The sequence below is a fragment of the Colossoma macropomum genome, unplaced genomic scaffold (genome assembly GCF_904425465.1).
Source record: "Colossoma macropomum unplaced genomic scaffold, Colossoma_macropomum, whole genome shotgun sequence".
NCBI classification, from domain to species: Eukaryota; Metazoa; Chordata; class Actinopteri; order Characiformes; family Serrasalmidae; genus Colossoma; species Colossoma macropomum.
Window position 1 is genome coordinate 26,420,027 of NW_023494799.1, and position 60,948 is coordinate 26,480,974.

General features: G+C 38.2%; 3 protein-coding genes across 5 annotated transcripts; 1 reads left to right on the forward strand and 2 right to left on the reverse strand.

Annotated features, from left to right (window-relative positions):
* Positions 1–5,164: 5,164 nt before the first annotated feature.
* On the reverse strand, positions 5,165–9,200 carry LOC118819532 (GTPase IMAP family member 8-like). The gene is made up of 5 exons (XM_036587375.1): positions 8,729–9,200; positions 7,837–8,613; positions 7,638–7,744; positions 6,102–6,210; positions 5,165–5,985 (listed from the first exon to the last, which is right to left on the reverse strand). Exons 1-5 carry the CDS (start codon positions 9,087–9,089, stop codon positions 5,840–5,842), a joined length of 1,500 nt encoding a protein of 499 aa, XP_036443268.1. The 5' UTR covers positions 9,090–9,200; the 3' UTR covers positions 5,165–5,839.
* A 7,114-nt stretch (positions 9,201–16,314) lies between these two features.
* Positions 16,315–38,708, forward strand: ero1b (endoplasmic reticulum oxidoreductase 1 beta). Of its 3 annotated transcripts, none has more exons than XM_036587338.1 (16): positions 16,315–16,753; positions 18,876–18,995; positions 20,660–20,743; positions 20,969–21,010; positions 25,616–25,698; positions 25,841–25,914; positions 28,211–28,367; positions 29,381–29,427; positions 30,393–30,404; positions 30,750–30,776; positions 32,135–32,227; positions 33,141–33,387; positions 34,635–34,704; positions 35,086–35,172; positions 35,808–35,941; positions 37,575–38,708. In XM_036587338.1, exons 1-16 carry the CDS (start codon positions 16,592–16,594, stop codon positions 37,633–37,635), a joined length of 1,500 nt encoding a protein of 499 aa, XP_036443231.1. In that variant the 5' UTR covers positions 16,315–16,591; the 3' UTR covers positions 37,636–38,708. The 3 variants fall into 3 exon arrangements, with proteins under 3 accessions (XP_036443231.1, XP_036443232.1, XP_036443233.1); XM_036587339.1 differs by having other exon boundaries at positions 16,592–16,753; positions 28,247–28,367; XM_036587340.1 differs by lacking the exon at positions 16,315–16,753 and adding an exon at positions 17,027–17,804.
* Positions 38,709–46,542: 7,834 nt separating this feature from the next.
* On the reverse strand, positions 46,543–58,231 carry gpr137bb (G protein-coupled receptor 137Bb). Its single transcript, XM_036587341.1, has 7 exons — positions 57,663–58,231; positions 53,613–53,662; positions 50,633–50,855; positions 49,845–49,994; positions 48,784–48,912; positions 47,571–47,692; positions 46,543–46,941 (listed from the first exon to the last, which is right to left on the reverse strand). The coding sequence occupies exons 1-7, from the start codon at positions 58,065–58,067 to the stop codon at positions 46,833–46,835; spliced, it is 1,188 nt and encodes a 395-aa protein (XP_036443234.1). The 5' UTR covers positions 58,068–58,231; the 3' UTR covers positions 46,543–46,832.
* Between the last annotated feature and the right edge of the window lie 2,717 nt (positions 58,232–60,948).

Here is a 60,948-nt window from a genome sequence, read left to right on the forward strand (position 1 = left end):
TTTTATCTACCACAGGGTGCGGTAGATAAGTTTCATTCTGGCCATAGAGAAATCGAGTTCCTAATAAGGGCATAAGAGCATGGAGCCCACTACAAAATGACGACACTAGTACAGTGGCCTATTAGAAAGCAAAACCATTAGGTTTTAATCCTGATGATTTATGATGGGCCTTTTTTGGCAGGAAGAGCTTTTTATATCGACCTGTCAAGTAACCTGAATCTGCGGGAGAGAGGATTTTACTTAAAGCCTACACTGATTACTTATGCTAATGCAGTCATTTAATTTCAACTTTTTAATTTTGCTCACACTGTAAGATACAGGCATAAAACTATGAAGCAGAGCCATTACACAGCAATGTTTAATGTTAATTTGCTTAAGGTTTTGTTTTTTTAACTTGCTAAGATAATGCTCCTCGTGGTATGTTAGCACCAAGCTAGCAGGGTTAGGTCAGCATTATGTTAGATTTTCATGTCTGCTTTAGTTTAAATAAAGCCTTTTAAGTTTGTAACAGGCATGTGATTAACATATTCTTTACAGTTTTAAGTTACTCATTCTGCAAATGTTTGAACTTAACATTTGTCTGTCCTTAATGAAGCGTTAGCCAATTAGTTTTCTGCTAACCTGCTCAGCCGCCTCTAGTGAGGCATATTTAGTTACAGAAAATATATATATATATATATATAGGGTGTCCCAAAAAATTGACATCATTTCGTAGTCTAATAACATAGCCAGTTCTCCCTCAAATGATCTCAAATTTTTAAAAAATGTGTAAAAACTAACCAAGTTTAATTTTTTAATGTTTTTTTTTTCAGGTTGAAGAATGGCATTCACTAGAAATAAAAAGGCATTTTGTGTGTTAGAACATGTTCGAACACAGTCAAATAAGAGTGTGCAGCGTGCATTTTTGAGAAAATTCAATAAAAATGCACCAACTGGAAAGCAGATTTGGACATGGCACAAAAAATTCAAAGAGGAAGGCTGTCTGTGCAGGGCAAAGGGATCTGGACAACCACCAGTATCGGAAGATATTACATTTGTGAAGCTTTGTGAAATCAGTTATAAAATCTACATCCCTCTGAATCTCTTGTTTGAATTTAATTTTGTTTGCCTAGGACATGTAGTTACTCAGATATTCACATCTCAAATGATGTCAATTTTTTTAGGACACCCTGTATATATATAAGTATAAGCCAGTTAAAAGGAGTCTGTTAGCAGTAGAGTGTCATTAGCTTAGGTGTGGTTTAGCGTTTAACCCCAGTTTAAACCTGAAAGAGTCATGTGGGTTCTTCAACTCTGTTGTGTCCTTGAAAGCTCCAGCTTAAAGTGCACCAGCAGTTTAACCTAAACTGAATTACTGTGTCATTAAAAATCATACATTTTCCACTAGATGCTTCATATCAAGGTTAAATGAGGATTACCTTAAACTTGCTAAAGATATGGTTTTACTTTAAGATTAAGGCAAGATTAATATAATAAAAAGGCATTTTCAGCTCATATATTTTAATATTCCATACCTAGTCCCATATACCTTCCATCATACTGCTTTAGGACTTCAGGACATTTTATGCTATATTGCTTAATTAAGCACATTGAAATACCAAACTCAACCAGATGAAGCGTTAAGATGATCTGTGTTTATGTTATTATTGCTTGGCCTCTGTGGGCTGGTTCGCAGTCCAATGTTGAGGCAAGCAAAGAGGCCTCAGGCTTTTCAAGGCAGCAACTCATGGCTTCTGTTAAATCGTTGCTCCTCAGGTGAAGTGGGCCTTTTGGAGAGCCATCAACAGATACCAGTGCACAGGGTCACCTCACTCACCAAGTAGCACTCCACTGTAAACCCCTTCCTCGAGTCAACTTATTCCATCCACTCAATGTTGTCCAGTTTCATGTCAGCTAATAATTTAAAAATGCCATGGATACTTCTCTGAGTGAGTGAGTATGTTTTAAATTATGAGTAGCATAATAGAAATAAAAGAAATAGCACTGTACACAGTTAGGCCAGATGACATACACAGACTCTGTCTAATTTACATTGCTGTGTTAGGTTAGGCCTGAAATAAATAGGCTGTGCATTTAAAAAGCTACGTAAACTTAAGCTTTTATAGGGCAAAATATATTGTTGTTTTGCAGTGTTTTGTTTCAGCTGATCATGACGTAAACTGACGTGGTCTAAACTGTCTAAAGTGAGACTCACTGTTAAAGTGAGACTAAACTGCTGCCTGGCTAATGACAGAGTAGTAGCCCCGTGATGTTCAATTAGCAATTCTTCATCTTTAGTTGAAGGCACAGATTCCAACAATAAGAACTGGGCTTTATCAACCAGTGATTATGAAGCCATGTTCTTTGAAGCACTGCACTTCCTTAAACGGTTTATGCTCATAACATTGCTGTTCCTGCCATACTTTCAGTTTCACTTGGCAATAGTGATGGCTGCAAACTGCACCACCACCCAGAAATGCAGACCCCCAATTAACCACTTGGACCATCTGAATGTCTTAACATCAAAATTCTGTGGTGTTCCTGAAAACAAACTTTCGACATTATGTCTGTTAGGTAAAATAGATGCTCTAAAACAACTTCAGGGAATGTTTTTGGTATTCCTAACTAGAAATGCAGCACTGGTCTACCCCAGGATAGCACTGAAGCAGATTGGTTCACCCAGTTGGTCCTTCATAGCCTAGCAACTGTAACTATGCCCAGGATACCTCTGAAAATCTTTACAATATGCATGCTTGTAAATCTAAAATCATCAAGAGATTGGTGGAAAGAGTGAATTGTTACTCATTTCTCAAAGACACAAGAGATGTGTATGATCTACAATGAATGTGTGCAAGAGCACATCACCAAACTAGAATTCTTTCCAAAAGAAGAACTGTTAAACCAAACATGTTGCCTTCAAAGCTAGCATCTGCTTCACTATGGTGAGTAAGTTAGCAGCCAGTCAGCGCTGGAGTAGCCAGCCAACATGGGACCCCCATACAAGCACATGGAGATAACATGATGCTGTCAACTGATTCTTATTAACAGGCCTATATTTAATATTTTTAATGTCAGATCATTACTGAAAACTGCAAAATACAGAATTAACTGTTAACTGAATATCTATTACAAACCTCAAATGTCTGTGGTTATTTAAAAGCTGCAATAAATCATTATTGTACAGCACCGTTAGCTTAGCGCTAACATAACATTAGCATGCTAGCAATAGTAACTGGATGAACAAATGACACTTATGATACAAAAAGGTTTCTGCATTAAACATTGCTATGTAATATTGACTGTATTGTAGCAACCTGCCATTGTCTGGGGCTGGCCTCTAGACACTTGTGAGGCATGCCAATGCTGATGGTTGTGCCAGGAGGATCAGGGGAGGTGTGTCCTCCAGAAAAGGGACTATTTGTGTTGGCTGTGTTGTTGTTTGTCAGTTAAAGGTAAGGGGTATGTGTATATTGTGGTGTTCTGTGTCTGGGAGTGGGTTTAGTTAGTGTGGGTTGGTGGTGATCGTGAGGGTGATGTGTATGTCTAGTGGTGATCTCCCCCTTGGGTTCTTGCTTCTTTATGTGCTTTTCAGTCCAGGTGTTTAATAAAAAGTATTTCTTGTGGTGGAATCATGGTGTGCCTTGGATCTTATTCTATGCAGATGCTACACTGGTGTTAGAAGTGGGATAGCACCCCCCCCAACAAGCATTCATGTGGCATGTACACATGATCTTCCTCATGAGCGTCTGGTGGCCAGTAGCAGGTCACTACATAGCCCCCTCCCTTTAATGGTCAGCTGTGAGAAATGGTGACAAATGATGCCTCCACAAATTCAAGAGTGAGCAGCAAGAGAGGCAAAGCCTGACGAAAGGCCATGATGATGGGGACAGCACTGTAAGGCATGGTAAGACTCGACGGCGGAGCCGGGGAAGGAAGGCCTGACGACAGGGCTGGTGCAGGGAAGCGTAGTGGCTAGGTCAGTACGGTAAGGTTCAGTGCTTGAGGTGGCATGGCGAGGCACAGCGGCGGTGCCAGCAGAAGCAAAACTGTTGAAGGCCTCAGTGTGGAAGTGCCGTGGTGAGCAGAGGAGAGTTTAGTGGGCCGGCATCGTGGAGAGAGAGGAAGTTCCCCTTGTGCCCCATTGTGCTGCCCAGGACAAAACAGGAAGAGGCTAAACGAATAAACAATTGGTAATTGCTCGCTGCGTAACAAGCGGATTTGCATATACCATCCCACACAGCAATCCGATTTCAGTCGGACCGAAGATGCATTTGACTACCAAGTGTAAATGCATGTGCCTAAAATCTTATCAGGATAGAATCCAGATAGTAGTCACTTGAAGTGAACAGGTGTAAACGGGGTCTTAATTTCTTAAGTGACACGCAGAAGGAACCGGAGAGACGCACCTACTTTTCCAATACAGGCTTTACACAAATAATAATAAAGAACGCGCATTTGTCATGTTCTGGGAATTATAAATATCCTGCTAACTCATCGCTCATGTACAGTTATACAGCAGAGCTGCTATCCAGAAATCTGGCATTGGCCAGAGTTTGTAAGTGGAGTGGAGTGCAGAGCTGCAGAGTCGTCTGTGTTGTCTGTATCAGGAAGTATCTGTGTAATCGCGTGGCCGGCTGAAATGAAATGAAGATTAAAAAAAGTGTAAACGTCAACTGTCAGAATTTTTTTGCGTACCCCTAACTTCACTACCCGTACCCCTGGGGTTATGTGTACTACAGTTTGGGAACTGCTGGTTTAGATATAAACAGTTATTTGGAGTGGTTTGATATGAAAGAAACTTACAGACTCAGAGTCATAGGAACCAAACACCCAAAGTGTTTAATGGCAAACATTGTATCTTGGTATTTGGTATTTTGGTTGTTTTATGTTTTTTACTATAATTTGAAAACACCAGCTGTCTCTTACATTGTGTGAAAGTTTCATGATAAGCAGACCAATAGAAAAAAATCACTTAATTTTTATCACTTAATTTTTTAACCACATTAAATAATGCTCAGTTCACATAGCATTCCCAAATAAAACCAAAAACACATAAGAAAACAAGGTATTAGCTTACCATGATTGTTTCAGTATGAGTTACATTATTAATAGGTATGAGATTACAATTTAAAGTTGCATGTTTGATAAACAAAAACTTTAAGCATGAATCATATACTAAATGTAGGTCAGTACATACGTATCCAAAAAACACCTATTTGTCCAGCGTTTAAAATGAAGGATATTGTAGGGAGTTTGTCCTCTACTCTTCTGGGAAGCCACAAGAACATTAGTGAGGTCAGGTACTGATATTGGATGATCAGTTCTGGATCACTCCAGCTCATCCTAAAGGTATTGCATGGACCTCCATTAGTCCAGAGAGTGCAGTTCCACTGCTCCACAGCCCAATGCAGGGGGCTTTATACCCCTCTAGATGATGCTTGGCATTGGGCAGGATGACTTTAAGCTCATTTGTGGTAGCTCCACAGTGTCCCACTGTATTGGCAGCACTTTTCTTTTTTGAAGATTATACAAGTTGTGCATGTGCACTACTGAAAGCCATTGCCAACAATAGCTGTACCTTAAAGTTGCTGAATTCACTCAAGGGTCTGTCTGGATATTTTGTATACCCGGTACCTTGTCTACCTCGGTAGGCGAAACAAGACATAGATATACGTATTGGAGACCTAGATAGCTGAGACACATCAAGACAAGATGGAAGCAATAGTAAAGTTAACTCTTCTATTTGATTGTTTTTCACTGTGTTGTCATGTTTAACTTATAGAGCATTGGCTGTCAAAGACAGTATCTACTAGCTAGCATACCAGTACACAGAGGACAAATCCATTGGTCAGAAAATGGCCTAGTTCTGTGAGGATACATCCTCTACATCCTCATACACATCACTGCTTCTGTATAGGTCTTTGCCAATTTCACAGGCTGGAATCCACCAAAGCACTTTGGCCATCGATGCATGGATCTCATCTTCATCCACTTCAGAAGAGACCTCTGTAGAGATTGTATTTACTAGCATCTGTACATTCCTTAGCATCTGTATCTGCTTATTGCATGTTTTGAACTTTATTATAACATTATTTATTGCTTGTATTCAAACTGTAACCCACCGTTGGCTTTAAGAAGAGTTGCACGCACTTTCTCCATCACCATTGCCTCTTGTCTGCTCCACTCTCTCTCCAGAAGTGATAGAAGCTGCTCTGTGAGGTTATCACTGACCTATGTTTGGGTAGGAATGAGAAGAAGCACAGAAATCACATCAATGAAATAGTGATCTTCAGTACCCAATTGACTGGGTGACCCAGATTAGATGTGCTAAAAAGGACTTTTTCTGATAAATCAGAAGCACTGAGAATTCAGCTTGGGTTTTATGGTGGAATTTTATTGTGTCTTTATGCCCAGACCCTGTATTATCAAACAAGGATTAACATATGGGGAGGAGATTATGGAGGTTTTGCAAGAATCCAGAGGAAATAGGGACTAGCAGTTTGTGCTGTTGTTTGCTTATCAGGAAAAGAAAGTTTGGGCATATTCATCTGGTCTTATTCAGTTGACACTGGCTTCCTGTTAAGTTCTGTATTGACTACAAGATCTTGCTTATGACGATTACAGCCCTTAATGGTCGAGCTTTGGCATATCTCATTGATCTGTTGAGGCATTGTAGCCTGTCCAGACTATTTTGCCCTATAGAGGCGTAGTGCAAACCTCTAGAATCACAACAGCTCAGTTGGTGGAAAATCCTTAACATTTTCAACCTAATTAGCTAAAACAGTAGCATTTTAAACTCAACACTGTATAGTCTCTCTAAGCAAATATTGTAGTGGTCCAATGTGAATATGTGTTTTGACAAAACAGTTGTTTGCTACAATTTCTCGGTAGGTTGAATGTTCTGTAAAGTTTGTCCAAAAGCCTCCAAACAAACAGTTATGAACAGTCTAAGCATTTTTACTGAAATAAATAACTAAGCTTAGCATTAAAACATTTTTAAACTAAACAGAACTCAGGCTGGCTCTGACGCCACAGTATGTTACCAGAGAGTTTAAACCTATTTAAATATACTTACTCTTATATTGAGAATACAGTGCATGCTACACTATTTGCCAAAAGTATGTGGACACTTGACTATCATACCTATATAAGATTATTGGAAATCCAATTCCAAAATCTTGTGCATTAACATGCAGTTTTCCTCCTGCGGCTATAACAGCCTTCACTCTTTTGGGAAGGCTCTGCAGAGGCTTTTGGAGTGTGTTTGTGGGAATTAGTGCACATTCTGTCAAAAGAGCAATGTGATGTCAAGCCCTGATGTTGGACAAGAAGGCCTGGCTCACAGTTGACATTCTAATTCATCCCAAAGGTGTTCAGTGGGCTTGAGTTCAGGGCTCTGTGAGTGCAGGCCACTGGAGTTACTACAAACCAAACTTGTCTTTATGGACCTCTCTATGTGCACAGGGGCACAGTCAATACACTTTAGGGGCCTCTCCCAAACTGTTGTCTATGAAGATTGCAAGGCTATGTGCTATTTTACACTCCTGTTAGCAATGGGCATGGCTGAAACACCTGAACTCAATAATTAGGAGGGGTGTCCACATACATTTGATCATATAGTGTATTTGGTGGAATATCAAACCCCTGTATCTTTATACCTCGGAAGTATAGCCCAGATGTTTCCTTTTTTTCTTTGATGCAATATCCATCTCACATACAGGCCAACACGCTTCAATAGTATCAGTGGATACATCCTTTTCACTAACTGCAAATAAAACATATTCATTTTACTGCAAATGAAACAAATGAAAACACAAAACTGAGAAAAAAAAAACCATATTAACTGTTCTAACTTACAGGTAGGAGGAGGTGTCCTGCTTTTGTTACTTTTCTTGGGTAGTGCCCAAGTGTCTTCTGCCAGTAATTTTTCTACATTTTCTCTGAACTTCATAGCTTTTCTGTTCCATTCCTCCTTTATTAACTTCAAGGTATCTTCAGAAGTATCAAGCAGTAGCTCAGCCTTCATTTCACTTAACTTTGTAACATCAGGACAGAACACACAGTTTCCAGCCACCATTTCTTCAATCTTCTCCAACAGCTCAGTGACCTGAGCATCATCACCCCTTTTTGTATTGTCAAAGACACGATATCTGTTTCCACATTTGTCTATCAGCCACTGCAGGGCCTCGCCTTCACTCTCAATGTGCTGCTCGATCAGTGCGTCACCAAGAAAATCACCCCACGTGAAAAGCACAATGGTGTGTCTCCATATTTGTTCACCAAAGATGGCCATGTTTTCTTCAATGATCTTCTTCTGTTCCTCCTTAAAGGATGAATCTGCAGGAAGCACCAGGAGCACGCCATGGGGGAATTTCTTACATTGTGAGACACCCTCAAGGACTGTGGGTTGGACCCTTTCATTGAATTTGGACGAGAAGTACTTCAACCAACCAGGCGTGTCCAATACAGCCATCTTTCTTCCAGCCACATCTCCAAACCTTCTTATACACTTTGTTGTTCGCTCTCCTGTCATAAACCCTTCCTGCTTCAGTATGGTGTTTCCTGCTGAGCTCTTCCCAGACATCACCCAACCCAAGAGGACCATTCTTAGCTCTTCAAGATGACGTACATAAGCTTAGATTCAAATGGATTCATATGAGGGCAAAGGAGAACTTAATTTAGTACATGACATGCCAAAATATGAAACCAAACAGCTCTTCAGAGAAATGTTGACTGTAAATAAACCTACCTTTATCTTTAATCAAGGACCTTTCATCCCATACCTTGGTTTGCCTTGCAGTTGCTCTTCTCTGAATTTCCTCCCAGTTTCTTTGAAGTCTTTCTAGAACATCCAGATCAATCTCAAAATGTCTGCCATAATTTTGCCTCACTAAATCATCTATTGTCACGAATAATTCCTCGACTTGAGCGCTATTGCCTGTGTTAACATTATCAAAAACATGATATCTGTTCCCACATTTCTTTAAAAGCTTCTGGAGGGTTTCCCCTCCTCTTTGTATACGCTGCTCAATGCTCGTGTTTGTCAGTAAATCGCCCCCTGTGAAGAGCACTATGGTATGTGCCCAGACTCTCTCACTCAAAAGCTCCATGCGTGCACTAGTGGTTCCATGTGCTTTTGCTTGAATGACAAATCTGCCTCAATGACCAGGAGAAAGGCGTGAGGCCCTGGAGGGCACAGAGATACACTACGCATTATTGCTTGTTTGGAAAGCTCTGGTGAATCTCTTATACTGCAGTCTTTCCACCAGCCAGGCGTGTCAACCAGCGCGATTTTCCTTCCATTAACATATCCCTCTTTCTTCACACACTGACCACTAACTGACACAGCCACACTGGGTCCTAATATGGTGTTGATCACCGAAGTCTTTCCAGCCTTGTGCCATCCCAGAATTACTGCCCTCAGCTCTGTACCTGCGACTGAAAGAAATTGATTAATGAGACGCCATTTGGTGGTCTGAGGTCACTCTAGTGAGCAATTCTAAACCAAGGCTCACAAACACAAAATATGTTTTTTGGAGTGATGCCTTATAGGAACCACTTCAAAGTTTAAAGAACCTCCTCATCATGTAGAAGTTATTCAATTGCCTGACCCGTACATCCAAGCCAAGAACCATTTAGAAACCTCTTTTTTTAAGAGTGTAAGCCAGGCTCAGGCTGCCAACCAGTGGACATAGAGGTGATCCACGCTAAAGACCTTTAAGTCCAGTCATTGATCATTTTGTCAGGTATACCTACACTACTATGTAGGCACTATGCTGGCTATCTTTTGCTGTACAATCAGCATCCAGCCTTTTTAATTTATTGTTCTAGTTTAAAAAGTTATTTAAGGTACACAGCCCTTTGAGGGTACATTTGTATTTGAAGGTACATCTAATATGAGTGTATCAGGCATAATTCTACAGCAACAGATGGAGTGCAGACACTAAGCCTATAAAGTACAACAGTATGGTAGGTTTTTCTGATAAAATGGCCAATGAGTAATAGCAACTGCTACTAACTGCTATTCCTTTTTCAAATGTCATTTTTGCCCAGCAGTTCCTCTGAAGAACAAAATCCACAGAGATAATTTCAGCAAACTAAACCAGTATAAATGACATACACAAAATGTTTCATTATGCTTTCTTGAAAAAAAAGCAGCAAGAAAATGTAAAGTGAACCATAAATATTACACAAGTAAAAATGTTCAGATAAGAACCCAAATAACCATTAGTTATCTCACTAAGGCCAGGTATGCAGAGTATAGCACATATCAATTTTTAATTAGATATTTGATATTAAATGAAAAAGAACACAAATAAAACTCACCATTACAGCTAGTTTCTTCTATTTGTGACATTTTCCCTGTTGTACTCTTGAAGAAAATCTTCTAGGATAAGACTCCTCTGAAGGACAGGTGAATGATGGTGTGGCTGTTTCTGTTGCAGTATTAACAAGTGATTACATAAATATCACCTGATCTAGAGGTGCAGACAAAACTGGAAAATCAAGATTTCCCATATTTGAAATGGTCACTGTCAAGTAAAAACACAGTCTCAGTCAAACGTTAGGTACGCTTGCTTGAACCTTGTTCTTAAGGCAAAGGGTGAAGATTATTAGACAGTACATGAGTATAGAGAAGAGAAAAAGCTCAACAGCACAATATTAAGGCCACTTTCATTTCTGGTGCTTTGCATTTGAAAACACAAAATAAGTTTCTGTTTATGTCATTCTTCTATCTAATAACACCCAGTTTGTCTGAAACATGATGCCATATGTAAACAAACTGTATGCTGGTAGCATAGCCTGCTATTGACTTTGTCAATGTTTTTAACTATCCACCTTATTTTTGCATCCCTTGGTGTTTTTGGTGACTTATGCACAGAACTTCCGGTGAAGTGTGAACAGACTATATATGTGAAATGCTAGTAACATCCTAACATGATACAAATGTCAGTCTTTTTTATTGTGATGCTTGAGCCCTGATGAAAAAAATGATAGAAACCGTTAAGGGTTTCTTTTGGTTCCTGAAGGTTTTGTAATATGTTTTGGCTTTTTTAGTGGGTTGATATCACAGTGTAAAGGATCCTAATGGTTTAACAAGTGACTAATGGCTGATTCTAAATGCATTTGATTGCTTCCTAACAAGATCTAAAGGTATTCTACAGGAGGATGGTCTCTATTGGAAACCATTTAACCAATTCCCAATAGGAAGCAAAACCATTTAATCCACATGGTTTTTAATGCTTTTGTGTCAATATTTGTAAAAGATCTGTCAAAAAACCTGAACCTGCAGGACAGAAACAGTCAGAGGATTTAATTTAAAGCCTACACTAATTACTTTACGCTAATAAAGTCATTTCAACTTTTAAATTTTGTTCACACTTTAAGATACAAACATAAAGCCATGAAGTAAAGCCATTACACAGCAATGATTCATGTTAATTCACTTAAAGAGTAACTACACCCTACTATTTTTAGCTAACTCCACCCCTGGCTCAACTTGAAAAAAATGCTCAAAAATGGGAGGGGCATGCTTGGAGGGGCACTGCAGTGATGTACGGGTTTGTAGGTGTTGCTGCGAGGGGAACCGGGTGGGCTAGGCTGCTGTGTTTTTATAGCTCATGTTAGCTACCAGAAAATATAGAGAGAGTGACAGAATCAAGCTGCACTTTTGCAACTGAAAGGTCTTACGAGGATAAAGATTCTTCTCCACTTCTATCCCCATCTTCAATGAGGGAAGGTGTTTCTGATCAGACAGTGCGTCTTATCTTAACAGTATAAGTCACTGACTCAAGCTGCTGAAGAGTGAACATAGTGCCAGAAAATGATTAACAGCGAGCGGCAGAAGCGTCCGTGACAGCTCGCTTCTAATTATCTGTTCAGCAGGTCCATATTCGATATAACTTGAGTCCCGATTTCTCAGATGTACTGAATTCCGAATGAATAAAGAGGATTTCTTTGACAACTGTCTAAGTTTCATTCAGTTTGACATCAAGGTCGCAGACTGCATCACTGGTCAGCCAGAGTTTGCTGCAGTGGCCCTAAATCCTTACTGTTCATGGCATTTACCATGTTATATCCGATTCAGTTCCCACTCAAATTTACGTTCCCCTTCATAAATCTAACCCTCGGTGCGCAAACTCACTAAACAAAAATCAACGGCAAGCAACACTGGAACTATGGAAAGCGGGAAAAAAGTTCAAGAAAGGCTGTATGGACGAAAGGCTGGCACAGTCGCTAACAATAACCATTTAACGGTAACCTTTCCTGAACCATGTCACTTTCCGTAGTTTATGGAGACTCGCAAGAATTTTCACCTAATCAGTCCAACATCTTTATTATAAGCTAATAATAAAGATGTTGGACTGGGTAGATTAACTGGGTTATTTACGGTTGGTGCTGGGGGTGTTTAGCTCAGCACATGATTGTGGTTATCTCCTCACTCCAGGGTCCTATACTTTCATAGTTATGAGTGCAGCACGAGTAGGTTGTCATCAGGGGGCGGTAATGTTGTTTGATTTGCATACTGTGACGTGTCATGGTACTTTGGTACAAAGACACATCATCCGCGCCTATAGCAGAGTTGAACCAGAGGGGCGCTGCAGAGGCAGAACTGACCACAATAAAAATGACGTTTTTACAGTTTGGAAAGATGTTTTCACATTGTAAGCAAGGCTGGTATATTATATTATTACAGATCAATGTATTACAGCTGTTAATGAAAAAAAAGGTCTTAGAGTGTAGTTACTCTTTAAGGTTTTGTTTTGTTTAACTTGCTAAGATAATGCTCCTCGTGGTATGTTAGCGCCAAGCTAGCAGGGTTAGGTCAGCATTATGTTAGATTTTCATGTCTGCTTTAGTTTAAATGAAGCCTTTTAAGTTTGTAACAGGCATGTGATTAACATATTCTTTACTTTGTATGTCTCAGTTTTAAGTTACTCATTCTGCAAATGTTTGAACTTAACGTTTGTCTGTTCTTAATGAAGCGTTAGCCGATTAGTTTTCTGCTAACCTGCTCAGCCGCCTCTAGTGAGGCATATTTAGTTACAGAAAATATTAAGTAAAAACCAGTTAAAAGGAGTCTGTTAGCAGTAGGGGCATTTACACTGTCTTCAGCTTAGCTGTGGTTTAACGTTCATTTCCATTGTTGTGTCCTTGAAAGCTCCAGCTTAAAGTGCACCAGCAGTTTAACCTAAACTGAATTACTGTGTCATTAAAAATCATACATTTTCCACTAGATGCTTCATAAAAAGGTTAAATGAGGATTACCTTAAACTTGCTAAAGACATGGTTTACTTTAGGTTTAAGACAAGATTTATTACAATTGAAGTGCATTTTCAGCTGGTATATTTTAATATCCCATACCTAGTCCCATACACCTTCCATCATACTGTTTTGGGACTTCAGGACATTTTAATTTTATGCTATATTGCTTAATTAAGCACATTGAAATACCAAACTCAACTTGATAAAGCGTTAAGATGATCTGTGTTTGTTATTACTATTATGACTTCAGAGGGAAACTGTAACAGACATGCATTTCATCTCAGCAAGCATTTAGGCCCAATCCCATTTCACCCCTTGCCCCTATCACTTACCCCTTAGCCCTCTGTTTTGATTCAGTCTAGGGGTAGGGTGTTCCATTTTTTGTTGAGATAGAGGGGTAGGGCAAAGTGTTAGGGCTACATGGCCCTCCAAACAGAGGTTTCTCAGAGGCACACTCCAAAAAAAGAAAAACCAGCAAGATGTCTGCGCGCACGAACAAGGAAACCCACAAACATGAGTATTTTCTCTGTTAAAAAATCACGTAAACCATTGTATTATCTTAGTTTAATGTCATTTCAATGTATTATAGTCGTTTTCTTCATAACAAGCATGAAAAATCGCTATGAGTATGCTAATGTCACGGTAGCTAGCTAGCTAACTTTCCTGTTCCACCTTAAATGGCCCAGCAGTACTGATGCCTGAAGCGCCAGAATGTAACTGCTGTACTATTTAAGGTGGAACTTGAAAATTTGAACAAGAAGCTGGCAAATAGCTGACTTCAGCTTTGTATCACCAAAGAATTAGAGGTGAGGGATAATAAATAATTGTTTTATACCCCCTCTTTGAAAGCATATGATGCCTTAAATGTAACTAAAGCCCAGCAGTGAGGTTGCTGAACTTTTCCCTTTCCTGAAGACGGGGCAGGTCGCCTACAGAGCACCACTAGTAGCCTGTTAATGAAGCAATGTTTTTTTTTTTTTTTTAATTTGAAGGTTGTCCCATTTCATAGGGCAAGATTTCAACCACTACCCCTTGTAACTCAGTAGGGTGACACTCGAAAACAAGGGGTAGAGGTAAAAAGAAGAAATGGGATTGGGCCCTAGTCTTCATTTCCCCACCACTACACAAGAAATAAAGAAGGAAAGAAAGAAAACGGGGCTCTTCCAGTGAACAATGATGTTGCTTGGCCTCTGTGGGCTGATTCGCAGTCCGATGTCGAGGCAAGCAAAGCAGCCCCAGGCTTTTCAAGGCAGCAACTCATGGCTTCTGTTAAATTGTTGCTCCTCAGGTGAAGTGGGCCTTTTGGAGAGGCATCAACAGATACCAGTGCACAGGGTCGCCTCACTCACCAAGTAGCACTCCACTGTAAACCCCTTCCTCGAGTCAACTTATTCCATCCACTCAATGTTGTCTAGTTTCATGTCAGCTAATAATTTAAAAATGCCATGGATACTTCTCTGAGTGAGTGAGTATGTTTTAAATTATGAGTAGCATAATGGAAATAAAAGAAATAGCACTGTACACAGTTAGGCCAGGTGACATACACAGACTCTGTGTAATTTACATTGCTGTGTTAGGTTAGGCCTGAAATAAATAGGCTGTGCATTTGAAAAGCTACGTAAACTTAAGCTTTTATACGGCAAAATATATTTTTGTTTTGCAGTGTTTTGTTTCAGTTGGGCTGATCATGACGTAAACTGATGTGGACTAAACTGTTTAAAGTGAGACTCATTATTAAAGTGAGACTTAACTGCTGCCTGGCTAATGACAGAGTAGTAGCCCCGTGATGTTCAATTAGCAATTCTTCATCTGGTTGAAGGCACAGATTCCAACAATAAGAACTGGGCTTTATCAAGCAGTGATTATGAAGCCATGTTCTTTGAAGCACTGCACTTCCTTAAATGGTTTATGCTCATAACATTGCTGTTCCTGCCATACTTTCAGTTTCACTCAGTTTTGCTGTAGCGACAGCCGCAAACTGCACCATCACCCAGTTAGGTAAAAATAAATGCTCAAATACAAATTCAGGGAAAGTTTTCTGTCAGTCAGCGCTGGAGTAGCCAGCCAACATGGGACCCCCATACAGGGGGGTATTTTGGACATGTGGTAACAGGATGCTGTCAACTAACTAGTATTAACAGGCCTATATTTGATATTTTCAAGGTCAGATCATTACTGAAAACTGCAAAATACAGAATTAAAAATGTAGTTCACTGAATGTCTGTTACAAACCTCAAATGTCTGTGGTTATTTAAAAGCTGCAATAAATGAATGCACAGCTCCGTTAGCTTAGCATGCTAGCGGTGGTAACTGGATAAACAAATGACACTTATGATAAAAAAGGTTTCTGCATTAAACGTTGCTATGTAATATTAACTGTATTGTAGCAAGTAGTTAGTGTGGGTTGGTGGTGATTCTGAGGGTGATGTGTATGGCTAGTGGTGATCTCTATATATGATATATATGTATATCTATGTTGGTGGGCTGGCATTGTGGAGAGAAGAAATGCCCCTTTTGTTGTGTTGCCCAGGACTGGGACAGTGTGCTCCCAGGGACTTGGCTTGAGCTGGTGGTTCAGTTGAGGAAGGCTATGTAAAATTAAAGTGTTCATGAAACTCACTTGTTTTACATTTGTACAGCTCGGCTATGCTCAGGTCAGTGTCTGTCGCAGTCTCTGTCTGGGAGCACCCTACAGGACTGGCATGCACACAGCACAAACACTTGACACTTAGAAAAAACTACAGAAAGAAAAAAGGCAACACAAGTCGTGTAAAAATTGTAGATTCTCTATTGCACGAGGCATAAGAAATGGAATTTGCACAGTTCTACTCTTATCTGATCATTAGTGAATCTAAGTATTTGTTTAACTGAATCGTTTTTGTCTTGTATAATAAACCACGTACCCAAATGCATGAAGTACCGTGTGAAACACGGAGAAACACACACTAGAAATTTCTGCGTTGGAACGTTCTAGAAAAGATTCAATTTCTAATAAGTGCACTACCTAGGAAACAAGCAGTCGATTTGAGACGCAACCCAGGATTTGGGTTTGGAACGCGGCCACAGCGCCTCCTCAGTTTCCGGAGTCAGGAAGGCGCAGCTCTGAGGAAACCGATGCTGACTTTCCTTACTTACTTACTGTTTCTCACAGAAACCATTTTCAGGTCAAATTTTTTGTAGGAATTCACAGAAACTGGCGCAATAGAAGAAGCAGAATTATCTCTTGTTTTTCCCTGTTTTTGCCATCTGCAGATGCTAACGCTAACTAACTAACGTTTGTTGCTTAACCTAGCTAACTTAGCAACCGAGCACTAAGTTCGCCTGTGTTGGGTCTATAGAAACAGCGATGGTAAAACACACCACACACCTTTGTGGAGTTTTATTCCTGCTGTGTTTACTGTTTGGAGATTTAGTCTTTGGATGGTTTCATTACGGCAGTCAGGGCAAAACCCAACAACAACAACAACAACACACCGCGGACAGCTTGGAGCAGAGCTGCCTGTGTCATGTGAGTACAATGCGGATGAATTACAACCTACAATAAAGCAAAAAAAAAAACTGACATTAGCATTTTATTATTAACTTTATTATAGTAATTTGTACCCAGACCGTGTTTGTCACGCGGTGCATCCTTCTCGCATTTTCTAATGTCACATTTGACGTCATCTTGTATCTTGTATGGCTCCACGAAGAAGTCAGCTTCTTGTTCGAATTTGCCCGTTCCACCTTAAATGGTGCTGCAGTAAATGCTGTACCATTTAAGGTGGAACGGGAAACTTCACAGAGCAAGATTGCTAGCAGGATGGATATAGATATAAACATAATCACATCATGGCATATTTGCCCAATAATCAGAGCTTAGTAAGTTATAACTGGGCACGTTTCTATAGTAGCTTTGATATATGTGAACATTAAGATGTAATTAAGTGTGCAGACCCAATTCAGTGATACCGAGAAACCTTTTCCACTGTTAAACCTACGAGGTGCTCGTTTAGATGCATTTCACAAGTAAAAATTACAAAATTTAATCGATCGTACACGCATGTTTAAAAAAAAGCTTCTGCATCTAAACCACACTGAGCCCCAGAAACCAAACTGACAATTTACTCAGCGTGTTGTTGTCTGATTGGCTCAGCGAAGTTTCGGGATAGACGGAGTTCTGGGATTTGTAGTTTTTACCGCGTTACGTCGCGGCCCATTTGAATAACGTAGCAGCGGTTGAAAAACTACAGCGCGGGAGGCGGGGCTTCGCGTGACGGGATCTTTGTTTTGGAGGCGTGTACGACTCTAAGACATGTGGCTGTAAGTGGCAGCTCATTAGGTGAACTCTCCCTCCCTTTCCAAAGTTGGGTTTATATACAGCAGGTCTAGAAGGTGACTTGCCTCGGATTCTGTCAGGAGATGACAGCCGTTAAGACCAGGGGAAGTGCAGAACTTCGCTGTTAAACGAGGCTGGCAAAAGTTTTAATATGCCTGGAGACAGATGGAGCCTGTGGAGGACAGCCTTTCTTGCCATCAGCCTTTTTGGACTTTTGCAGTCATGCCAGATCACACAGGGCGTAAGACCAATAATCTGATCTAGTGCTTTGAATGCATAGAATAGAACATTACTCTCTTTATGCTGTCCATTTTTAAAAAAAACCTTTTTCTTAACTCTTTTTTTTCTGTAGTTCAAATTATGTTTGTTGTCCTGAATTGTATTAACTGTTACAGGGGAATTCCACCAATGTTTCAAACATATGTTGAGATGGAAACATTCAGAGTGGTTTGATGTGAAATGGTACATTACAGTAGTGGTGATAGGAACCCGGGGTCATGATCACTACAGTGCAAGTATAGCCTCTTTCCCTACTCAGTATTGCCAGAGATTATATATGTGTCTTCTGAGTATTGTGTAATGTTAATAATGGTGAAATCGTAGTAAATCTAACACAGTATGCTTTCTTTGGGAACTATTTGCCCTAAGAATGCCCTCCGTGTACCTCTCCAACAATAATGTATTCAGAAAAATAAGTTTTAGTCCAAAACTTTATCTCAAAACTATTGTAAAACATTGTTTCAGGTATCTGTATTTGTAAGAGTTTTGTGTGATAACCTGCTGTGTGGGAGCTTTTAGAGGCGTTAAACTCTTCAGACAGCTGGTTCCTATCTCCACCACTGTGAGCACTTCTGACTCTGTAAGTTTCTCTAGAACTTTGAATGAATTTGTGTCTTAATGCAGATAATTGTAAAAATCATTGGAATTCCCCTTTTTATTGGTTATTATGTAATTGTATAGATATATATATAATGAATTCAGGAACCTGTTGCATTGATTGGACGGAGGTGTTAATTATTTACGTGATGTCCGTTTCAGATACCAATGCAAAGCCCGTTACACAAAGCAGCTGTCTATTTATAATGCATAAAGGTAGATAAAGAAATGTAGCTGGTATCGAATGAGAAACGAGAAAGGAGCTTTGAAAGTCTATTATTTTTAGTTGTTGAATAGAGTATAATTTGCGTACAGTCTGGCTTAATAGCACGTGCTTCAAAATACAGAATTCAGATTTATTTTGTTTATTGCAAATACACATCTGCTGTTTCTCTTACTTTCCTTTTTTAAAAATGTCTTTTCTCATTGTTGTCAGTTGACGGGCGTCTTGGACGACTGTTTCTGTGACATCGAGAGCATCGATGTCTTCAACAACTTCAAGATTTTTCCACTCATGCAGAAGCTCATTGAAAGAGATTTCTTTAGATATTACCGGGTAAGTTCATCACTTCCTAACGTTGCACTTTTGTGATTCCATTGTCACAAAAGACAATTTGCAATACATTTTGCTTATTGCAAATTATCGTTCCAAGTGACTACAGTGTCTCTCCTTGTCCAGGTGCTTCAGTCTAGTCGTTAACCTCCTGATTTGCATTTTTCCTCTGGCTTGCTCCTTGCTCCTCCTATAGCACTGTATTCCACAGTGTCCCTCTTATAATCAACAGGCTGGAATGAATTCCAAAAAAGGTTCTAATTTGCTTAAATGAATCCTATGTCAGTGTATGAGGTTCTTTAGAGCTAAAACCTGATTTTATATTTAGTAGTATCTAAATAAATCTTTTTCCACATTGCTTGCACCAGTTCACACAAGAAAGCACGTGCTGATTTCGATCGTGATATTACCCAGCACCTGCAAGTCTTAGAGCGTTAAATGATTCATCTAATTTACCCGAAGCTTAAAGGAAAAGATTTAAGAGATTCATATATATGCACTAGTTGTGGGCTGCTGTGGCAAAGTGGCGTGCTTTTAGGGGGCCTTTTACTGTAAAGGAAAAAAGTGCTGGTGATGCAAGCCACTGTGGAGGAAATGGCTCTGAGTGTGAAATCAATATACGAAAGAGAAATGGGGCTAATCCACGTCAACTGCCACAATTCTTTCACTAACAAAAAATTCTGTTGATGTGCTGCTCTAAGGCTTGATGGATATGGCAAGAGTATCATTTATACTCATTTTAAAGTTAATATAGTAAAAACCTACAGGCTCCAGTAGTTTTAGTTAACTACTATGATTGTCAGTTGTCCACTGTTAATTGTGAAATATTACTGTCACTTCTCAGTTGTCTAACTCTTGCACTCGAATAAACAGAAGAAACTCACAAGGTCTTAAACGGCCCATGTTCTGCATTTTTCTGCTTATGATGTTAGATGTGTGTATTTTTCCCCTCACCTCATTGTGGCTATTTTTGGTATGTAAACCACACAAAAAGACGTTTGCATGGTTAAATGTACCCAAAACAGCCATAATTATTTTTGAGCATTTTCCAACCTCCTTATCTTTGGAATAAAATGGGCTACATTCAGAAAGCAGTCTGGCCTGAAACACTCCTTAGAACTTCAGTATGAATGGGCAGGGCTTAACTGCTGCAGGCTAAATAGGTGGATATATATTAACTTTTTGTTTTTTTGGTAGCATTTCTGAAACAGTGAATTTCGAAACAGGACATTTTGCAGCTTAGTTTCCATATATGGACTGTGTGGACTGAGGGGTGAACAATATGGTTTTAATACTAGTACTTGTAAGTGTTTACATAAGTGTTTTAATACTTAGTAAGTGTTTACATACTGTGCAACTTTTATTACAATGAAAGCAAGGGAAATTTGGTTTTCAGTGAAATGTGTCCTTCAAAGAATGTAAATTTGGGAGCATGACATTCTGTCATCTATCTGTTGTTTTATCTATTTTTCTTTTTTTTCTATTTGTTCTCTTCACATAAAGTGTTTTTTGATGCAAATGTATCAGAGCAACCCCAAAGCATTTTTTGTTGATACCAATAAATCCACGCAATATCGGTCAACTGGTGTTTCGGTCGGACTCTAGCATGCGCTATGATTATTTGGACAAGGATGCGGTTATTCATTGTTCATGGCTTCTCTGCTTAGGTAAACCTCAAGCGGCCCTGTCCATTCTGGCCTGATGACAGCCACTGTGCCATTAAGGACTGCCAAGTGGAACCCTGCCCAGAGGTCAGAGTTCAACACCTATCCCAGAATTGGGCAGCAAATACATATTTTATAATATTTGTCAGATATCCTTAATTTTTCTCAGAAGTGAAATAATTGGAAACGGAGTCATGTTATTGCTATTACCAAGTTATTTTATTGTACTGTTATTGTAAAGACTTTTTTCCATGAGGCTGTTGTACTCTTTGCATGAAGTTTTGTTCATTTGCTGTGTTTTACATCATGCAGAGCAAGGTACCAGTGGGGATTAAATCAGGCAACTATAATAAGGTGAGAGAATCTCTGGAGAACATATTCCCTTTAGTAAACAAGGTTTACATGATAATAAATGCTCTAATCACTTGACATTTACAAACAGTGCAGCAGAATCCATATCGCACCACTTCCTTTAGTAAACGTCCCTGTGAAATTTGAAGTTGACTGTATAGATCCTTATATTTAAAGAGATCATTTATTTGATTTTCCCCATTGTAATGGAAGTTTATAGTCACCTGTTAGTGCTCTGCAAACTGAATGCTTAAATCATCACACACTTGCTTCAAACTGTGTCAGGTTGTGGAGCAGTTTCAAAGTAGAGTTTCGTGTATGAACAGACTTATGGCCAAAAAACACATAAGCAAGTCCATTAGAGGTCACTTAATGTGGTTTAAGGCAGAACTATGCTTCACTTTGCACAAGCCTGACAGGTGGCGAAGAGTTTCTGTTACCTCACAGCTCCAGTGCAAAATTAACGAAACAAACTTTGGTCACTATGTGTCTCGATTGCATTTGCGGTAAGGGGAATATTGTACACATTTAATTTTTTGGCCACTAAAATAAAAGTCATGATAACTTGCAGAAGATGGAAATGGGTGCACTTTTGATTCATATCCCAGGTGGTTAAATGGTTTACTTGAGATACAATATTGTGCAAAAGTTTTAGGCCCCTGAGAAAGTTGTATTTAATAGCTGAGCAGTAAGCGTTTTTTTTCTCAAAAAGAATACTATTAGATTTAATACAAAGAACATCAATACAATAATTATTCATTTTATGTATGTTAAAAAGTAATTGCACCAGTTTTTCAAAATGTCTATAATTCAATCATTGAGATGTAAACAGTCATTCAGAGTGGTTTGGTATGAAATGGTTCACTGTAGAGAAACTTACTGACTCTGATTTCTTTACAGGGGTGGTGATGACATGGTGATCACCATGACTACAACACAAATAGTCATTTTATTTTATCCAAAACCACCAGTGAACCTATATGTGCCTTCTGAGTTGTTATATATAATGTTGATGATGGTAAAATAGTGAAAAATATAAAAAAAAAATCAATTTTCTAGTCTATTTTGCCTCATAACCCTCTGCATGTACCTCTCTGCTGTGAATATATTGATAAAAAAATATGTTTTAGGCTATAATCTTTGTTCAACACTTTCAGAATTTAGGGCATCAGATATCAAATTTATAATTAGTTCATGTAATAACTTTCTGTGAAGGAGCTTTTACAAGCTTTATATATATCTGGTAAACATTGTTTACATCATAATGGTTTAATTATGCAGAAGTTTTGGAAAATCGGTGGAATTCCCCGTTAATGTTTTCAGGAAACAATTTCCGAGGCAGACTGATATTTGTAGTTATCATCCAGTACCTGGTTTGGCTAATCAGTGCTTCATTAAATTAAATCAGGACTAAATTAACTAATTATGTAATGGTTAAGGGCATCGAGGAGAAATCTGAACCTGAACATTGTTCTTTTAACTAGCTCACAAGAAATGAACTACTTTAAAAGTCTTTATTTTTATTAATTATTTCTTTATTAATGTTTGTTTGCATTTCTCATGCTATACAGTATTTTTACAAGCAAAACACACTTCTTGCCCATTTTTTAACAGTTTGCCTAGGGGGCTTAGACTTCTGCACAGTACTGTATATCAAAACCAGATATTTTTTATGCAAACAACAGCTAATGTGTTGGTGGCACATTTCTGTCCTGCGATCAGCCAGGATTTTAAGTGCATTTTGTTTGTTGTAAGCCTGCAGGTTTGTGTAATGAAGCAGAAGGCTAAGGATAGCCACACTTGTTCTAGCACTTAGTGTCGAGTCAGCGCACAGCACTCTTCTAGCACTCACTGTTTGCTCTGTAATGCGTGTACTCAGAGTGCTGTGACATCTGGCTGTGTGATAGCAGTCAAGGTTAGGCAGGCTGTGTTTCACTTGAGCTGATTTGCACATACGTTGTTTAACAAACAACAAGCAGGTCTCGATTAGAGATGACACGATGATACTTTTTTGATACTGATATTGAAACTTTGTGTGTCAGTTAATACTGATCTGACATTTTGGATGAGCGTCTAAAAGTGGGCTATCATGCTGAAACTACTCACATGCTATATTAACCCCACAGGAAGAACTACACAGCTAACAGCATCACATCACACAGTGAGCGATACTTCAGGTAGATTTGTTATGGAACTGGAACACATTCATTCTTTTTTCCCTCCAATATACAGTCAAGCATTTTCTGCTGGTATTGGTTTCATACAGATACCCTTTGATAAAAACATGCCATCTCCGGTCTTAAAATCTTCAAAAAACACTTGCTAAGACTGTGGCTGGCAAACGATTAAAATGTTTAATTGTGATTAATTACATTCTTTTGTGGGGTTAATTGTGAATAATTTGTCCTATGTGCTCAAATTTGACCCTAAAGGAAGATTTTATCCACTTAAAAAGCAGTGCATATGAATAAGCTTCAACAGAATGTATTTATTACTTTCAGTAATTCAGTAACATTATTTTCATAGAGGTCACATTAACCTGAACATAAGTGAACAGTTTCCAGTTTTCATCACTGACGTCCAGTGAGAGCAACAGTGACTTCATGTTCTAACCACTGAGTGTAGATATCATATATGTCATATATACAGTCATTGACTGTACATATCATTTATATCACATATGCAGTCAGTGGTTCAGCTCCTCTGTGATTGTAGCCTTTTGGTCTTGCTCTTATTCATACAGCTCATGGTTTCCTTTGCTATTGCTTTTATTGATTTGCTGCTCATTAGCCACGTTTACATGCAGCCTAATAATGCGTTAATAATCCAACTAATAGCTCAATCGGAATAGAATATGTCCATCAACACTCCTCAATTGGCATAGACTAGTCCGATTGAGGCCATTCGGAATACAATTTCTCTCCGATTGAACGAGGTGGGTAATCCTGTAAATAATCCGTTAAATAGAAGAATATTAACCGGGTAAATGCCTGTATCTGATGACATTCCCAATCAGAAAGTTTAAGTACATTCTGCATGTGCGTCACATCATAGTGAAGGTTTATAACATTCAACATGGTGGGAGCAGAAACTGGTCTGCAGAGCAGACAAAGTTTATGCTCTGATCTTTAAAAGACGGCGGTGGGACGGGCATCCACCTTATGTGTCTCAGAACATGACGTCTTCCTCTCGCCCTTCCTTAATGCCTGTGAAATACATTTCTAAAGCAATTAGAAACACAAACGCACCAGCTGAAAACTTGTCTCACTCTGACTGGACTCACGTGATGCTCGCTGTCATTGTAATGTCCACACTAAGTGGTTTTCTACGCATGCGCATCATTTTGGATCGGATTGCCTGTAGTGTTCATGTAAATGGATATTTTCCATCAGATTGTTGAGCATATAAACACCTCGGTCTAAATCTGTAATTAAAATATATTCAGTCGAATTGGCAAAAATCTTTGCATGTAAACACAGCCATTGATTTATTCACAGGTCAACAACAAACACTGTTCAGTGTAGTCTGACAAATTTCTGTTGTTGACCCATCAGGGCTTGTATTATGCTTGTCAATTATAGTTCAGTCTCGACATACGTCAGTGATAAACAAATTCACAGCTTTACAGTAGCTGGAAATAACTGGTTTTATCAAGAGAGTCATCAGTGGAACCTGTTATTTAAAGCTGTATTTGAACGAGAAGGATTCGGTCACAGAGTCAGTCATTAGAAAAGCACAGCTGGGCTTCAGAGTGGAACTACAGGTGGTTCAATGGGTCATATTAGATAAATGCATTAACAGTGTTAAAAAAAATAGTGTCGTTCATAATTTATCATTATGAACATGCTAATACTACTAGTTAAACCTGTCTTCTGTCATGATTGCTTAATAGTTATTTCACCACATCAATAATTGCCTTTTCTTTTTCCTTTTTTTTTTGTTTTTGTTTTAAGTTTGTACTTATTGTGTAGATGCTTCTCTTGATACATTTTATTCCTTGTACAGTTGTTAAATTACATATTGTGTTGATTTTCTAAGTGATAAGTTCTTTACAAGGAGTAGACTTAAGTTTTAGTTCACCATGTCTGTTTATTTGCTGAGTTTAAAGTATTGAAAAAATACAGTGCAAAATGTGGCATAACTTTGGTACAGGCCACATTTTGTTTTATTTTTGTCCTTAATATGTTGAATTCAGGAATTGAAAATTAAGAGGATGTGTACTTATTTTCACATAGAAAATCACCAGATGTGTTATTTGACTGAAGCACCCAAACTTTTGCATACAACTGCATGTTCAGTGCTTGGAACATTGTTCTTTGTACTTTTTTACTTTCTCTGTCACTTCATTTCCTGTTTGTTTGTTCATATTGTGCAAACAAATGAACCACAGTTCCACAGGCGTATACTCCATCTGACTCTACATAGTTACCAGTAGTTAAACAATTACGTTTTGTTGGCTTTAAAATGTTTCGCCTAGTATTTGCACTAAGGGTGCTGAACACTTGTGCTTTTTCTCTTTTGATGGTGGTTCTGTGTAACTTTTTATGTAAAGTGTCTCTGCACTGTATTCTCAGTGCCCGCTCTGACATTGATCTCTTCTCCTGGCAGTATTCCCAGGCTGCGAACACTATCAGAGACATTAAGGAGTGTGAGCAGGCTCATGAGCTGGGTGCCATTAACAGCACACTGAGGTATGTAGTTAACACAGGCACTTGACCATCCTATTCCTGTCCAACCATTAGCTGCAGTCATACACTTGTTCATAAGCATGCAGTAAATGTACAGTTTGTGTCAGCAGTCTTTCTGATACATTTTCCTCCGTGCTGTCTACAGTAATCAGAGTAAGGAGGCGTTTGAGGACTGGGCGCACCATGACGACGCCCAGGATCACTTCTGCGGGCTGGATGGTAAGACTGCACTAGACTTTATGCAGTCAGAAGTAGGGTGTGTGATATGATATGTTGTTATTATTATAAATTACATTACAGTGATTCACTGAAATGAAAATTCTTGGCCAAAACTAAACGCGTCACAATTATTAGATAATCAGCTGATCACTGTTATTTTATGCAATGCATAAATGCTATTGTTTAATCCGACTGCAATTATTTTCCACAGTTGTAATGTTAACATGTCAACACATAGAATGTGAATTGGGTGCATTTTTCTCAGTTGTGTTGATATACAAGCAAGAGAAATGAAAGAAAACTGAAAACACATTTAATGAGACTAAGTTCTAGCTTTCGATTGGTACTATAACACCTTTAGAGGGCAGCAGTGAGTAATGTTTGTTTATTTGAGTTTGAGTTTTATTTGAGTATAACAGCTTGGAAGCAAAACAGGTAATCAAGCAGTTGGACAGTTTAGGCTTTTCCTTTAATGGTTGCGTACACTACAAACAAATGCATACAATTAAATAATTGAACACAATTATTTGTATGGCAGTATTATTGTACTGAAAAAGCTGTCAATAAATAAATAAACCGAAAAAGCTGGCAATAGCTAAATACCAGTTTACACAAAATGAATTTACTAAAACAGTTACAATGCGTGACACAACAGAGAATCGTTGGTCAATCAAAGCAAAGATTTTTTTTATTTTATTTTATTTTATTTTTTATACTTTTTATGCTTTGGCACTGCTGCTTGTGATTTTTTTTTTCCATCATTTCAAACACTGTGGCTACAGGTGATGTCTTTGTGCTAGCCAGGACTTTCCTTGCTGCTTCTGCTGTTTTGTTGTATTCTGTATATCAAGCAGGATGTGTTCAAGTGGAATCAAACTTCTCTGTAGTAAAGAAGAGATTATGAAGCACTTGTCTAATTTTCCTCATAGAAACTGTGGAATATTTCAGCACAGCCAACATTTTCACTATTTATCATCTGCTGCGGAGACTGTTTAAATGAGAGCAAAGCATTTTGATCACTGTTTCTCATTTTTAGTACCATTAAAAGCAGCCTTAGATTTTGACACCTCATTATAAGCCTGTTTTATTTTTTGGGCAAAAAACACAACTATTGCAAGTATTTGACTATTTTTAGCTGCAGAATTTTCAGTAATACTGGCTAATTGCATGCTTCATAAAAAAATTGAGATTTAGACCATTTCTAGAGAGAGAGCAGCCTGTCGAGTCTCCATCACAGTAAAACTGTATAGTAATAAGGAGCTTTATGCCATTATAGTCTTGAGCCAACTGACGAGATCATTGAGTAATCATATTTTTCTTGTGGTCTTTTATTTTTTTTAATGTGCAGTTCATGTTCATATCAGTCTCAGTATGTTCTGTGATCATAGAACATTTCTGTTTTTATTTTCTTTTTTACCATGGTTGTGCTATTTAAACGCACAGATTTCCTCACATGTCATTAATGAGGTCTTAAACAATTTTGACATTGAGATTACATCAAAAACAAAAAAGACAAGGACTGTAATTTTTATTAATTGCCTAATAGTAATAATAATAGTGGGCTAAAATTACAGTTAAGAAAAGCTACAGTAACAGTAGCCTATAGGCTGACTTCACAGTAAGCTCAAGCCATTTTAGTTTAGTTTAGCCGTTCAGTTTAGCTAAGTTTAGTTCTTTATAAGCTGTAATTTATTAAACCTGTAACAAAAACTACAAAACCAACCTGAGAACTGCCAAATCAGAGCAGGAACAAAGTCGGCCCACAAGCTACAAGATTTTTTTTTTCTGACATGACCACGTAACCTGCCGTTCTGAAACTAAAGAGAGGAGCCGCTGAAGGAACAGCCTCTCTGTGTTTGTGGCTCTTGTTTCCGAAGTAACAGCACACAGTGTGTTGTTGGTGGCTCTCACCCTGTTCACTCCCTAAAACATCCTACTCGCAATACTATCATCAGCCAATGACTTTGGGCACGATTGGACGGTAGTGTATTGTGCATGATTTCACAAGCCTACATCGTCACATCCGGAAAAAATGATAATTCTTATGCTTACAATTAGCTGCTTCTGTTTTGCTGGTGCATCGTCTGTTTCAACTTCTTAGCAAACTAAGCTAAAAAGCTAAATACTGTGATGTTTTGTGTTTAAAGTATTTTGTTTAGAATGTTGCTATATTACTAACTCCTGCTCAGGAGACCTTCTTCTTTATTAGAGACTTTTGATACAGATGACAGGTCTTCTGGTTACATGGATCATTTCATGGGTGTGTTTTTAATCATGGCCATCTCCTTTGGTGTAGCGCAGCACACAAACTCAGTCTTGCGTTGTTCTGTAGACGAGACCTCTCCTGATGCTGAGTATGTGGATCTGCGGCTGAATCCTGAACGCTACACCGGATATAAAGGGCCCTCCGCATGGAGGGTGTGGAACAGCATCTATGAGGAGAACTGCTTCAAGTGAGTCATCTGCACTTATAGAATAGAAAAATCTAGTCTTGAATAACTTGAATAAAACTTGCCTTCCTCAGCACACATTTAAACCAACGGCACACTGCAGTAATTGGCATATTCTGATTTATATTAAAATAAAGTGTTTATTGTGCATTGAAGATGCCACTCATGACTGCAGTGACTGAGATGTAGTCACACTTTTATAAAACAACAAAAAGGAGAGTTTTAATAGTGTTTTCATTCCTTGCACCAGGCCCAGGACCTGAGGAATAGTGGTTCCAGTTTCAGTTTAAAGCAGAGATGGCACAATACCACTTTTTCTTTTTTGATATATATTGTGACCTTGAGAATCTCAATAATGATTGAATTGAAGCACTTTATTTAAAGGGGAATTCACCTTTTTTATTTTAGCATAATATAACCATTGAGATGTAAACAAAGTCTTTTATGGTGGTTTAATCTGAAATTATTTATTGTAGAAAAACCAACGCAGATTTCTTTATTGTGGTGGTGCTAGGAACAAGGGTCATAATGCTGCAACATAATTTTATTTACGATCCAAAATAACTAGTGAACCTACACATATCTTCTGGGTTTTTATATATAATGTTGTTGATGGCAAAATAGCAGTAAATGTGAAAAAAAAAGTTTTTGTTGGGGACTGTTTTGTCTTATGTCACCTTGCATGTACCTGTCTGCCATGAATGCATTTTTAAAAGTACATTTTACATCAAAACTTTATGTCAGAACTATTGTTTAACAGGGTCTCAGACATCAGGCAGTGTATTTATAACCATTTCATGTAATAAAGTTCTGTGCTCTGCTTTTAGAGGCATTAAGCTCTTCAAATATCTAGGTCCTGTCACCACCACTGTGAACACTTCTGACTTGGTGTATCTGTCAAATGGCACATCAGTGTAGTTAATGCTTTAGAATTTGAGAGCTTTAAGTTTTAGAAATTGAAAGGTGTGTACATTTCTTAACATCTCTAATTTATTGTAAATGTCATCCATTTTTAGGCCAAGATCAGTGTATCGGCCTCTTAACCCCCTGGCCCCAGGTCGTGGTGAGTTAGAGATCTTTGTTTCATTTGGAAAACTCTCTTCCTTAGACTTGTAGAAAATACTGCACCTTTCAGGGTACAAATGCTGTCATTGGAGTGGTACCCTAAAGGGATAAGTCTTCAGAACCTTTAGCTAGTGAACATACCTGTACCATAATCTATTGTAGTTATACTTTATAAAATTGGATTGGATCCATAATCTCTGTCTTGACTCCAGGCTTTTTAATGTATTTTTTCAATTTATCTGTTTATCTAAGTTAAAGTTAATATGTCCATATTTTATTTTTTAACGTTAGTTTGGTTTTATGAACCAAAATCAGACATCATTTCCTTTTTATCTAACTTCTCTTTATCGCTGTTTTGTTACTATGCCTTTAAGAATAATAATGCAAATGAGCTCTGTTCTGTTTAGCTATCCTGCACTGTGTCTCATTCAAAAAGTAGTCAGGGCTTAAATATCTCTTTTAACTTCTATGTGAATATGAAGGGCCAAACTGCTCTAGGCTGAAAAGGCTTTAATAGATATATGTAAATGCGTTGTTTTTTGTGACAAACAAAAAAAGAATTAATTCAAAACAAGCTGTTTTTTGCAGCTTAGTTTCCATGTATGGACTGAAAAGTGACTCATACATTTTGAAATTTTACATACTACATCACTTTAAATTTAAGCAGAAAGCAAAAACAAAACAAGAAAAAAACATTTTTTTATGATATGGGACCTTTAAGTTATGAAATGTGAGTAAAAATGTGCATCTTTTACCTGGGAAAGTGAATGCCATGCACCTTTAAAAGAACATATAAAGTACACAATTGGACCTTAAGGACACTTTTAAGTTAAGTGTGTACTTATAATTTTCCTGGACAGTACTCTGTTTGACAGTGTGTGCTTTGGTGTTTTCTTTACAATCATATCGTTGTTTATGAGTTTTGTCTTAACCACTCTTTTTATTTCTTCCTTTCTGTACTAGGTGATGATGATGGTGAGTTATTTTGCACATATTTATTTTGACAACATTGCTGTGGATATATTTATATTCAGTTTTTTTTATATTTCAGCTCATCACTCTGAACACTATAAATTATTTGGGACTAATATGTAAACAATGTACTTACACGAGTCATGAATTTAAATCTGAGTCTGCATAAACTCATCAGAGCAGAAGTTTAGATTTAGGATATATGATTATTTGATTACGTGGAGGTGAGAAACCTAGCCCTTCCTCAGCACGCTTTATTCTGAGCTGTTAAGTCCATATGGGTTGAGGTGAGATAGAGGCATTTGCTCCCATGCTGACATACTGTCTGTGTTGACTTTGTTCTCACAGGTGAAGGCTTTTACAAATGGCTGGAAGGTAATTGGATCTTTCTCGTCCTTATCACCACGTATGCACAGACTGACCTGAGACTGTCTGCAAACACAACACTGCTGAGCTCACTAACACACACAGATACTCACACTCAGGGATTAGACTGCAGAACAAGCCTCCCTTTGTAAACTGGTCAGTGTAATATTCTTTCAATTTTGTCAGCACCCCTCGAAATGGACCCCTCCATCTCTCAGTGATTCTTTTTCCCATTAGAAGAATCACTTCAGTCCTCTTTAACAAAGACCTTATATAGGTCTATCACAGAGGGGGCACTGGAGGGGGAGTTGTGCTGGCAGTACTCTGGTTGGGGGGGCTAGAGATGCCACGTTCACCAAAGATCTTCACAACTGCACTGTGCAGCTAATTATTTTATTTAATCTGCTAATTCAAACCATTTTGCCTTCTTGGATGGTGTCATGACATCACTCTGTCAAAGTTTGATCTGTGAAATAAGTGATTTTCTCCTTTGTGGTGCAGCAGAACAGTAGAAGCCATATCAGCCCTATGCTTTACCTTGTGTATTGCAATTTGTCAGAAAGGCATCATGTGTCATTAGAGAGTGCTTTCGTTTTTAAAGCTGCCCTCTGTCCAGAATAAAAAATGTATCTATTGCTACTTGTAAATATACTCACTTGTCTCCTGTGGCGGTGCCATGACAGTCCTATGAGTGAGATTTTCTGGCTTAAATGCTAGGAAAGCCCCCTTTTGATGTTGTGTCATGAAGGTGGGAGGGACTTTTGAAAAAAATACAAGTGCTTTAGGGCAGATATTTGAGGGGCAGCCTGCTTAAAATGTTTTTTTTTCCATGCTAACTGGCCAAAGCAAAAGGAAGCCAGATAACTCATGTTACAGCTAGGAAGCTAGTTATCAGATCTGAGTTTATTATGGAGATTCTAAACAGTCTCTCATAATGCATGCTGGGTGTTGTAGTGAGAGAACATTGATCAATGAAAGCTCAAAAAAGATACAAAATTGTGAATTCTTCTTTCAAGCTGATAGGGTTGAGGGATACAATGCTGCGCAACGTTATGCATGCACATAACATGACAAATAACATATTGAATGCTAATTTTCGGCCAGAATGACCCTTTAAGTTAAATGCTGCTCAGTCACTGATGACTGAATGACTATGTTGCAGCTTTAAAAGGCAGACATATGAATATGCAACATTTGAAGAGTGAAAATCACAAAAGGCTGGAAGTCTCAGCTCAAACCACCTAACAAACTTGTTTATTATTCTGATTTTGTCATCCAGGGTCAGTATTTCTCTGTATATGCTTTCTGTTTTAGTGATGTTGGCCATCGTAATGTTTGTAAATTGTGCATGTGTCTGTATGCTGCAGGGCTGTGTCTGGAGAAGAGAGTGTTTTACAAGCTCATCTCTGGCCTCCACAGCAGCATTAACATCCACCTGTGTGCTGAATACCTCCTGGATGGTAAGTGTCAAACGCTTACTCAGTGATGTCGTAGTTTAATTCCTAATGGTAACCCAATATTTGCTTTAGTGTCATACGATACGGTGCAAATGTCTTACATCAGCCAAGAAGATTGTTTAACTTTGTCTATGCAGTAAGTGTATTTTTGATTGTAAAACACTGCATTTGAATAAATTCAAATAGACATTAATGCAGTAAAAAGTTGGCTGATTGTCTTTGAATTGTACGTAGTTATTTCTAACACATATGTATGGGTTTGGTTTCTCTTTTCCTTAATGAACAAATCCATGCCATCAACGACTGTAGCTGCAGTTCCACCAGCAGCAAACCTGATTTAACTTAATAAAATGTTGATTTATCAAGGATTAATGAAATATTGATTAGATAAACTACATATTGCATGTAGAGGTAGGTGATATTTTAACATGATAAATGTAGTTGTTTATGCTTTTGTGAGCGTATTGTGGATATCATCTGTATTTAAAGAACATGTTTAATTAAAACAATAACTTAGTCATTTTTATTTGGGTTTAGTGCAGCACAATGTGGGAAATGTTGAATATAAACCATTATACTTGTGATGAGTTTTTGATGACAGTTTTTAAAAGTGAAATATTATGATGTATATTGTGATTAAGTATGGTGATATGTCATTTTTGCCAAATCACACACCTCTAATTGGATGGTAACTGAAAATACTGGCCTCTTGAGTGTCTGTTTTGTTACAAAAACAATAAAGAACTAGGTTATAGGTAAGTTAGTTGTGACATACATATAATTAGATGAAAACAATTTTTACTGATTTTACTGATTACGTCATCTTCATTTTAGTGCTGCAATTAGTGCAGAAAAACTATGGAAACAAAGCTACAGTCTGAAAATTCTTGTTTGTTGCTGTGTGTTTTCCATGAAGAAAGTTGGGGGAAGTCAATCTGGGGGCCGAACGTTCACGAGTTCCGCCGCCGCTTCAGTTCAGCTGAGACTAAAGGAGAAGGAACCCGCTGGTTAAAGAACCTCTACTTCCTGTACCTGATCGAGCTAAGAGCGCTGTCCAAGGTGGCTCCGTACTTCGAGCGTGCCTTCATTAACCTGTACACAGGAAATGCTCAGGAGGACTCGATTACCAAGGAACTGCTGCTGCAGATTTTTAATGAGACCAAGTGAGAGCCAGCAACTGATTCATCATACAGCACACTCATTAAGGGCAAAGGCATTGCAGACTGCAGAGTAATCATTGCAGACCTGGTAATTAGGGGTGTAAATCCCTGACCTCACAGTGATCCAAGTTGATTACGATTCTTTAGGAGTCATTTATTTTTATCTTTTTAAATTTATTTTTTTTAATTTAAAATAACAAAATATGTCTGTATACTTGGAGGGAATTTAGATAAAAATTATTATTTTTTAAAAACATTTAACATTTGAGTTTGAAATTTCATGGCTGACAATAGCCTGAGAATTTTATTATGGGCTAATAAAATTAGCACATATGTTACTGAATATTATTAAGTTGGCTTGAGAAAGCCAGCTTACTGGTGTTTTATTTATTATTGTATGCTTTTTTTGTACCGTTTTTACAGATCGCAGTTTTTGTTCAGCTAGAACTGCAATATTTTGCAGGATTGTAGAGCCTATACAGGAATAGTCCATGCATGCTTTTGGCTCCGGTTGCACATGCGGTTTTTGTATGGTGCTTGTTCAAACTCAGTTTTTTTCCCACGGGAAATGAACGGTTGAATGTTAAGAAAATTAAAATCTAACTCTTAAATGTTGTCACAAACAACATTTTTCAAACTGACCCCCACTGACATTACAGACTCTCATACACAGAGGCTACCTTGGATAACGTAGTAATGGCCAAGCAAAACCATAGCGATAGCCTAGAAAGACTGTAAAAACCAACTGACATTCCATAGCAATGGCTTAGCAAAACCTTAGCAACCAGAGGTAACACAGCAAAGGAACCACCTGGGATATCATATAAGCAGGTTAGCAACACCTTTGCAACCACCTGGGATTTCTCAGCAAAATGCTTTGTCAAGCCGACTTAAAGTTTGTTCATGAACTTTTCCCTTATAACTATGATCAATTCTGATATTTCAAACTTGATGCAGTTGAATTAACATCAGATTATTACAGCATGATTTTTTATTCAAATACTTTTAATAATTTGTTGTTGTTCAGCAAAAATTCAAATTTATATTTAATTTTTGCAACAACTCATATGTGGCAGATGCAAACTAAAAGGCACTGAGCCTTATCAGCCTGAGCTTTATCAGTATGCCATGTAGAACTAAAATGCAAATTCTCTCTCTCTCTCTCTCTCCCTCTCTCCGTCTCTCTCCCTCTTTCTCTCCTCCTCTCCCTCTCTCTCTCCCCCTCTCCCTCTCCCTCTCTCCCCCATCAGAGCTTTCCCCATGCACTTTGATGAGAGCTCCATGTTTGCAGGCCACAAAATGGAAGCCAGAAGACTGAAGGTGAACAAGCTCTTTTTGCAAATGCAAATTTACTTCACTTCACTTTCTATTGTTTCTCACTCACAGGGGCCACATTTTGCTGCTAGAAATGTAAACTAGGAAGCTTTTAGTGGCTTCCTCTCTTCATCACTGTACTGTGCTTCCACACACAGTACCTGATGCTTTGACAGGCACGTGAGAGTCACGTCTGTAAAAATACATTACTCTCAGCCCTGCAGTCTTAAAGTGGCCTTGTGGTCTGAATTTAATGGTGATTTTCATGAATTAAAATGCTCTTATTTGTTTAGTCAGAGCTAGTTAAGTCAAAGTATACAAACATGCAAATGTAAGAAATGAGAGTGTTGTGTAACAAGCGCCGTTTCCCTTGTCTCTCCATCACAGGAGGAGTTCAGGCTCCATTTTAAGAACATTTCCCGCATAATGGACTGTGTGGGCTGCAGTAAATGTCGACTGTGGGGAAAGTTACAGGTAGGTGAAAGTGTTTCTCTTATTCTGAGAAATCCCTCCAAATCAGCCGCACATGAGCCAAGGTCACCATGTCCCATGCCAAGTGTCAGCTAGAGGAGTATAAAGCCTCCAGCCCTCGGCTGTGGAGCAGTGGAACAACATTCTCTGGATTGTTAGAGCCCCATCCAATACATTTGGGATGAATTGGAATGTCCAGAACTGATCATCACTAATGCTCTCACTGCTGAATGCAATCAGATCCTCAAAGCAATGTTCCAACATCTAGTTTAAAGCCTTCCCTGAAGAGTAGAGACAGTTACTGCAGCAGAGCGGGATAAACTTTTCAGTATTCTTGATTTTGGAAGAAACGTTGGATGAGCAGGTGTCCACAAACTTTTGGCCACATAGTGTAGTTTCTATAGAACAAAACTGTGTAAAACAAGCATCAAAAATTCTTGGAACAAATAGAATAATCTTATATATTGTCATAATGAGAAACACTAGATATCTTGATTAGATTTTTTCACTTACCAAGACATAATTTTTTGCAGTGTCTGGGTTTGGAATTTTAACATGAACACACTAAACAGCACATTAGCTTTAGAATAGCTGTACAGCACGCCCTACAGCCTAAAGCTGCTGTTTCCCTCCATCAGACCCAGGGGCTGGGCACGGCCCTGAAGATCCTCTTCTCTGAGAAAGAAATCAAGAACCTTCCAGAAAACAGTCCCTCCAAGGGCTTCCAGCTCACACGCCAGGAGATTGTAGCTTTGCTCAATGCCTTTGGGAGGTGAGTTTTAAAGTTCTTTTAATTTATTTGTTCTTTTTTTCCCCATTCATTTTGAAAGGGTGGCACGCAGTCAGCTCTCTTTACCTCATGTATTGATTGCTTTAGAGGATTTGAGTAAACTGGCTTTACAAGATGTTCAGTGCATACATACATGTTTGAGAACAGACAAAAGATGAATGATAAAGGATTTTTAAAGGATACATTAATCATATCATCAGATGAACACTGGAGCTAGTCAGAGTTGAGGAGGATATCTTTTACTCGAAGTCTTTCAGTAATCTTTAATGAAACAGTACGAAGATTGGCATGATTTAATATTTATCTTTACACATAATAGTCAAATGTGAGTGCTGTAAAGTGCTGTTTAATCTGACTCATTTATCAAGTTAGCTGTCAGCAGCTAAGCTGACAAAAGCTAATTACATACCTAACCGATCTTAACACTTTTCTGTAATGTTGCTTATTGTTAGACATCACATTAAACTGATTTTTAGTAAATACGTTAACCCAGATAAAGTTTAGCTTACATGAGAACGAGTGTAATTCTGCCTCTTAATAGTTTTGTCATTGAGGTGTGAGTTTGGTGTTCCTTAAAGTTTAATCCAAAGCTATTTCAGCTCCAAGAATTAAATAAAAACAGTCCAGATGATTCAGACATTATACGTTTCTCTTAAACACCTTTCCACCATTTCTTACTCTTAATAAATCAGGCTAATGTCTTGCCGACACCATTCTCACTGCAGGTTTGTTTTTGAGTAGTTCTTCCTTTTCTTTGATGGAACAAGGCACATTTAGAGATGACTGGGATTGACTGAGAGGCATGTCAGTCATAATTTTGTAAACAGTCAGTAGATCTGCATTTGATTATAAGGCCTTGTAAAGAGAATGCCACAGGACATTATTTGCTTTCATCTGCAAACATCCAGAGGGGAGCGCTTGGTGGTAGAACAGGAAAGGCGAAACACTACATTTTAGTTTCACTTCTTTTACTATTCCCTTTTCAGGAGAACAGCAAAGATTTTAATAATTATAAAGTGCATCTATAAATGAAAAAATAGACTACCCCTACTACAACTTTTTTTTTCTTGCCTAAAATATGAATATGTAATGAGTGAATATATAAATAAAAAAATATGAATAAAAATATGAGTGAATATAACATAACAAACCGCTAGGAAGCAAACATTAACCCACCAGTTACATCCTATTGGCTGTTTGTCATCAAAGCCAGGCAGCATGCAAATTTGCCCACCCTGTCTGTGTTATTGCTGGGGACAATACATGCATGCATATATATAGTAATATCTTTTTTATTTTTAAATGCAGTTTGAAAATGTTAGCTGCTCTTACCTTGCGGTAAAATTTTAATGATGAATAGAACAATAGAAATGGTCCAAAATTACCTGGAAAAAAAGGTTCCATTAACTCCCATTCAAAGTTAAGACACTTCTTTCTTCTCCTGTTACCATTTTGAAGATATGAGCTTTTGTTGTGAAAGCAACTATATGTACATGTGTATACACACACACACACACACACACACACACACACACACACATTGCCCCTTAGAAGCAGGGTCTTAACAGGGTCTGGATTTGCTTTTTTTTATTTCTTTGTCTTTCTCTGTCTTTAGACTCTCCACCAGCATTAAAGAGCTCCATAACTTCAGGACCCTTTTGAAGGACCACAGGTAACACACATCCAGGCCACCAGGTGGCGCCAGCCCAGAGGACACTGCAATAGTCTTATCTTCCTCAGAGTAAGGCCTCTATCAGGGACTTCAGGATTGATATCTGGCCAACAGAACCCTCCCCCACTGCTCCGCTCTACTGTCCAACTGGCTGTAAACCACTGCAAACAAGACTCATGCTAGCTGTCAGCTTCTAACGTAGTAAGAATAACAGCCAGCACTCAGAGCATCCATGAGCACACAGATTTTTTCGGCTTTGTTTTTTACAGTGATTTATGGTTTTTAGCCCCTTTTCAACGCCCCCTCAAAAAAACACCTCTCAATGCCTATTTTTTTTAACATATATATATATATATATATATATGGTTATATTTTAAAACGTGTGCATTTGCTGTACGCGTGCAGTGTGAGAGTGAGGGTAGGACCATTACTCTTGCGTTTATAAATGTGGCAGTTTGTTATTTACGTACTGTCATGCTGAAGTATTTACCTCTTTAACACAGATACTTGGTAATGATACAGGATAAATTCTCAGTTCATTTTAAGCGTTATAAATGTCGCGAGTGAGTTTATGTTTTTGCATCTGAGCAGAAAGCCTGTGACAGTGTTATTCAGCAAAATAGCTCAGTTTCCCTTTGAGCCATTTGATTTGATTTGTGAATTTTGAATTTAACCTGTGATTGATGCATATTTCGCCAATAAGCAGCAGGTCTGAATCACAGATTTGCAGTCCTTCTCACAAACAATATCAGTCAGTAGTTTGGACACACTACTCTTAAATAGGTTGTGATCTACAGACTTATGCCTAATTTCTTGAAAAGCTGTTCCTTAAACAAATGTAAATGCAGGTCATGCCTGTCTATGAATTTATTTCCCAGCTGAACAGTTTAAATTATTATATGTTAGTGATATTGGAACTGTGAATCAGTGCAGATTTCCAAAATTCTTCATGTACATACCAGCCAGTGCTGATGCCAGTACATACAGTCATATGCAAAAGTTTGGGTACCCCTGGTCAAACGAAACCCATAAAATCTGGCCTATGCAAAAGTTATGGCACCTTTTAGATGTTTAGTTCAGTATGTAAAAATCAGCAAATAAATCGAAATTGTGCATGTTTGCACTAATATATAATAAGTGTGTTCCCTGTAGTGGATGTGTTATCTTATTTTTAACTTAGGAAATAAACAAAACATGTCATTTGACCAGGGGTGGTTTTTGCGTACAACTGTAAACATTTAAAGTGAAGACATTAGGGAGAAATATAGCGTTTATTTCTATGGGATTAGAAATGCGGTAAAGTGGAAAAAAAAACAGATATTTTAGCAAATGAGTACAATAAATATATTCTCAGATATCAGTTTGATATATTGAAATATTGCAGTGATGCTGCAATAATAACTTTTTTGAAAGCAGTTGTTTGCTGATACTGATATGATTCTGATGTAAACATGCATTCCTAATTATTTTCTTTTCTGGAATACTCCCCCTGAAAGTATTTTTCAGCAGCCGGTAAGGCCTTAGCTTATGGGGAACTTCTTCAGGCCTATTGTAAAAGCACTCTCTCATGAAGTGGCTTGAGAGGATGCCAGATGTGCATGAAAACTGGCTGCGTTTAAGAATCTAAAATAAAGTCTAAATTCACTGCATATTTGAAAAAGAGTAAAATAGTAGGCTTAAAGCAAGGAAAGGCCTTCTATGAGTAGATGTGTCTAAACTTTTGACTGGTACTGTACATGCTGCCTGAAAGAAGGAAATGTAGCATTGTGATGTTACAAACTTGAGCAACTCATAACAAGCAGTTAACAGGCTTTGCCTGTTTTCACTCAGTTCATTATCAGTGGCTTGAAGTTGAAGAGAGTTTAGCAATGTAGCCAAACTCAGATTTTTAACTTATGTCTAAATTCTGTCAATAGACCAAAATAGTAATCATGATGTGTATCATGATGTTTATTTAGGTTACTGAGGTTTAAGTTGGAACTGACTCTATTTACCAGCATAGCAATATTTAGAAACTGCTAGCAAAAAATTTCGTCGCTGTCAGAATAAAACCTCCAGAAACTTTTCAGGAGAAGCATAAAACTTTGTAAACCTGCAATGTAATTTCATTTAAAGACATTTTGTAATTTTAAGTCAATTTTTAAGTAATTTAATTTCATTCTAAGTCATTTTGGACCATTTCTACGATCGTCATGTCAATTTCAAATCATATAAAAATAATAATAAAGACGAAAATGGTAATACAAGGTTTTGTTCTGAGAGTGACGATGTACTTCACATCCTTACATTTAAATAAACAGGATCAGTGATCCTCTAACCTGCAATCTCCCAGCAACAGAGTGAAACCTTGGACAGCTGTGCATCACAAAGGAACTCTGTCTAAATTTTTTCATAATGAAACATTGTTCTTTAATTACTGATGAAACTCATGGTATATATACACTCAGAAATGCTATCATAATAATAATTTATTGTGATAACAGTATCGTCATATTGCCCATCCTTAATCTGAATTGGAATCTTTTACAGAGGATATCTGTAATATCCTCTGTAATAAAGTCCATTTCTAGAATAAGCGACTTTATGTATCAGTGTTGAATAACCTGATGCGTGGCTTATTGTAATGTGCTGGTTCTGCAAGATCTGATGATGTTTGAAAAGTGCTTCAAATTCATTTTTTGGCAGCTCACAGACATCAAATCTTCCCTCTTTTGGACTTCCTGCTTATGCTGTAGACACGTGGGTGCTTCTATCGGTTTATTTTTGACTTCACTAGGATTATTTATAGTGTTCAGTGTGAAGGGGTGTGCGTGTGTGCGAGTGGTCTGTGGGTGCTTTTATTGAACATTTTGTCAAACTGCTGTACCAGAAAAGTTTGTTAAATTCAGTTCTCTATACAGTGCGATTTGGACCAAAGACTTTCCGCTGACCCTTTGTTGCTTCCTTCTTGATGTTAGATCATTTTAAGTATGTAAGTGGACGCTTCAATATGTTTTGCCCTACTTTGTTGTGATTTTTGGTTTGCGCACACAGTCTGACTGATACAGCACTGTGCAAAATTCATAGACCACTCTTCATTTATTTCATTTTTTTAGTCAAATGGCGAGTTATTCAGTTTTTCAGTGTCAGGAAAAAAGCAGAAAACATATTAAATATAAAATGACACAAAAAAGTCTCACAAATTAAATATAGGTTTGTTTTTATTTAGTGTTTCATCCATTGCCTTTATTACAGCTTGCATTCTTTTCAGGGCACTCAAAACTTCAATGATTTTGAGGTCTATACTCTGGAGTAGTCAGTCCATTGTTTGATTTGTACATGTTCTTCTTTTTGTCTGTTTCCTTTTATCAGTTAGGTCTTCTTGACAGATACACATCCTTTCAGACCCATAGCGCTGAGTTGTCTTCTCACAGTGAAAGGACAGACAGAAACACCTGTGGATTTTTTGCAGATCTGAAGCAGCTTGAGTTTCTCCTCTCTCTCAAAGATGAAAGCTTTAGATAGGGTCTTTGAGTCAGATCTTGCACGGTTAATAGGGGTTCTTTTAATTGAGCTCCTGTTTTAAAAAGCTCATTTTTCCACTTACTTTTAGAAATATCTCCTGAATAACTTGTCCCTGATGGCTGTTTTGACTCTAAATTAAATAAGTGAAGGGTGGTCTCTGACTTTTGCGCAGTACTGTAGCTCATTGTAATGCCCTGGCAACACGTGAATTTGCATGCTCATGAAAACTTCTTCCATACACGCACAATATCTATATCACTGGTCTGTGAGGCCATGATTATAATGTGGGGATAAGAGTGTAATAACAGTGACGATGAAGATAAAGATAAGAGCAGGTGTGTGTGTGTGTGTGTGTGGGTGTGTGGTAATGAGCAGTGCATGCTTTGAAGAGCACCAGAGCATACTCGTCTGCCTTAACAGTTCCAAAATCCTGCTCGTGATGGAGCTCATGACGGTATAAACAGATTGTGAAATTTCTGTTTTTAGCATTTGTTACATTCTTCAATATTTCCTTTCTGAAATAATCAGGACGATCAGTGGTGGAAAGAGGGCTGAAAATTTACTAAAAAGTTACTTCAAAGACGCCCTAGGAACTTAGGGCGTTCTTCCACTGCACACAGTTCTGAAACCTTTAGCACCTGAAAAACTAGCACTGTGCTTTTTCCACTGCCCATCGGCCCAAGATTCACATTTATGGTGCCCAAAATTGGTACCAACAAGATGTAATGGTTCTCTAGGCTGAAGCCAACAACAGTTTAGAAAACTCTTTACTCTTCTGTGTGATGATAAAGTCGCTAAGCACTATTACATGACCAACAAGCGCACCAGGATGTAAACTGGAATAGCATGTTGAAGCATCTGATGGCTATTTTTTACTTTGTTGAAGTGGCCTAAGCTAATAAAGAAGCTAAGCTAATACTGTAAGCACTTATGCTAGTATTTATAGTATAAGAGTAAAAATCTAAACTTTGCTTATGAAATTTTCACCATTTGTTTGAGTATAATTCAGAAAATCATGCCAGCACAGCTAGTCTATTTAGCAGATAGCTAATATGTCAGCTCGCATTCTCAAGAGAAAGAAATCAAGCTTGGCTTTATGCTGTACATGAGGTAGACATATGTGTGTGTGTGTGTGAACAGAGCAGTGCTCTATTGTTTCATATCAGCAAGTAAGTTAAGCTAACTATCAAGCAATGTAGCTAATTAGCAAAAGTAGATTCTTTAGAGCAACATAAAATGACCAGTTAGAACAGTTAAATCATTTATTGTGGTTATGATGACAGTTCCAGCTGTTTCTCAAGCTGGTGGAAAAAAAAGTAGAACTACAACCGTAAGTTCTGCAGGTTCCTGTTGAGGTCAGTTCTTGTTTTGTTTGTGCAGTGGAAAAACGCTCGTTGGGGCAGATCAACTAATACTTCTGCACTGTTGCAAACCCTGTTTATCCATTTGAAAGTTACTGTTCCAGCAGTCACTGTTCTTTTACTTTTTTGCCTTAATGCCTCTGTATTTGTGAGGTTTCATCTCAATGAGTAAACTAGGAGGAGATTATAATGCACCTCCTTTGAATTACAGAGGCTAATAGTAAATACTGACTCTGCGCTGTTTGAAAAAAGCTTGTCTAATTTTTGGCACTAACTGTTCCTGGTCAGAGACGTCCGTCCACCAAAAGCCTGTTTCTGACAGGTGGAAAAAGTTACCTGTTTGTTTTTTAGCAGCAGTATGTCCGATTCTGGCCTGTGTCTGACCTCGCAAAATAACTTATTTCTCTATATTTTGACTTTGTATGTCAAAATACTGAGTGAGTTTACATGCACATAATAATTCGATCATAATCTGATTTCTGCAGTTAACTGATTAATTGAGTGGTCACGTATAAACCACACTCCGGTTAGATCCAATTAAGACATCTGGTAAAGAGAGCTTGTTTTTAGCACAGTAATCAGATTTCTCAGCACATGTATACCTTACTCTGATTTCTTTCGTTTTTCTCAGTTTGCACGTGTGTGAAAATAAACAGTTGTACTGGAAGTTGCAAGCAGCGTTTAACACAGCAACAAAACATTTTTGAAGTGATGCTGATATTGACTACATGCTTGACGAAATGAAGGATTTGATTGTTCTTCATCTACTAGATGGTGTATGTTCGTTTTCCACGAAAGTGACTCGATGTTTAAAAAAAGATAAGTCCTGGCATGACAATGAGTTGAAATAGTTATGCTTACTCAAAGAGTAATGGCTCATTATTACATATTGTATCAACATAATGAGACAAAATCTTGAGAAAATTGTTTTTCCTACATAAAAAAAAAAGTTTAAATTTCGAGAAAATAAGGCATTATTTTGAGATGAGAAGTCAACCTTTAGACACAAACAGTGTTTCCTTACTTACTGATTGATATGGATTGACGGCAAACAGTCAGTTAAAAATTTGACAGTGAAATTGTATTATTGTTTTATTATTTATTTATTTATTTATTTGGCCAGTATTAGATGCACAAGGAATTTCTGGTGCAGCTGTCAACAAAGCAAAAATACAGAGAAAATATATCAAATAAACAAAATCTGCAAATGACAAAAAAGACGTGCTATTAATTTCAAAGTAATCGTTTATAGTTACATTAGCAGTATTTACGGTAAGTACTTGGGTATAAGCATCAGTACTTATAATGTAGCTATACCTAAAAATCATTCTCTTTTGTGTTATTCAAAGATTGTTGTATATTTTATGTATTTATATTTGAATTTCTGTTGATACATACACCAAAGGAGAGTCCTTAAACTTATTGTACTTGGTGAATAAAAGCATTATGCTTCTGATTCCACCTCGACGGAATTTGAAAAACTGTAATAATGGCCAAAGTTTTGTTTGAATCCACTCAAGTAAGTAAAACTGCCATAAAACTGAAAACATCTTGCAAATCAGTTACTTTCCACCACTGAAGTCCAGCCAGGACTGTGTTTCCCAAAAAAGAAAAAAAAAAGACATCTCTTCTGTTGCAAAGATGGCAAAGTCTGTAGTTTAAGGGAGCAATAAGTAAAAATTTTAATTAAAACTTGAAATTTTTTGAAAAAAAAATATTCTTATTAAAAAAATCGACGTATGGAATGTTGTGAAATAATAGGAGCATGTTCTGAAAAACTTTCATACAAATTTGTTTTGTACGTGAATGAGGACAAAGTTCTCCTGATTATATGAACAGAAGTGTTAATATGCAATTGACATTGCAGCTAATGCTCCTTACTGTACCTTTAACACGAACGTGAGCAGCTGTTGTGTGATCTGATAATGCTTTTGAGAAACTCAGCCCTGATTTTTGCACCGTGTTTAAACGAAGGAAACCTGTTCACTTCTCTAATTTACTGTCTGTTTACAGTATCATTGCTCCTGTGTTACTGTGTGTACATGTCAAATCTATTTATTTGAACAGAGGAATAAATCTATTCATCAAAAAGTGTCTTTGTAATTTTTCCCCTCTGTGTTTGTGTCACTTAAGTTAGCTCAGCAGGGAAACTAATTCTTTTACAGTGCAAAGCTTGAGACCGGTTCTTTTCAAACATTATTTCTTTATTGGTGAACCGTCACAATCTGTGTGATCAACAAAATATTCTCAAGCCACCAACAATCATGAAAATGACTGAATTTCACAAAAAGAGACACTTTACTGATCATAAACGAAAGGCATGAAATACTGTAATCATTTAATCATTTGTTTGGGGGAATAAATAAACGAACGAACAGTACTCACTTTCTCACAAACATAATTTTTAATACAAATACTTAAAAGCAAAGAACACATTCATGCTGTACATAATAGCTTATTTTATGGTCCTTATTTTCACTAACGTGAACTAATATGATGCTGACTAGACTTGATTGTACATTAAGTTGTTAGTGCTCATCAGTGTTAGAGGTACTCTAATTAAGATTCCCCCACATGTTTAAAATCAAATGAGTACTGGGATATTAGAACATATTTGACTTTTACCATTTTGTTTTGCAAAATGAATATGGGATATATGGTTACATGTTTAATGTAAATATTAAATGTGGTGTTTCAATTTTTTGTTAAATATTTCAATAATTGTAAATGTTAAAATCTTGATTAGTGTACCTTTTACACTACTAGCAATTTCCTTTGCCTTTATTACATGTCTGTGATGCTACAGTGCAGCCTACAGCACTCCTTTTTACGATTTTTTCAGAAAATCTAGCCCTGCCATGGAAACTCCTGCATTACTTGTTGGGATTATAAGAGTAATTTCTGTATCACTTGGCTGGAATTACCATGGTAACAGCTGCATCACTTCGCTGGAATTACCATGGTAACAGCTGCATCACTTGGCTGGAATTATCATGGTAACAGCTGCATCACACATCTGGGATTGCCATGGTAACTGATGCGTCCCTTACATGGGATTACCATGGTAACTCATGCATGTTTTAACTGGGATTACCATAGGAACTTGTGCATCACTTAACTGTAATTGCCATGGTAATGATTACATAATTTTGGTAGGGTTCCCATGGTAACTCGTGCATCTCTCAAATGGATTACGATGGTAACTGATGCATGTCTTGGATAACTGTTGGATTGTGCAGCTGTGTGTAAATTACCATTACCATTCGATTATCATTGTAACTCCTGCATATTTTAGATGGGAATAACATGGTAACGTGCATCTCTTTCCTAAGATTATCATGGGAATTTGTGCATCACTTAACTGGGATTACCATGGTAACTGATCCATCACTTAACTGGGCTTACCATGATAATTAATGCATTACACATCTGGGCTTACCATGGTAACTTATGTGTCTCTTACAAGGGATTACCTATGTATTATGTCTTAACTGAGAATACCATAGTAACTCATGCATCACTTAACTGTAATAACCTGGTGATGACTACATGATTTTGTTAGGATTACCATGGTAACTCCTGCATCTCTCAGATGGATTACCTTGGTAACTGGTATATCTCTTGGCTAGGATTACCATGGTAATTCATGAATCACTTAACTGGGATTGCTGTGGTAAATGGTGCATCTTTTAGCAGGGATTACCATGGTAACTTGTGCAACATGAAGTATTGGTTGTCATGGTTAGTTATGTATCTCTCAGCTGGAATTACCATGGTAACTCATAAATGCCTTAGTTGAAATTACCATGGTAATCCATATTTCATATAGCTAAGATTAAGACTGCCATGGTAACTCATGAAACAAGTTAAAATGATTAGCATGGTAATTTATGCATTACTCAACAAAGATCAAGATTAATTGAGATTATTGTAACATGTATAGTATAATGGTGATTGCCATGGCAATTGATGGATCGTGCAACTGTGGTTACCATGGTAATTTATGCATTAACTAACCTGGATTACCATGGTAACTCCTGCATTTTTCAGACAGGAATGCCATGGTAACATGCATGTCTTAGCTAAGATTATCATGGGAATTTGTGCATCACTTAGCTAGGATTACCATGGTAACTGATACATCTCTTAGCAGGGATTGCCATGGAAACTTGCTCTGCATGATCTCCTTTCCGGCTGCGGCTGTCCTTTCAGTAGTGTTAGCTGACTGACACATTTAGAGTAGCTGACCGTGTGTGCATATGCAGACGTTGAGGACATTAAAGTGCGGTGCAATCACATAGCTAATTTACACATAGCAGTATATGTGGGCCAGGTGTTAGCGGTTTAGCCCTGGGGTCACTGGGGACGATCGTTGATTGTCTCCTCCCAGATGCACGAGGAAGCTGCTGCTTCGGCTCCCCCAGTCATAGCAGTCTGTGGACAAACTGAGAAACAATAGGTGTTTTTAACCATAAAGTCCAGGTTTAGGACCAGAGACATTTATGCTTTATCATTATCAGATTACAGCTTGCTGAATATCACTTTGCAGTTATGCTAAATACCAGCAACTGTGGACAAGAATGATACCAGATTTGGAGGAAATTCCTTGCTCAAGCCTGCTACCTTGATAAAGGGTGATGCTAGTATTTTCAATAGGATGTACACTGTTAAAAATGAAGGTCCGTGCAGGTACATTTTTTGGTCATCAAGGTACAAACTACGTAAATGTTCCCTCAAAGATACAACAGTGGTTTTGAGGTCCAGTTGTGTACCTCATAAGTTTTTCCAGGTGAAAAGTACATATTAGTACCTTTTCTTAAACTGAAGTTTCAAAACATAACAACAAAATGAAAGCCTGGAGATGAGACGGGGTGTATGGAGTCAATACAACTTAGAAAATATAATTTCACTGGATTATGGTCCAATTATGTTCCCTGACTAAAGGTACTGAGGTGTACCCGTGAGGGTACCACCCCAGTAACAGTTTCGTACCTTTTTTTCTGAGAGTGTAGGCTGCGTGTGGTAGGGACTAATACTACGTAACATCTGGTATGCAGCATGCGCCTCATTTTACCTTGTAGAAGAGCTCTGGGGATGCGAGCCCCAGGCGAGATCATCATCACTGTCATAACGTCTGGGATTGTCAAAGAAGTAACGCTTGGTGGAGAAGACATGACTGGGGATGGCAGATGCGCTCTAGACCCAAGGAAATATCCAGCATTAGTTTTTTAAGTATCTGACAGTTTATTCAAAATGATTATTTATAATGTATCGACAAATATTTGTGAAAAAGGTGTACTGTAAAACCACAGTAGAACTAAATAGTGAAAGCTAAATGGGAAATTATAGGAAGCTTATGTGCAGTGTTGTGCAAAATCTAAGACGACCCTTCTCTTATTTTTAACATCCAGTCAAAATGGCCATTAAGTACAAGTTTCAATACTAGGAAAAAGTGAAAATATCGAGTATATTCAACAGAAAATTGCCCAGAAGCCTCAACAACTAAATGTATTGTTTTTATTACAGCTTCCAATCTTTGTGGGAGACTTTCTTTCCGTTTTTCAAAAAAATCTGCGAGGATATGTTTCCACACTTTCAAAGTTCAGTCTTAGAAGTTGGTTGCATTTTCTGCTTTTCATCATATAAGTAATTTCAAATGCATTCAGTGATGTTGAGGTCTGGACTCTGGGGTGGTCAGTCCATTGTTTTGAGAACACCAGCAGCTTCTTTTTTTGATGTATCTGTCTCTTTTTCTCAGTAAGAGCTTCTTGACAGCTACACATCCTTTCAGACTCAGGGTGCTGAGTCGTCTTCTCACAGTGGAAGCATGGACAGAAACACTGTGGATGTTTTCAGATCTGAAGCAGCCTGATTTTCTCCTCTTTCACAGAGATGAAAGCTGTAAGGGCTGTTTATCTGACGGGAGCAGTTTTGGTGTCTACCAGGTCTTGCATGGTTGTTAGGAGTCTTATTTTCTCTGTAGCTTTTAAACTACAGTTTTTCAACGTTTTTCACTTATTTTCCTTCATTATGGAAGTGGATTAATTTAGATCTAATCTCAGAAATATCTCCTGAAAAAAATACATTTGCTGTACTTGTTTGGAAATTAAATAAATGAAAGGTGGTTTCTGTCTTATATATGGCATAGTTGTCGTAGCTTTAGCTGTTTCAGCTATACTTGTATATTTAATTGCACTCAACACAAGACGTGCAAAAAGAGATAAATGTAACACTGTATTTCATCAATTTCATGTGTTTCACTCACACATGCACACAGTTCTCCTCACCCTGTCCTGTGCTGGCTTGCGAACCCTGAAGAAGAAGACCACCAGGGAAGTGGGCAGTAGTTCCCACACAAAGAGAATGATCCCAAATACGACATAGCCTGCATCACCCAGACTGGACCTCAGATCAGCCTGCAGGATCATAGACAGGACAGGGGAGTAAGCATGTGTTTGTTTTCCACATATTTTCAGGACAAACGTTTTCTCATCATACAGGAAACTAGAGGAAAAAAGAGGCTAACTCAGCAAAATGCTCCTGACTTGAGCAAAAGTTTGGTTAGTAGGGTAGGACTAAGTAGAGTTAAGTACTGATATATTTTTGCTGTCAGAACAAAACATTTTTAGTTTTTCATTTTTTGACCTAGTTTGAAGATATATTAGCTGCTCTTTACATCGTGTCTAAATTTCATGACAAATGGACAAACAGAAATGATCCAAAATGACATAGAATAAAATTATATTACATCAACTTTCACTCAAAGGTGAGAAAGTAAAAAGACAACAATGACATATATGTATATATATCATCACTGTTCAAAAAACATATATACATCTCCATTTTTTTTCTTCATCATTTGAGACAGTGTGAAAATGTCTTGATGATTGGACCAATAGAAAAGCTCCAAAATTGCTTGTAAATCTTTTTTACATTAATTTACATTAAAATAAGGTACATTTTGTAAAGTTGAAGACTTTTTTTGAACGGTGATTAATATAGTGGTATGCAAAACTCTAGGCACCTCTTGTCAAATTATACATGTTTAGTTGATGTACATTTTAATGGACAATTACAGTTTATTTGCTGAGTGTAACATATGGAAAAAAAATAAAACAAAATATGGCATGTGCAAACATTATGGCGCATTTTGTATTTTACTTTTTGTTTTTCCAGTATGTTAAACTTCCAGTATGTTATTTCTATAGATATGTTAACCTATCACTTAGAAAATGGCTGGTTGGTGTGTGTGTGTATATATATATATATATATATACACACACACACACACATATATAGACTGTGTGGCAAACGTGTGTCTGCATCATTGTACTTTTTCAGTACTTACCTGGTCAGACACATTGTACCAGTCATAATCAAAGGAGTTAATGGTCTCAATGTCTGTTAAAGCCAGAACGACGAGGTTGTAGCAGGCTCTAGACGCATACAAGAGAATCACCATGATGCCAATCAGCGTCACCTGACACACTGAAGTACCCTGTAACAAATAAGATGGAGAGAGAATAGGCAGCATATTAATAATACCATTATAAACTTAGATTTAACAATGATTCCCAAACATGAGAGTGCTTGTTATGTCTTACTGTTGTGTCCTCTTAATGCATGTAGATTTGTCCTACTTATTTGTAAGTAAAATAAGAAATTATCAGACATGGTTTCCTAGCAGTCATTCAAGTACAGAGCCCCTTCAAACTGTGTCAAGTTGTTATGTAATCTCAAATACACTTGCTTATGACACTGTAAGACATACTATTAGCTATAAAACAAAAGTACAAATTACATAGCATAGCTAAAAACAGTGCTAGCAGACATCTTGAAGGCTGAATTTTGTCTGTTTTTTTAGATAACGGTGTGTAATACAGTGTCAGAAACCACATAAGCAAGTCTATAACTTTACAGCTCAAAAATGCCAACATGGTCACTATAGTCACTGCTTGTGAGCTACATTAGCCTCGTAGCTCCAGTGCAAAATAAAAGAAGCAAACTTCAGATTCTTCTATGTTTTTCAGCAACAGAAATAATAAGTTATGTTGCCCTTTGTTAGATAAACTCAGTAAGGCGGTTTTGCCTTTACTTTGACTGTGTTAACTGCCTCTCTCGAGGTCTGATGTCTACCTTTGACTCCAGATAGATGCTGGCCAGGGACATCTTGGCCACCTTGTAGAGGCAGACAGAGAGAGAGATGGCACAGAGGACGAAGAGCGAGTCATTAATGGTGACCCGCACCAGCACAATGGTCTTCACCTGCGTGTCTGTCATTTTAACCAGTAGAGCACAGGCCAGATTGACCAGCAGGAATAGCAGACTCACACCTACAAAGAGCAGGTACAGGGGGAACCTGAGAGAGAGAGAGAGAGAGAGAGAGAGAGAGAGAGGTTGTATCATGTCATATTACTACTACGCCGGTATAATTATTTAGATGGCTTCTAATGGCTGTTCATCCTATTAGACGTCAGAGAGTGAAAGACTGAATAAGCAGTTAAAGCTCAATAGACTCTGTGCAGAAAAAAGTAAAATTTATGCAGTTTCATCCTGGACCTAAGAGGCTAATGTAACTTACATGTAATGTAATTTGGTTAGCGTCATATGGTTGCTACTACACACTTTTGTCCATTTTTAAGAGAAGGCCTAATGGATTTTGTTAAACAAACCAAAATATGCCTGTAATTATTTAATTTTACTAAATATAATCATCAAACTTGTTGTATTTAAACTCTGTACACATTGCAGTACTACTCCTATTTCATTGTTAAGTTTTGGTTGGAAACAAAAGGGTTAAATTCTTGAAAAGTCCAACAGAAATCAGAATTTTTTTTCACTGTGGTTCAGGATCTGAACTGACGGCCTAATAATCTGATTGGCTGAGCTGCGTTCGAAGCAGTTGTAAAATCCCAACTATTACTCGCTGCAGAACCAAAAGTCCAGGGGGTACGGCTGGATCTGATCCAACTCCGCCCACGTCTTCTTTTCATTGGTCTAAAATCATCGCATTTCCATTGGTCTTTAAACTACTATGTGTCACTTAGGTTTTCTGCCTGCGATTTATTTCATTGGTCTACCCTGTCGCGTTTTAATCAGTGGGAAACCCGCAGGTGTTGCTGGTGTTTTTGTTTTTTTTTCGATGTTGCTCCGTCCTGAATGCCACAACACAGCCTTTATAACCGCTCATGGTTCACCACGTTCACACTCATTTGTCAAAACTCGAAAAGCTTTTTTCACATTACGGTACAAAGTCCGTTCTGTAGGCCTTCATCTCAAGAGTACTTATGATAGACGGGTTCGAGTTGAAAACGCTGACCGTTTTTAAACACTAGAATGCACATATGACAGGTCAAAATAACCCACATAACTGTGTTTTATCAACTAAATCCTGGAATTTCATAATAAAAAAATATTTATAATGATTTTTTTTTACATTTAAAAGGATTTGATATGACTTCCACACATTCCCATAAGTCTAATAAAAATGACAATATACCTAAAAAAATCATATTAAATGTTAAATACCATGATAAGCCACTTTAATAGCTCATTCTATCTTTTTTCTACACTCATTGTCCATTTTATCAGCTCCACTTACCATATAGGAGACGGATCTAGTTCAGACCAATTAAAACACGACGTGGGAGAAGTTGGATCAGATCCAGCCGTACCCCCTGGACTTTTGGTTCTGCAAATCCACGATATACCCACAGCTACGACTGGTTCACAACAAGTGAATTGTATATCACTGCGCCACGGCACGAAAAACCCTTGTGCTGTTAATGGAATCATCTTTGACTCTCACTCTGCTCGCAGGGACCACCGAGTGTACTGATGAAGTAAGAACACGTTTATTGTTTAAACTGAGGAACTTATTTTCTTAGCTAGAACTAGGCTGCTCAGCTAGCAAACAGGAAGATAAAAGATAGCAAACACCCTAAACAACTCCATCATTAATATGACAGGCTTGAAATAAGTACTCACGATATGATTCACTGTAAAACTGCAGTATAAAAGTCTAAAGAATGTCACCTGAATGGATTACAAGCCTCAAACGTTCGTGTTTCAGGCAGAGGTAATTAGCGTCAAACCCTGGCTGAATCCCAAACGGCTCAATACTCCGTATATAGTGTGCTAGGTATGAAACTTTAGAATTTCTAGCCTCTACAAGCAAATATTGCATCATTTATCGAGTATGGATGTGACCAAGTCCCAAATAGCTATTTCTTAGCTATATTATATATTATTATGTTGTGGTGCAGGATCCAGTATTTAAATTCCTACGTATATGTAGGGCGCAGGGAGTCATTTGAGATTCAGCCCCAGCACGAGAAGAGGGGCACTGCTGGATTGTTGCTAAACAAGACTCGCTATTAGCTTAGCTGAGCCAGTCCAAAATAAATGGGTAAAGATGAAGCATTAGAGCAAAATATATTATAAATGTTTAAACATTTTTAATGTAAAAGAATACATTCAGTTCCTGAACACTGAATAGCATAAAACATTTTAACACTGCTGTTATATTTTTAAGAGCTTTTAAACTCGAGTTATAGGAGTTTAAAACGGCGCCTCGTGTATGTCCATGACGTCTGTGAGCGCGAACAGCCAATGAGCTGCTCCGCTCGCCAATCAATCAGCACTTAATAGCAATAATGTTAGCATTCTGCTGCCCAAAACCCGTTTGCTGTAGAAAAAAGGAAATATACAGGTAAGATTTCTTTGCTTTTTTAGTCAAATACATTCTGCTTTCTAAAATTAAAGGAAAGTTCTGGGCAAGTAATCAGAAACTATTTAAAATTTATGTTTTTAGCCGTTGACCTCCATTCACTCCCATTCTTTGATGATTTGCTCGTGGGAGCCTTCTGACATTTTGCAGTCATGTTTTTGTTGTAACAGGGGAAAAGTGGCCAGGCTCCTCATAAACCGGCTCTGGCATAACCATTCATTACTTGTTAGCTATGTTAGCCTTGTGGCTTCATTGCAAAACTTAAAATGTAAACTTCAGACAAGAAGTCTTGGATCATTTGGGCTAAGGGGAAAATTGGGAAAGGCAGGACAGGCATGAATATGGAGAACAGTGACAGCTGACAGCACCGTTCTGCTAATTACTCACTTGTACTTGAGCAGGTGAGGAGAATACTTCGACTTAGCCTTGAAGAAAACCTGATAATGACAAAAAAGGAGACAAGATGTCAGCCGACTGCTCCGCTCAGCCTCGTGGACAAAAACAAAAAGCACAAGTTGCAAGACCTCAAACAAGCAATTTGTCTTAATGTCATAACACATAAACACTTTTTTGAAATAAGAGTTTGATGTAGTATGCTAACAGTGTAAATGTTTCAAAATGTGCCATTCACTCCCCAGTCCTTACAGCTCAAATATGGAAAAAACAGCCCATTTTGAGTCCATTGTTTTTGTGATGTCACAAGCCTTTTTAGCCTATAGCAGTTTAGCCCCGCCCTTTCAAGCTATAAGGAGTGTTTCAGCCAGGCCTGCTTTTGAAATAATGCGAAATAAATGGCAGCCAATCAGAACAGTAGTAATTTACATATCACATATTTATATTACATGTTTTAAAGACACAAAAGAGCACAAACAAAAGAATCTTTTTAATTTGAAGGGACAAAGAAGGTTGGGAAATGGAAAATATGGGATATGGGACTTTTGAAGGAATATTCTAGTGTTTTTTAACCTAAGCTGTATCTGCTGCATCTGTATCATGTGTTTATTTATTATAGACAATAGTAACACATTTCTCTGTGTTTCTAAAAGAACAAATGACAGTACCAGTACTTAAAACACATGCTTTACCACCTGCCCATTGACTTCTATTGACCTCTATTATAAGTATATTTCCACAGTCCACAGTTTTGTGTTATTTACTAAGATCAGGACATCATTTTACATGAACTGACTACATAAAGATGTGGCAGGTACAGATTAGGTCAGAAAATGCTTGGGTACTCCTTAAGTAAACCAGAGCCAAGCAAGTTGATGATAGCACTTCAGTTTATCCCATTTTGAGGGATAAGGAAATGACTGTAGTTCAAAACCTGGAAAGATCTGCACTGAAATGGCTGCATGCCTTTTACTTATAGTATAATACTTCAGATAGTCCCGTTGTTTGAAATGCAGTGCAGTACTGATGCTAACAGTCTAAGCCAGTCTTTTTCCCAATCCTGCCTGAATGAATACATAGCAGTGGCTGGCTATGGCTTTTTTTAGCAGCAGTTTTAATCTATATGAGGCCTTTGACGTGGTATTACAGTGGTCCAGCCAACACAGTGCTTCAGCGTGTGTATCCACGTCATCAATATGTAATGCAGGTTCCCTCTGAAATGTAGGTCGCACATGGAGGAGCATGTGCGGAGCTTCTGAATGATCAAAAAGACTGGATCCTTTGTCCTGTCTCGATCTGTCTGCGCTCCCACCACCTTAACCCCTCCAACCGCAGGCTTAATATTCCATGTTTAGTCTAAACACTCATTAACTATTCACTTATTATTCAATTATTCATGTATTAACTCCTATTAATTATTCAGTACCATGAAACTAGACAAAATGAGTACTTCACACATTTGAGCTGTGGTCCAGTAATCATCGTTAGACTGATCATCTACTGATCCAATATTGGATCAATACAGTCATTATGTTGTAAGACATAAAGTGAGCCTATAATCAAGATTGACCTTATTGACCTTGTTAACTCAAGTCCCTGGACGTATTAAACACGATTCATAAATCTTGTTTTCCGTGATCTTCCACTAAAATGTAGTGACATTTCCCGTCTTCTGATTTTTGATTACGTCACCATGCAGCAGTAAGCGAGAAAAATATTAGCCAGTAATATTATGTTTCACCTCCCACCCCCACCTATCATCAAGAGAAAATGCTCAGCTAGCACAGAGACCCTTGATACTGTGCTTCACTCACAAATATGTCACAGTATAAAAGAAAAATGCATTATTTCGCATCCATACTGGCTTAAAATAGACATTTAGAAACTTAAGTTAGCCCCTTAAACTGCAGGCTTATTATTCAGTTAATACAATAATATGGAAACATATTATTCAGTAACTACTATAAATTATTTCCACACAAGGAACCTGGAACATCCCAGGGGTTTGACATGCCATTAAAGTAGTAGTGGGCAATATATCAGTTCATCTGGGTATAATGGTTGAAATTCTTCTTAAGGTATTATTTTTTTTATTACGATTATACCGGTATGCAAATAAATGCAGATAAAGCAATGTTAAAACAGTGCTTTAGACGCTGATTGCCACACCTCTAGTGTAGTGAGTTGCAGCCTGAGGTAAGTTAGTCCAGATTATTGTAAAAGGAGGTGACATCAGACTGTAATGAGTTTATGAGTTAATGGGGGGAGAAGAGAGTGGAAGGAAAAGCCAGTATCTTGGGGTTAGCTGTCAGCCATTAACCTAGCATGAAGTCTAGCTGGCTAGATCTGTACAGCACCTCCTCGGTCAGCCAGCTGCTTCAGGCAACACTGTGGTCTCGGCCTACAAGCCAAGAGGATCAGCAGCTCCTCAGTTAAAACTGATAGTGTGAACTGATAGTGTTTACTAAATTCCAGATTTTCAAATTCTAGATTAAAGATCGAGTGTAGGAGATGAACATGTGAGAAAAATGACGTTCGGACGTAAAATAACATTCAGGCCCATTTTTACAAGGCTAAAGTTGGCTTCCTCTTCACCTTCTTTTAAAGTTTTCCTGTTCCACCTTAAATGGTGCAGCAGTTACATTCTGGAGCCTAGATGCCTGATTTAAGGTAGAATGCGAAAATTCTAATAAGAAGCTGACTTAAGCTTCGTACTGTTTTTGCTGTTTTTTACTAATTTGCCCAATAAAAGTATTTTAGATTTACTCCAGTTGTTAAATATGGATCGTATTAAAAGTGAAGGGATATCCAGAATAATATGCCATTGTTAATCTACTAAAAAGGTTTACTTGAGCATCCAAAATGGTTTATTAAAAAGAAACTTAAATACACTATACCGTAATATACACCCAAATTGTCAGTTCTTAACTATTCTGTCATATAACTTTTTGCCCATACCACTCACTACTACAATAAAGTGGTACTTTTTAGACAAATAGAAATGTAGACAATTTTCACTTTTGCCCCAAATGTACTAATCAACCAAGACATGTTTGGTGTCTGAAGTTTGCGTCTTTGGCTTTGCACTGGAACTACAAGACTAACGTAGCTAACCAATAATGTAAGCCGATAGGCACCAGGTTGTGTGGAGTTGTTAAACAAACTCAAAGACTTGCTTATGTGGCCTCTGACACTGTATGATGCACTGTTATTCATAAACATGCAAACGTGCAAAAATCAGAGACCACTCTTCATTTGTTTAATTTCTAATCAAAGTGGTCATTAAGTAGAAGTTATTCATTTTTCAGGAGGCATTTATGAGATAATCAGATATAAGATGATCCACTTGTATAAGGAAGAAGCAAGTCACAGGAAGCTAATAGGACAAAACAGAAGTTTGGTGTTCAAAAATGAATAGAGAAAATAAAAACATTAATCATCCTTCCACTGTGAGAGGACAACTCAGCCCTATGGGTCTGAAAGGATGTGTAACTGTCAAGAAGACCTCACTGAGAAAAGGTCACAGACACTTTAAACAAGGAAGCTGCTGGTGTTCTCAGAACAATGGACTGACCACCCCAGAGTCCAAACCTCAACATCACTGAATGTGTTTGGGATTACTTGGATTGTTTGAAGCAGAAAATGCAACCAACTTCTAAGACTGAACTTTGGAAGTGTAGAAAAAACTCCTAAAAGTTTTTTACTGGAAATTAAATAAATGAAGGGAGGCCTCTGACTTTTGCACAGTACTGTAAAATGGCTTAAGTAGTGATATATGGGGTCCAGTATAGATATTAGGGGGCCCAGTCCCCATAGACCCCCATGTGCCCCAGTGCTACTGCCTGGCATGCACTACGAGTAGAACTGTTGTCTATTTTTCTAGATAAAATAACTCAAGTTTGAGGCAAGATTGAAGTACATTAGCCCCCAGTGTAAATCATCAGACTCCAAACATGTCATGGCTGATTAATTAACATTATTCATTAGTTTTCACTTTCTCTTAGGAAGGCCCAGGATTTCTAGCTCCGCCCCCTCAGCTCTCACCTGTGCGCAGTAGAGGTTCATGAGGCTGAGTGTGAAGAACTGCAGGCAGACAGGGAAGCAGTAGAGCAGCCAGAAGGAGAAGGGGCCGAGCGCATTGGCCGTCACGCAGTCTCGGAAGTAGAAGGAGAAGAGCAGGGCGCGCAGGGCGGCCCACAGCAGACACAGGAACAAGAAGGCTGTCTGGTAGCTGAAGCGCTTGTGCCGGTATCGCAGCACCAGCCACAGCTGGGCGTAGACGAAGGCGAAGAGGAGCGAGTAGAAGGCCGTGTAGGCCACCGTCAGGCCCAGCTTTACGTAGGGCGGCACAGCGGGGCTGAGGGTCGGTGGGGAGAGGGACCCGTTACCCCCCGAAGACCTGGACACCTCCCCTCTTCTCTCCTCCACTGATGGAGAAGAGCCCTCCATCTCTCCCTGCACTCTCTCTATTATACTTTCTGTCACTCCCCCTCTCACTTTCCCTCTGTCTCTGTCTTTCTTACGTCCCTTTTTCCTCTCTCCTTCCTTTTCTGTCAGTCCCACCCTCTCTCTCGAACACTCCGTCTCTTTTTCTTATGTTCTAGATCTATCTTCCTCTCTCTCTTTTTGTCTTTCTCTCTTTCCCTGCACGTCTCCTTTTCTGTCTCCTTTTCTTTCTCTCCTCTCTCTCTCTATCTATCTCTCTGTCGTTCTCTCGTTTGCAGGTTAAGGTGTAGCCTCACCCCAAAAAGGTGCACCACCGGATCTGTCGTTTTTGGTCTCGCTGGAGTCGTCCATTTTTCTGTTCATGATGGCTCTCAGTGCGGATGTACCTGACCATCTCGTACAAGCGGAAGAGAGAGAATGGGAAGGAGAGAATGAGTGAGGGAGGGAGCGAGGGAGGGAGGGGGAGGAGATATAAAAAGAATAAAGCGAATAAGCCCGGCTTCTTGCAGCAGTGTGGAGAGAGGAGCATGAACACATGATCTAAATGGGAAGATCGTCATTGGTGGAGCTGTTCAGAGAGAGAGAGTGAGAGACACAGAGGGGCACAAAGGGAGGCATTAATGTGAACACCTCTCCATCTGTGTGTGCGTGCATGCGTGTATTGGGGAGGAGCCACATCACAGTCTGTTATGGCCATATTTCTCTAGGGATGAACGCTGCCACTAAGAATTTTCCACATCAGAGGATGCTGAGCCTCCTCTTATTACGTCACATGTCGTACCGACTGTGTTAACCACCAGATGGCGATATTGAATTTTACTATTTCCAACACTGTAGTGTTGGTATTTAAAAAAGCACATCAGGGATGGGTTACTGACCAGGCCACTGGGGCCAGTGTCCACAGAGTCCAGGAGCCTCTGACTGCCAGGGGCCTTGGGGGGCCTCAGACCACTACGCGCGAGGGGCTCAAATACTTGGGACAATCCACTGCAGATGCAAACATGAGATAAACAAGTAGCTTTTAAATATGTACAAATGACTAAAAAAATAAGTTAAGAAATGTTACCTGTTTTCAGGCCAGTTTTCTATTTCAATTATTGCTGACACATTAAAAGGAATATAGAAAACACAAAAATCTGAAACTGAAATTTCCTCACTTTTTTGAAATAAGAGTTTGGTGTAGTATGTGAACTCTGTAAAAGGATGAAAACATACCATTCACTTCCCACTCCAGACAGTCCATATATGGACACTACGCTACAAAAATAGCTCATCGTTTTAGTGGCGTCACACATCCACCTATTCAGCCTATAATAGTTCAGCCTCCTCATTCACACTCAGTTTATAAGGAGTGCTTCAGTCTGCACTGCTTCTTTGAATGAGAACAGAGCTCATTTACATATATCAGTCTTATAGGCACAGTAAAAAACCAGCCTGTTTAATTCTAAGGGATAAATGATGGAAATGGTCATTTAAACATGAAACACAAGATAAAATAAGGTTCTTTGGATATTAAGGCTTATTTTGTTTCTGATTTATTTACACTGTTGCTTAAAATGGACATAAATGTGAATGTGTACTGTTTAATCTTACATTTCAGGTCTTGTTTTTTTCAGGTTTGTTATTATTGGAGTGCAGGGCGTCCTCCAAAAACTCTTGTGCCAGGAGGGGCATTATGAGACCATGATCCATCCTTCACTTGCATTTGAGAAGGAAGGAAGGAAAGAAGTCCAAGGATAGAAGGAAATCCAAGAATAGAACCAAGGAAGTCTAAGGATAGAAGGATGGATGGATGGATGGATGGATGGATGGATGGAAGAACGGATGGAAGGAAGGAAGTCCAAGGATAGAAGGAAGGAAGTCCAAGGGTAGAAGGAGGGAAAGAAGGAAGGAAGGAAGGAAGGAAGGAAGTCTAAGGATAGAAGGAGGGAAGGAAGGAAGTCAAGGTATAGAAGGAAAAAAGGATGGAAGGAAGGAAGTCCAAGGACAGAAAGAAAGAAGCCCAAAGATAGAAGGTAGGAAAGAAGGACTAAGACATTTTAACACGTGCAAGATAATGTTTAATGAAATGTTCTTTTGTTAAAGAGATTTTGAAGCATTTGAGCGACTCTGCAGTTTTGACAGCCCTTTTAAAGATTCCTTTATTTTTAAATATTTTTAAAGTGATGTCTAGTCCCCTCCCCCGTGACCCAGAAGGATAAGCGGTTTAGAAGATGTGTGTGTGTGTGTGTGTGTCTAGTCCCAGTTTCACTCGTGTCATGAGGTTTTTTTCCTTAATGGATAGCAGTAAGAATCCCTGTGACAATGCTAAGCTTTATTGTCCACCTGCGTCCATTTGAGAATCTTCTTTTGAAAGAAAATATATTCTCTGCTGTGAAGCTGATTGTTTCTTGCTGATCTCTGAGAGATCAACCCCCCACCCCACCCCCTACCACCTGCCAAATCTGCTATCTTTTGTTGTGGATTTGTGGAAGATCTGTCTCTTGTCCTTTAATCAGACGTGCAGGATCTATGTTGTGTCTACGTTCTTCCTGTTTTAGTTTTGTCCAAAAAAAAATCATTAGTGAGCAAGTAGACATCAAGCCTTTTTCAGAGCAGTGGTCTGATAACCAGTGTTAGACTACCAATCTATCAATCCAATTATTTCAGTAGACTCAAAGAGAGTTCAGATTTACACAATTAATATGTTGTGATCTTCATAACTTAAAGGAATATTCTATCACTTTTCAACCTAATCTCTATGTGCTGCATCTGTAACATGTTCAGGTTCCACAGACAAAACACCACAGGACTTGTTCTGATTGGTGTATAGTAATGAAATGTTGTACACCTTGAATGAACATCAAGGAGTACAGTTTTTTGATTACAAGTAATTTTCAAAGTT

What these genes read in the sequence shown, in the direction of transcription:
- LOC118819532 (XM_036587375.1), bottom strand. Translation starts at nt 9,089, where the DNA reads ATGGAGCTTTTGAGTGAGAGAGTCTGGGCACATACCATAGTGCTCTTC. An exon ending in CAGGACACCTCCTCCTACCT is followed by an intron (nt 7,745 to 7,836) that starts GTAAGTTAGAAC and finishes TTTTATTTGCAG; the next exon opens with TTAGTGAAAAGGATGTATCC. An exon ending in AACTCTTCTTAAAGCCAACG is followed by an intron (nt 5,986 to 6,101) that starts GTGGGTTACAGT and finishes CAATCTCTACAG; the next exon opens with AGGTCTCTTCTGAAGTGGAT.
- ero1b (XM_036587338.1), top strand. Translation starts at nt 16,592, where the DNA reads ATGGTAAAACACACCACACACCTTTGTGGAGTTTTATTCCTGCTGTGT. An exon ending in ATTTCTTTAGATATTACCGG is followed by an intron (nt 18,996 to 20,659) that starts GTAAGTTCATCA and finishes TTCTCTGCTTAG; the next exon opens with GTAAACCTCAAGCGGCCCTG. An exon ending in CTTTTACAAATGGCTGGAAG is followed by an intron (nt 30,777 to 32,134) that starts GTAATTGGATCT and finishes TGTATGCTGCAG; the next exon opens with GGCTGTGTCTGGAGAAGAGA.
- gpr137bb (XM_036587341.1), bottom strand. Translation starts at nt 58,067, where the DNA reads ATGGAGGGCTCTTCTCCATCAGTGGAGGAGAGAAGAGGGGAGGTGTCC. An exon ending in TGAACCTCTACTGCGCACAG is followed by an intron (nt 53,663 to 57,662) that starts GTGAGAGCTGAG and finishes TGTCATTATCAG; the next exon opens with GTTTTCTTCAAGGCTAAGTC. An exon ending in GCAAGCCAGCACAGGACAGG is followed by an intron (nt 47,693 to 48,783) that starts GTGAGGAGAACT and finishes CCTTGGGTCTAG; the next exon opens with AGCGCATCTGCCATCCCCAG.